Genomic DNA, 72,089 nt, shown 5'->3' with positions numbered 1-72,089 from the left:
ACGCCAACCACTCAGCGGGGTTAATTACTTTACCAGCCAGGTGCCCTGGCCACTGATGGCCAATGGGGTCGTTGCCTGGTGTTGTGATTTGAAAGAGTAACTTTCTGCTCAGTGGATGACAGGTCTGTCATTATCTCTGATGGGAAGGGGGAAAAACAGTGTGAAATGTCTTGTCGGACATCATATGTTTCCTGTTTGTTTGACACCCACGCATGGATGAGCCATTCAACTCGTTCCCACCCTTGTGCGAGCGTCTGCTTATTGAATGATGTTGTGATTATTGCATTGTGTCTATACGTTCAGATCCCCATATGTCAGTGCAATGTTTTCGATGATACTGTCTTTGATTAAAGAAGCAAATAAAGCTGCCGCCCGTTAGCGTTAGTGTTAGTATCAATCACCCGAACCCAACAGCAAACATCAAACAACCTCTCCTCTCCACGAAGGTCCTAGATATACTGTAGAGTTACATCTCTTCACTGTTATTTACTATGTCCAATTACATGTGTTGTGCTTCCCCACAAGGGCAAAGTCCCGGGGAAACAACACGCGGAACCACTCGGGTTGTTGCTTTTTATGGCCTTATTTATATTCCATTTGATTTGTTTATGCACAGGGAATTGAGGTGGAGAATCCGTGGGAAGTTATGCAAATACTTTGTTTAAAATCACCCAAGTTGAGTAGCTACTCACGTCGAGTCGAGTTCAGACACGTCCATCCGCGTCACTATTCTACTTTGTTGATGGTCCTTTTCCGTTGTGACCTACACTCTTAGAAAAAAGGGTTCCAAAAGAGTTATTCGGTTGTCCCCATAGGAGAAGCCTTTTGGTTACAGGTAGAACTCTTTTGGGTTCCATGTAGAACCCTCTGTGTAAAGGGTTCTACATGGAACTCAAAATGATTCTTCAAAGGGTTCTCCGATGGGGACAGCTGAAGAACCCTTTTAGGTTCTAGATATCACCTTTTTTTCTAAGAGTGTATCTCACAGTTTCCGCTTTTCCTTTGAGGAAACAAGCTACCACTGCACCAAAATGGCTCCCGAGGCCCCACTGTGAGGCCGGCGTCAGAGGATGTTGTGGAGGGAGGGATGGAGAGTTGTGGTGGGCCGATAAGCAGAGAGGCCATGCTGGGGGTCAGCACACTGTCGAGGTGTACAGTGTGATCTCTATTAAGATAACAGGGTGGGCCAGAGAAATAAGAAGAGACAGGAGCCACTGATATATGCAGTAAGGGGATAGACACCACTGCCCTGGACTGGCTTGTACCTTGGGTAAAGTTGTCCTCTCCTGGATGGTAACAGACCTGGATCAAATACGTATTTTGTTTTCTTTCAAATACTTGAAGTGCTCTTGATTTAGCTCGCCAGGCATTGTGCAGTTTTAGGACTATTCTGTTGGTTCCATTGTGCCTGACAAGCTAAATCAAGCACCCCTCAAGTACAAAATATGCATTCGACCCAGGTCTGGATAGTAAATAGGTCATCTTCAGTATATATATATATATATAGTATTTTTGCTTTTACATGACTAGATTGAGCATCCTCCAACACTCATACTCAATCTTTGGCGTAACTATTGAAATGGTGAATTGTGCTTGTTTGCGTGCCTCTCCTTGCTGAGCGAAGCCCCATCATGCACATTGTCGTCAAGAGCGTTTCAAGTTGGAGTTGGCTGCTCCAGTGCATCACCTCAGGGCATCCCTACCTGCAGGGCCCCCATTACTCCAGTGTGTGACAACCATCTTTAGAAACTGCCAGCTTTGTCATCTAGAACTCCCACACACTCCTTCTTGATCAATGCACCGCTGTCTCACTCAGGCAAAATGAGCCATCCAACAACCTGGTTAGTCACTCGCTTTCTTATCCCATAGGGAAAAAAAGACCTGGATGACTAAAGCTTGAGCTAAATGTTACAGGAAAATATAATTTTTCAACCGTGAGTAATGGTTGAGCTATTTCTGTCGATTGAAATGACACACCTGCATGAGTTTAGTCACGCATTAAGCCTTTAAAAGCAGGTTAGGGGCGACACATTGAGCGACCACGTCATTCCAGACTTTGTGATTAAACCATGGAACTAAATATTGCTGCCACTTTATAAAATAATGATGTAATTCGTGTACGGGCACAGGGTGACTTATTTTCCACAGTGATTGGCCTTATTAAATGTTTATAACTTATGATTGGCTAAAGAAGTACTTTAACTTGCCCTAGGTACAATACATCAATTTATTGTAAAGTGAGTAGCTCACAAGGCATGCAGTTTAAACTGTGATTTGGAGATTTGTTGTTTCCCAAAGATGTCTTTCTCCTTCAGCGGTACTGTGATATTGTGATAATGTTCTTGTTATTTAATTGTATATTATGCTGATATTTTGTTGTTTCTTAGAGTGTATGAATGAATGTTCAGATACTAAACAAACATATCAGGACTAGACATTAACAAATTACTATCTTTACATTAAATACATGTTTATTTCATGAATTTATTTGCAGCTTTTACATTTTCACAGATCTCAGTGTTTGTAGAATCCATGTCAAAATATCAAAAGACATTCATTTCCTTAAAAGCTCCAACTTTTGTCACGAAATCACATCAATTGTGTAAGGTAAGAATGAGTTCAAATCAAATGTTATTTGCTACATGCGCCGAATACAACAGGTGTAGACCTTACAGTAAAATGCTTATTTACAAGCCCTTAACCAACAATGCAGTTTTAAGAAAAAAAAATGCAAATAGTCCGGGTAGCCATGATTAGCTGTTCAGGAGTCTTATGTCTTGGGGTTAGAAGCTGTTAAGAAGCCTTTTGGACCTAGACTTCGCGCTCTGGTACTTCTTGCTGTGCGGTAGCAGAGAGAACAGTCTATGGCTAAGGTGGCTGGAGTCTTTGACAATTTTTTAGCTCCTTCCTCTAACACTGCCTGATATAGAGGTCCTGGATGGCAGGAAGCTTGGCCCCAGTGATGTACTGGACCGTATGCACTACCCTCTGTAGTGCCTTGCGGTCGGAGGCTGAGCAGTTGCCATACCAGGCGGTGAAGCAACCAGTCAGGATGCTCTCGATGGTGCAGCTGTAGAACTTTGTGAGGATCTGAGGACCCTTAGCCAAATCTTTTCAGTCTCCTGAGGGGGAATAGGCTTTGTCGTGCCCTCTTCACGACTGTCGTGGTGTGTTTGGACCATGATAGTTTGTTGGTGATGTGGACACCAAGGAACTTGAAGCTCTCAACCTGTTCCACTACAGCCCTGTCGATGAGAATGGGGGCGTGCTCAGTCCTCTTTTTTTTCCTGTACTCCACAATCATCTCCTTTGTCTTGATCACGTTGAGGGAGAGGTTGTTGTCCTGGGACCACACGGACAAGTCTCTGAACTCCTCCCTACAGACTGTCTCATCGTTGTCGGTGATCAGGCCTACCACTGTTGTGTCGTCTGCAAACTTAATGACGGTGTTGGAGTCGTGCCTGGCCATGCAGTCATGGGTGAACAGGGAGTACAGGAGGGGACTGAGTACGCACCCCTGAGGGGCCCCCGTGTTGAGGATCAGCGTGGCAGATGTGTTGTTACCTACTCTTACCACCTGGGGGCGGCCCGTCAGGAAGTCCAGGATCCAGTTGCAGAGGGAGGTGTTTAGTCCCAGGGTCCTTAGCTTAGTGATGAGCTTTGAGGGCACTATGGTGTTGAACGCTGAGCTGTAGTCAATGAATAGCATTCTCACACATTTTTTTTATTTCGCCTTTATTTAACCAGGTAAGCCAGTTCAGAACAAGTTCTCATTTACAACTGCGACCTGGCCAAGATAAAGCAAAGCAGTGCGATAAAAACAACAACACAGAGTTACATATGGGGTAAAACAAAACATAAAGTCAAAAATACAACAGAAAAAATATATACAGTGTGTGCAAATGTAGCAAGTTATCGAGGTAAGGCAATAAATAGGCCATAGTGCAAAATAATTACAATTAGTATTAACACTGGAATGATAGATGTGCAAGAAATGATGTGCAAATAGAGATACTGGGGTGCAAATGAGCAAAATAAATAACAATATGGGGATGAGGTAGTTGGGTGGGCTAATTTCAAATGGGCTGTGTACAGGTACAGTGATCGGTAAGGTGCTCTGACAACTGATGCTTAAAGTTAGTGAGGGAGATAAGAGTCTCCAGCTTCAGAGATTTTTGCAATTCGTTCCAGTCATTGGCAGCAGAGAACTGGAAGGAATGGCGGCCAAAGGAGGTGTTGGCTTTGGGGATGACCAGTGAGATATACCTGCTGGAGCGCATACTACGGGTGAGTGTTGCTATGGTGACCAATGAGCTAAGATAAGGCGGGGATTTGCCTAGCAGTGATTTATAGATGGCCTGGAGCCAGTGGGTTTGGCGACGAATATGTAGTGAGGACCAGCCAACAAGAGCGTACAGGTCACAGTGGTGGGTAGTATATGGGGCTTTGGCGACAAAACGGATGGCAATGTGATAGACTACATCCAATTTGCTGAGTAGAGTGTTGGAGGATATTTTGTAAATGACATCGCCGAAGTCAAGGATCGGTAGGATAGTCAGTTTTACGAGGGCATGTTTGGCAGCATGAGTGAAGGAGGCTTTGTTGCGAAATAGGAAGCCGATTCTAGATTTAACTTTGGATTGGAGATGCTTAATGTGAGTCTGGAAGGAGAGTTTACAGTCTAACCAGACACCTAGGTATTTGTAGTTGTCCACATACTCTAGGTCAGACCCGTCGAGAGTAGTGATTCTAGTCGGGTGGGCGGGTGCCAGCAGCGTTCGATTGAAGAGCATGCATTTAGTTTTACTACTAAATATGTAGGTGTTCCTCTTGTCCAGGTGGGAAAGGGCAGTGTGGAGTGCAATAGAGATTGCATCATCTGTGGATCTGTTGGGGCGGTATGCAAATTGGAGGGGGTCTAGGGTTTCTGGGATAATGGTGTTGATGTGAGCCATGACCAGCCTTTCAAAGCACTTCATGGCTACAGACGTCAGTGCTACGGGTCGGTAGTCATTTAGGCAGGTCTTCTTAGTGTTCTTGGACACAGGGACTATGGTGGTCTGCTTGAAACATGTTGGTATTACAGACTCAGTCAGGGACATGTTGAAAATGTCAGTGAAGACACTTGCCAGTTGGTCAGCGCATGTTCGGAGTACACGTCCTGGTAATCCGTCTGGCCCTGCGGCCTTGTGAATGTTGACCTGCTTAAAAGTCTTACTCACATCGACTACGGAGAGCGTGATCACATAGTCATCCAGAACAGCTGATGCTCTCATGCATGCTTCAGTGTTGCTTGCCTCGAAGCGAGCATCAAAGTGATTTAGCTCGTCTGGTAGGCTTGTGTCAATGGGCAGCTCACGGCTGTGCTTCCCTTTGTAGTCTGTAATAGTTTTCAAGCCCTGCCACATCCAACGAGCGTCGGAGCTGGTGTAGTACGATTCAATCTTAGTCCTGTATTGACTCTTTACATGTTTGAAGAGGCAGTTTACTCGCTCGCCGTCGGATCCTTACAAGGCACCCCGACCTACGTCCACGATATCTCTGTCTCTTTCTCATGCGAATGACGGGGATTTGGGCCTTGTCGGGTGTCTGTAGAATATCTTCGCGTCCGACTCGTTGAAGAAAGAATCTTCGTCCAATACGAGGTGAGTAATCGTTGTCCTGATATCCAGAAGCTCTTTTTGGTCATAAGAGACGGTGCCAGAAACATTATGTACAGAATAAATTCCAAATAACGCGAAAAAAACACACATAATAGTACAATTAGTTAGAGGGCTGTAAAACGGCAGCCATCTTCTCCGGCGCCATTCAGAGTTCAGTGTTTCCCTACAACATAATTCAAACGTTCATTCCTTATCATGATACAACACTTCTCATTGTCTGTAGTTGACTCTCTGTTAGGGACCGATTCCAGTTACTCTTCAATGGGCTTTTCCCAGTCTGGCTCGACTGTCTTATCCCAAAGAGTAGGGCTGCTCACTCCGATGACACAGCAGGCGATCCTCCGGCTGGCATTCCCACTCCGTGGGCTCTCCTCATCCTCCCCATATCACACTCCTTTTCATGGAGGACAATGGAGCGCCCCACTACCGACTCAGCCCCGAACAGTGTGGCAGGGGCTTTGGGCAGCATGCAGATCTGTCTGCACTCGGGTCCAAAGTTGTCCAGGTCTCCCAGGTGGTTGGGATGGTTCGCCCCCTGGGGGTTGAAGTGGGGCCAGCGGAATCACAACTCTCACTCAGCGGTGGATGTGGATGGCACTTTCCACATTGACGGGGAACCAAATTCTTGGTGGGAAAACCCTTTAGGTAGACCATTATCTGCAGAAGGCCGTTTGGGTAGGCCTGCTTGAAGAGGACCTGCCCACAGACCTTGGGTTGACCCTGGGGTAACATAGGGCTAGGTTTAACCTCACAGGTAGAGTAGAGGGTGCCAATTAAGTCATTGACCTGAGACATTTTGTCCTCCATTTTTGAGTCTGCCTCCTTGCAAAGCACACTGTCCCACCACTAACACAACATCTATCAAAGGGTGTATTGTGTTCCATTTTTGTCTATCCTGTAACAGAATGGTATGTGTAAATATATGTAATATTATTGGAAAGGGTAGGTGCACTGGTTACATCTGTGCATCATCACAATAGCAACACAAATGGAAAAGTGTCTACAACCACAACCTTCTTGCAGATTCTTGGATCAAAAATATAATTGATCATAATTGTCTAATAACACAAAGGGCCTAGTGCATTCAGAAAGTATTCAGACCCATTCCCTTTTTCCAATTTTTTTTGCATTACAGCCTTATTCTAAAATTGATTAAATTATTTTTTCCCTCATCAATCTACACATAATACCCCATAATGACAAAGCGAAAACAGATTTTGACATTTTTGCAAATGTATAATAATAAAAATAATTTTAAAAAACATATTTACATAAGTACTCAAAATTGAGCTCAGGTGCATCCTGTTTTCAATTGATCATCCTTGAGATGTTTCTACAACTTGATTGGAGTCCACCTATGGTAAATTCAATTGATTGGACATGATTTGGAAAGGCACACACCTGTCTATATAAGGTCGCACAGTTGACAGTGCATGTCAGAGCAAAAACCAAGCCATGAGTTTTGAAGGAATTGTCCATTGAGCTCTGAGACAGGATTGTGTCGAGGCTCAGATCTGGGGAAGTGTACCAAAACATTTCTGCAGTATTGAAGGTCCCCAAGAACACAGTGGCCTGTATCATTCTTAAATGGAAGAAGTTTGGAACCACCTACACTTTTCCTAAAGCTGGCCGCCCGGCCAAACTGAGCAATTGGGGGAGAAGGGCTTTGGTCAAGGAGGTGACCAAGAACCTGATGGTCACTCTGACAGAGCTCCAGAGTTCCTCTGTGGAGATGGGAGAACCTTCCAGAAGGACAACCATCTCTACAGCACTCCACCAATCAGGCCTTTATGGTAGAGTGGCCAGACGGAAGCCACTCCTCAGTAAAAGGCACATGACAGCCCGCTTGGAGTTTGCCAAAAGGCACCTAAAGGACTCTCAGACCATGAGAAACAAGATTCTCTGGTCTGATGAAACCAAGATTGAACTCTTTGGCCTGAATGCCAAGCGTCACGTCTGGAGGAAACCTTGCACCATCCCTATGGGGAAGCATGGTGGTGGCAGCATCATGCTGTGGGGATGTTTTTCAGCGGCAGGGACTGGGAGACTAGTCAGGATTGAGGGAAAGATTAATGGAGCAAAGTACAGAGATCCTTGATGAAAACCTGCTCCAGAGCGCCCCGGACCTCAGACTGGTGCGAAGGTTCAACTTCCAACAGGACAACAACCCTAAGCACACAGCCAAGACAACGCAGGAGTGGCTTCGGGACAAGTCTCTGAATGTCCTTGAGTGGCCCAGCCAGAGCACGGACTTGACCCCGATCGAACATCTCTGGGGAGACCTGAAAATATCTGTGCAGCGACACTCCCCATCCAACCTGACAGAGCTTGAGAGGATCTGCAGAGAAGAATGGGAGAAACACCACAAATACAGGTGTGCCAAGCGTATAGCGTCATACCCAAGAAGAATCAAGGCTGTAATCGCTGCCAAAGGTGCTTCAACAAAGTACTGAGTAAAGGGTCTGAATACTTATGTAAATATGATATTTGTTTTTAATTTTTAATAAATGTGCAACAATTTAAAAAAAGCTGTATTTGCTTTGTCATTATGGGGTATTGTGTGTAGATTGACGAGGAAAAACAAACAATTTTATCAATTTTAGAATACGGCTGTAATGTAACAAAATGTGGAAAATTAAAGGGGTCTGAATACTTTCCGAATGCACGGTAGATTGTTTTATGTGGTGTTAAATATTTTCCATGGAATAGTTTCACAACATTGAGAAGTAGCTTGGTTATTTGAAATGAAGTAACATGATATTCAACAAAGGATACAACAAGTAACATTCCTACCACACATGCAAGAATACAGTGCTAAAAAAGTGAATTACCTGAAGAGATAACCACTGGAGTTGCTTGAATGAAGGGTATTTAAGCAACCAAATAGAATGGGAGTATTTTGGAGGAGAATCTCTACTGCAATATACTCAAACATGAGACCAGCATTGGATAAAGAATAATTAGGAATAGTTTGAAAATAGATTCCTGTAACTGGCTCGATGAACTTCAGTGTAAAATGCTATCTTCTGTCATTTTTCCAGACACAATAAAAAAAATAATAATAACAATACTAATAATCAATATTTAGAACCATATAAACATGTATTCAATACCTTGTCTACTTACTATCTATTGAACAGCTGTGGTGCAAAACTATGAAAAAATACAATGTAGATCTTGCAAATCTGTTGAAATAACTATTTTGAACAATACCAGTTTTATTGTCACTTGTTATAGTTACTTGATGTTTAGAGTGCAGCCTTGCAATCCTCACATCTTGATATTATTGAGAGGATTTTCCATTCAGGTAGCAAGCTATTGTCCATTTTCACAGTGAAATAAAAGGGCTATTCCTCTCCTGTGTCGGTATGGTATTGGTCTTGTCTCTGTATTTCAGCACCTCTGCTTGGCAGGCCTATTTCACACACAATTGGACTGTTATTTAATTGCCTGTGAAAGAAAGGGAGACAAAAGCCTGGTATTTTAAATTTGCCTTGGATATAGAGCATTAGTGAGGCTTTGTTGTAACGTTGACTTCTCCTTCCCCATCACCATCAATCCCTGGTTACATGCAATGAGCCATTTGCCATTATGATGCTTGTTAGCAATGCCCAGGCTGTGTAATTACCTCTGTCGATGACAATGATTGTTTCCAGTGCCAGCTGATTCATCACTACATAATATTATAGGTTGAAACATTCAAGAAATATGTTGGAAGAGATGTAACCACTGAAAATGTCTCATGTGGATAGGGTTTTTCATATGTTCTTGAAAGATTGACATGGCTTGAAATAATCACTGACACAAATGTGCATAATGTGGTTATTATGCCATAACAAAGGAAATGGACAGCCCTCTTCAAATACACATTTATCATATAAATGTTATTTGTAAACAAATGTGAGCTCTCACATTTTTGGCTTTGGGATGGATTCTACAACTGGATTTATATGTTCTATGTTATCACAATAGGTCAACTTGGTATTGCACATGGACCATCTTTTTTTATTAGGGGGAGGCTGCATTTGGTCAACCAGAACATCTCCAGACAGCCAACCATCCACTCCACGGCCACAGCTGTCCTTTACAGTTTCACGTGGCGCAAAGATTGAATATATCTGGCTCGACTAAACTCACGTTAAATTGCTGCTTTTCTGTTATTTTAGCAGAGAAAATAATAATTGAGGTAAGTGCTTCCGGTCGCCATATTTGTGGTGCTTAGCAGCAGTGTGCAGAAATTGTATGGCATAAATAATAATCTACCTACTTTTGTTCCTTATTTTGGATAGGTATGTACGTGTAAAAAAATTATGTCTAAACGACATCAGTTGGATTTGGGAGATTATTATTCATCGAGTTAAACGAGAACGTCTTCTGATGGGTATGTATAGGGAATAATATGGAGAGAGGGTCCTTTGTTTTTGTGTTTCATTGGCACTGCAGTGCAGGAGATGTTTTGGCTGCAACTAACGTTAGCATGCTAGCTAGCTAGATCATTATTAGTTCATTGAAACTATCCAAAGCTGTCTCTGTTCAGTAGCTACTAGCTAGTTAGCTAACTAACTGGATAGCTAGCTATCTAAGTAACAACGTTATCATTAACGTTCTGCAACTGAAAAGGAAAATAACCAATTCCCTAAGATGTCTCATTTGCATGTCACCCAATCACTGATTCAGTCAGTGGACGTCAACGTGGTGCTGAAACACATTGCCAACTTTGTTGGCAGAACAGAACAGAACAGACATTCATGAAATCCTTCCCTGGAATTGGGTACTGACTGTCATGCCAACATTCTAGGCCCATAAGGACATGAGTTCTGAAGTCAACTGGTGTACCCAAGACAACTGGATATTCTGCTAATGTTCCTAGGAAATATAGCTAGCTGCAGTAACGGGATAGGTTGTGCTCCATTATCCATTTCAGTTTAGCTACCTTAGTGTAAAGCCTGAGAAAGCATTTTTCGACTAACCTGTTTTTGGAGATACTTTCTTTGTTGTCGATTCGGAAGAAGTGTATCTTATAATTGTCCAGTTGCAGGTGGTTCACCAAAAACCAGAGAATATTCAGAAATATATTAAATACACTTTTTTTTATCGAGTTTGGAGTTCCCTTGTCATTTTAGTCGCCAGACATCTTGCATTGCCCGACATCTTTGCAGGAACTAATCGTTTCTATGTGATGCGGCCCCAAATACTTGTAGAAGCAGATGACAGCGTGTCACACAGTGCGACCAAAAGATCTACATACATGCAAGAGGCATTTCTCACTCGATACAAAACGTGGATTTAATATCTTTCTGAATATTCTCTGTTTTTTGGAGAACCACCTGCAACTGGAGACGGACATTTATAAGATACACTTTTCTTCCAAATCGAGAACGAAGAAAGTTAAGTACAGACAACAACAAGTTAGTTAAAAAATCCCTTCTGAGGCTTTACACTAGCTAAGCTGTAAGGGATAATGGAGCATCATATTTCCCTTTACAATTCTGTAGCTATAGGAAATAGTGCATTGCTCAAGAGACATGACATAGGCTACATTGGGTACATTTTACAAAAACACATTTACTTGAAGAACAGTGCAGATGCAAACTTTGGTAACAGAATGGGCACAAACAGCACTGTTACCAAACTGCATCTGCACTGTTCTTCAAGTAAATGTGTTTTTGTACAAATGTGTATGGTTTGCAATCATTGGTATTTGTTTGGCATACATTTTAAAGGAAAAAATGTGTCAGCATCATTCTGTTACTCTGGAATTTCCCATTGCCACAACAATTTTTAGTCTTTGGCCAATTCATCAAATGGAGTCTTCAACATTGGTCTTGTCAAAGAAGGAAATTCAATACTTGGGTTCTGGGGTGTAGACATGCATTGTAGCCTAATAAAAAGGAAATAAAGATATCGCCCATTTGGGAAAGGAAAGTGTTCCCCATTTGACTCATGATATTTTAGACCATTAATTTCTTCATTAATGTGACCTTTGAATGCTACACTTGATTACATTCTTCTGCAGCGTGAAAGGGAAATGCGCAGTAACCTTTTCATGTTATCTGAGGAAAAGGACACGCCATAGCCAAACCGCGGTGCACTTTTACACTCTTTGGATCTGAGTTGTTCTATTTCTGTGTTGGTGTTGGCATCATTTCATTTTGTCCCCTACCCCTTACTCTAGCCCCTAGCCCTGCCAACATGTAAGACGTAGGAGATGGGAAAAGAGAAGGGAATGGTGCCTGGCTGATAAAAAAAAAGCTTTGTCTTGTCTGACACACTACTAACATGTATCCTCCACCAAAGGTGAGACAGCGACCGAGACCGGGACAGGGACTTCAAGCCCTTTGGCATGGCCCTGAACCCAGCTGTCTGCGGTTGCAGTGCGGGCCTTCTCTCCCTCAAGCAGACAGCCATACAGCAGCAGATCAACCCGTTCACCAACTTGCCCCACACAGCGTGCTACTATGAGATCCTGAAGAAGAAGCTGCAGCTGCCCGTGTGGGAGTACAAGGAGCGTTTCTAAGACGTCCTGGCACGCCACCAGAGCTTCGTGCTCGTCAGAGAAACGGGCTCCGGCAAGACCACACAGGTAAGCAGGGCAAGGGGTAGATGCGGGCATGGGGGGTACACACACGCACTCACTCAATCTCTTACTTAGTTACTTACTAAGGCTCAATCACAATACCCCCCCCCCCCCCCCCCCCCTTAGCCCTCTCCCTCCGTTTTGCACGATCATGCATCGAAGTGGTGTTCCAATTCAACGAGGGGTAGTGCCTTTTCAGCCCTCTAGTTGGCCCTCCAAACGAAGCAAATTGACATGCAGACTACCTATCGAGTGGTTATCAAAACTTCCATAAAGCTTGGCAACCCAAATTGCTTCAGAAAGATGGCTGCCAAAAATATTAGGATGGTAGCAAATGTAAATAATTAGAACTTCATGACGAATCATTCAAAAAAAAAGTACAGTTAAGAGGAATATGTTGGTTAATGTAGCTAGAGAAAAACGATGATGCATATTTTTGGGTCATAAAGTTAATTTACGAAAGTCGCTATTTAAAGCTGCAATATGTAACTTTTTGGGCGACCCAACCAAATTCACATAGAAATGTGAGTTATACAGTGCATTCGGAAAGTATTCAGACCCCTTCCCTTTTTCTACATTTTGTTACGTTACAGCCTTATTCTAAAATGGATTCAATAATTTTTTTCCCTCATCAATCTACAAACAATACCCCATAATGACAAAAGAGAAAACAGGTTTTTAGAAATGTTTGCAAATGTATTAAAAATACCTTATTTACATACACTACCGGTCAAATGTTTTAGAACACCTACTCATTCAAGGGTTTTTCTTTATTTTTTACTATTTTCTACATTGTAGAATAATAGTGAAGACATCAAAACTATGATATAACACATATGGAATCATGTAGTAACCAAATAAATATGTTCAGAAAATCAAAATATATTTTATATTTGAGATTCTTCAAATAGCCACCCTTTGCCTTGATGACAGCTTTGCACACTCTTGGCATTCTCTCAACCAGCTTCATGAGGTAGTCACCTGGAATGCATTTCAATTAACAGGTGTACCTTCTTAAAAGTTAATTTGTGGAATTTCTTTCCTTCTTAATGCATTTGAGCCAATCAGTTGTGTTGTGACAAGGTAGGGGGGGGGTATACAGAAGATAGCCCTATTTGGTCAAAGACCAAGTCCATATTATGGTAAGAACAGCTCAAATAAGCAAAGAGAAATGACAGTCCATCATTACTTTTTAGACATGAAGGTCAGTCAATACTGAACATTTCAAGAACTAAAGTTTCTTCAAGTGCAGTCGCAAAAACCATCAAGGACAGGAATGGAAGACCTGTAAAGGATAAGTTCATTAGAGTTACCAGCCTCAGAAATTGCAGCCAAAATAAATTATTCACAAGGATGATCTCTGTTTCCATTGATCATCCTTGAGATGTTTCTACAACTTGATTGGAGTCCACCTGTGGTAAATTCAACTGATTGGACATGATTTGGAAAGGCACACACCTGTCTATATAAGGTCCCACAGTTGACAGTGCATGTCAGAGCAAAAATCAGGTCGAAGGAATTGTCCGTAGAGCTCCGAGACAGGATTGTGTCGAGGCACAGATCTGGGGAAGGGTACCAAAAAATGTCTGCATTATTGAAGGTCCCCAAGAACACAGTGGCCTCCATCATTCTTAAATGGAATAAGTTTGGAACCACCAACACTTTTCCTAAAAGCACCTATAGGACTCGCAGACCATGAGAAACAAGATTCTCTGGTCTGATGAAACCAAGATTGAACTCTTTGGCCTGAATGCCAAGCGTCACGTCTGGAGGAAACCTGGCACCATCCCTACGGTGAAGCATGGTGGTGGCAGCAAAATGCGGTGGGGATGTTTTTCAGTGGCAGGGACTGAGAAATGGCAGAGCGATTTCTACATAGTGCATCTTTAACAAGCTAGTTGATTAGCTAACATTAGCCAACTAGCTATACATTTAGCTTGTTGCGAACCAGCAAACCAGGCTGTCATTTAGCGAACCAGCAAACCAGGCTGTCATCTTGTGAAAGCCAGTGGATTTAAAGAATCTAGCTAGCTAGCATTTACTGCCAATTTAATGTGCAATTATGTAAGCTTGCTTTGCAATTCATCAAAAAATATTTCAGTCAATCACTTGTCATTGATCTTTACTGTAGTAACGTAATGAAACCATTAGAGATTGAAGATATTTGCCAATGCAAGTAACGTAGCAGTAGTTAACAATTTTCTTGCTTATTGTGTAGTGGAGGATCAAAGCACCTGTATGCTGGACGTGTAGCTATGAAGCCGATCTGTGTATGGACCCTAAAACGTTCAGAACAGTGGTTTTTATTGTTCTAGTTACAATGCTTCCACTGGTAATGACTGAGTGAAGGAAATGTGACTGTTACATGTCAAACTGCAATGTAATGAAAGTCCATCTTCAGACCAGTGTGTTGTGAACAACATTCGCCTCAGCAACAATATTGGAATCAGCGTGTCGCCTTAAATAAATGTCCCCCATTGAAAGTGATGCAAACTGATAAAAATAGTGGATTCATGCTACAATTGGACTAGATAATGCTAAACAAGGGTTGAATGTTATATAAATTCAACAAAAGACAATAATGAGTACATTTGTTGAAAACGCACTGTGGATGTGTCAGACTTCAGAATTGCATTGGGATCATACTTATATTGCAATGTACAGCCTTACCTATGGATCTTGGCTCCAAGAAATGGGGTATCAGCCTATTCGGTGACCCCCACAGATTACAATTCTAAAGAGTTTTCACAAATATTATGGGGCGATCGGGGATGGTGCCATGGGGTTTACAGACAGTAAATGGTAGTTTATTAATGCTTTGCTCTTCAAAACATCTGTGCAATCAAAATGTCTGTGTTTCTTACTCAAAGCTATCGTCAGTGTCATTTTGTAAAGCGCTTTTGAATGTTATTGGTTTGGCTCCTTATTTGTGGAAGGTGGAGAAGGTGAAGCGATAGTAAAAGTGAGTGTGCTTGAATGACCTCTTCCTCTCGCCATCTCCTTTTCTCCCCTCAGACGGTGAAGGTCATGGGCTGTCCTAAGAAGGCAGTGACCTGTACCCAGCCCAGGAGGGTGGCAGCCATGAGCGTCGCCCTGAGGGTGGCAGACGAGATGGACGTCATGCTGGGCAAGGAGGTGGGTTACTCGATTCAAGGACTGCAGCTCGGCCAAGACCTTCCTCAAATAAGGGCTAGTCTACTGAAGCCAAAAACTGGGGTTGTTCAGTGGGGGCGCATCGTAGCAATACATTTTGCAATGGAAAACCAAGATGAGCGTTCTTATTTGTATTTATTATGGATCCCCATTAGTTCCTGCCAAGGCAGCAGCTATTCTTCCTGAGGTCCAGCAAAATTAAGGTTCATAAAGTTTTAAAAACATTACAATACACTGTGTGCCCTCAGGCCCGTACTCCACCACTACCACATATCTACAGTACAAAAATCCATGTGTATGTGTGTGTATAGTGCGTATGTTATCATGTGTGTGTATGCATGTGTCTGTGCCTATGTTTGTGTTGCTTCACAGTCCCCGCTGTTCCATAAGGTGTTTTTTATCTGTTTTTTAAATCTAACTTTACTACTTGCATCAGTTACCTGATGTGGAATAGAGTTCCATGTAGTCATGGCTCTATGTAGTACTGTGCGCCTCACATTGTCTGTTCTGGACTTGGGGACTGTGAAGAGACCTCGGGTGGCATGTCTTGTGGGGTATGCATGGGTGACCGAGCTGTGCGCCAGTAGCTCAAACAGACAGCTCGGTGCACCCAACATGTCAACACCTCTCATAAACACAAGTAGTGATGAAGTCAATCTCTCCTCTACTTTGAGCCAGGAGAGATCGACATGCATATTATTAATATTAGCTCTCTGTGTACATCCAAGGGCCAGCCGTGCTGCCCTCTTCTGAGCCAATTGCAATTTTCCTAAGTCCTTTTTTGTGGCACCTGACCACACGACTGAACAGTAGTCCAGTTGTGACAAAACTAGGGCCTGTAGGACCTGCCTTGTTGATAGTGCTGTTAAGAAGGTAGAGCAGCGCTTTATTATGGACATACTTCTCCCCATCTTAGCTACTGTTGTATCAATATGTTTTGACCATGACAGTTTACAATCCAGGGTTACTCAAAGCAGTTTAGTCACCTCAACTTGCTTAATTATTGGAGAAGTTCAGGTAGCACCTCCCAGTCTTGTCTCTCTGTTAGCAAAAAAGTTAGATTCTAAATATCCTTTACAAGAGAGACCTGGTTAATATAGCAGTACACAGTAGTTAAGTTGTTTGATTAAAATGTCCACTTTAAAGACTTATCCGTTGTGTTTTCTCCCTTGTTGCAGGTACATGACAGATGGTATGTTGCTGTGGGAGGCCATGAACAACCCCCTGCTGGTGCGCTACGGCGTCATCATCCTGGATGAGGCCCATGAGAGAACACTGGCCACAGACATCCTCATGGGCGTCCTCAAAGAGGTGGTCCGGCAGAAGTCCGACCTCGAGGTCAAACCTCCATACCCCTGGGGGCAATGTACTGAACGTTGCGGGTATAAATGTCCCGAATAGAGCTGACCTGATTTGTACTTGTCAGAGGAACATATAAGTCCTACGTGATTTTTCTAACTTTGTGCCCCACTGAAAGCGATCGTAACTTTGTGCCCCACTGAAAGCGATCTGGGCTTTCACGCATGTGTCTGCTGAATGGAACCCTGGCCTAGCCAACAGCTCCCACTCGCCAGTCTACATTCCACAGCGTCTCATAGAGTTCTTTACTTCCTCTGGCTGTACTGTCTGATCCTACTGGCTTCTCTCCTGCCTTTGCTACATGTTACCACACCCGTGCGTCTTTCCTTTGTCCACTCTCCTAGACTCAATTACTACCTTCCACTAGGTACTCCTGCTCTCTCCTACATGAGAGCCTGCTTCTCTGCACACACAATTATTACTTCCCCTCCCCTGAAAAATCCTCGGTGGCAGACAATGTTTGTTTCCCTTACCGTTTCTTCCTCCTCGCCCTCTCATCTTTTCACCTTTTGCTGACAGTCTCTCTGCGGGCTGACAGCTGCATGTCTATTGAGGAAAAGACAAAAGGCAGCCATTCAGCTCAGAAATGCACAGCGAGTCCCCTCTGCAGCAGCTCCCTGGGTCAGCCCATTTTGAGGCAATCAGCCAAGGATGGGAGGGGGTTGAGAGCGGGAGGAGACCAGAGGCATGCAGTTTTTTATAGGCTGAATGTGCCGGACACAATTCTCATAAAGCAGATGGATAATGGCTAGTTGTTGTCGGGGATGGTATTGAAGATTATACATGAGATAAGGGACCGTTAAATAAGGTCTAGGTTACTGGCAACCATCCTCCCGGCTCGACCTCGCTCACGTCCCTCTGCCCCCCTCTCCCAAATTTGAAGTTTAATTTGCCTTGATTAAGAGCAATTATGTCTCGCGGTGCATAAAGCGAAATGGTGGTGAGACGGTGGGCCGAAGTATTTGAGCGAAAATGGAAGAGCAGAGAGGCGCGCCGCCTCCCATCAGGATCCTAATGTGCTTCTGATCTAATGGGCCTTGGGGAGAACATGGTGTGCCCAGAGACTTATTCAGGCGTTGAGCGTCATGATCCTCATGGGTCAGGGGTTCTGTCCTCCTGTGATATATCCACCATCTTGGCTCCTCTCACTTGGCCAGTGTCCAATCTACTCCCTCTTTCTGGCTAACACTATCTATGATCTGTTCCATCTACTAGGCCTATACTGAATAATTTCATCAGTCACCTGCGTCGACTGTCACTCTTAACAACCCTGTGGTGAGACTACACCAGACCATTCCAACTTCTAATACCTCTTATCTACCTGCACCATACTAATGTCACTCTCCCATGCCTATCTGTCAGCTCTTCCCTCCTGCTCTGAGCTGCTGTTTCTGATTGGCCCTTAGGCACTGATCTAAGATAAAGCTAATCCTTACCTGAACCATTAGGAGCGAACTACAATCTTGTACTCCGATCTGTGTTTAGGGGTGACCATTTTCTCTTCCCAGTCCACGTCTCACTATCTTCTCTCCTTGTTCCCTCGTCTCGTCTGGTCAGGTCATCGTCATGAGCGCCACACTGGACGCCGGCAAGTTCCAAGTCTACTTTGACAGCTGTCTGCTGCTGACCAGCCTGAGAGGGACTACCTGGAGGCAGCCATCCGGACGGTCATCCAGACCTCTTCCTCACCAGACACGAGGTAGGCCGATTTGACACTTTTTACAATTAGTTTGTATTTAGCAGGAATCATGATGCAAAGTAATATACTCATACACAGTGTGTTTCTACTGCTACCTAACGGTGTTCCGTACACATTTTGCGTAACCGGAGCATTCAAACGAGGCTGCAATGAAAACTAATGGCAATGTATTGACTGTGTTGGCATCAAAATCCGGGGTGTAAGCTACGTTTCTATTCAAGCGTTGATTGACATGGTAATGGACCCAATAGTATTTGAAAAATATGAAAAAACGGGCCCCTCGGACGCTGTACGTTACATCGTGACGTGTCATGACGTAACGTATGGCACGCATTATGCAACTCATTGTGTTCCGTACCGCGTCTTTCCACCAGGGGTAGCGGTTCTCTCGCAGATTAAAAACATGCTTAACCATATACACCTGTAAGAAACCTTCATTATTCATGATTTTCGTTTAAATTAGCATTAGTATTAATATTATTATGGCTAATATTAAACACATTTTAATGAGTAGGGTGCTAATAGCAATGTGGTCATCTATAACACAAACACCGAATCAATAATGAATTGCATAAGACTTTGATGTGCAGATTCTTAAAAAGAATACCACCGCGCCAACCTCTGATCTGCATTTACACAAGCAAACCCGTCAACTGCTGACAAAGAGCTTACGTTTTTTGCTCTCGCGTTTGCTGTGTTAACGTTTTGAAATACGTTTGCTGTGCCAACCGATTCACAAGAGCTGTGTGTTTTAATAATTGCGAAATCTCATGTGCGCAATAACACGTGTAAATAACGCATGTCCTAAATTCTCACGTGTGCTATCTATTAAAGTCGTTTGCAAATGAAATGCTCTAACCCAAATTGAGACGCGACATTCCTGAATACCACTCGTTCTGCTCTTAATACTGAAGGTGAAGACAATGAACGGGACTCCCTAAAAGACTGCATGTCACCAAACTGCAATAGTTGTGAACTATGTGGAATGTTTTTGGACCATTGGCTTCCCTGTAAACAGGTACTGACAGGAGGCACGAGCCACCTCCCTCAGGCTCCTCCCTGCCTTCACCTCCTCGTTAGCAGCCTGTAGCTGTTCAGGGGTGTAGCGGTGCCGTTTCTTGGGCTCTTGTTGGGCTTTTCCATTTCCAGACATTTCCTGTCATAATACAATTACTCTTTTAATTTTTTATTTTGTGTTCATGCAACATAATTTATTAAGATTGTGCCAAGGAAATGGGCTCACAAATGTGGATATCATTTCCATGTAATCCAACATAACAGTATTGCATATTTCATGGAAAGAGCAGGTGTTCATGTACACTCAGTGTGTATGATGGAGTTGGTGTTACAACTGTTGTTAGTTATATTTCTTTTTTATATTAATATTGTTGCTTTATTCAGTAATGTTGTAACGTTAAGTAGTTTATAGAAGTATTTCTCTCGTGCTATTGGAAGTTATAATATTAACCCTAATCATTCTCATGCTTTGTTCATTAACATTATATAAAGTAACATTCTATTCCTTCATCTCTCTCTTTGAACAGAATCACATCCATCGACTCTGAAAATAAAGTTCCCTACTTTGTGTAACTCATATATTTAACGATATTTATTTATTTATCAAGACATTATCAATGGTGAGTGTAAAGTTAATTACTCATGAGTTCATCAATAGTTAATTCAATCAATAGTTAATTTTTCGCGTCATTACTGCGCGCCATCATGACTCTCAAAAGCCATGACAGCCGCAGTTTACTTGTGAAGATAACGTTAGCGCCACCCTAAAACCCCTATTCAAATTACACACAAACCTTCAAATCGGTATGTAATGAGACATTATATCAACTCTTTATAGTGTTTTATTGACATTTTAGAGGTGATGAAAGCCGTTTACCCACACGACATCGATCGCTTTCACTATCGCTCAGTAGCCTTCGCTTCCCCCTCCGTCATTTTTAAAAGATCCAGCGGAGCTCAATTGCCTTCTTCAATCATGCAGAGACGGGCAGCGTGGAGGTCTCGCCGTTGATTTTGCTGGAAAGGGGAGAAATTGTGCTTTACAATTAAATATTAATATTACAGTTGACCTGGAAGTATTAAAAAAATGTGGCGCTAAAATGAGGTCAAGTGTATGGAACACTGTGGTGTACGGAATACTGTTTGGTAGTAGTACTATACAAATGCACATAAACATTGTGTGCAGAGCTAATGATGTGCATATACAGACAGACACACAGACACACACAGACATATACACTACACACACACAGATACACACACCAACTCACCGATTGTCCCATTGTGTTGTACTCACACACATTGTACTCATTGTCACCATTCCAGCTTTCCAAAGAGACACACACACACACACACACACACACACACACACACACACACACACACACACAACCAAGATGATCAATGCTTAGATTGATAGATATTTCATGCATGCAACCTCGCCTGTTTGGAACCTACCAGGTTGAAGAGAAAAAAGACAGAAAGTGACCCAGATTCTGCCCTCCTCATGAATCCCTGAAATTAAGTCATTTATTATTTTTTTCGCTCCTGCAAATGTTGTGCACTGATGTGTAATGGAGGGCGAGGTTCATGGCCAAAATGATTAATTTAACCCATCAGAGTCTAAACCCTGTCTAAGCGAGTGGAGGGGAGGGGTTCTACTAAGCTATATGGAATTGTTTTAAGAAGGTCATACCAAGGATAATTTAGCTATTTGAATTTTAAGACCCCTTGAAGTATCAGAAAATATGTAAAAAATATTGATGAAAGATTATTATTGGCCTCACTGCTATTAGCCCATACAAACGCATTGAATAACAGATTCTCTCCTATATCTGAGAGATAAGCGAAAGATCCAGAATATTTATTTAAAAAAAATATTTTACATGTATTTAACCTGATATTTTTTACATTAAACAGTCTCCATATATACAGTCGTGGTCAAAAGTTTTGAGAATGACACAAGTATTTGTCTTCACAAAGTTTGCTGCTTCAGTGTTTTTTTTTATATTTTTGTCAGATGTTACTATGGTATACTGAAGTATAATTACAAGCATTCTATAAGTGTCAAAGGCTTTTATTGACAATTACATTAAGTTTATGCAAAGAGTTAATATTTGCAGTGTTGACCCTTCTTTTTCAAGACCTCTGCAATCCGCCCTGGCATGCTGTCAATTAACTTCTGGGCCACATCCTGACTGATGGCAGCCCATTCTTGCATAATCAATGCTTGGAGTTTGTCAGAATTTGTGGGTTTTTGTTTGTCCACCCGCCTCTTGAGGATTGACCACAAGTTCTCAATGGGATTAAGGTCTGGGGAGTTTCCTGGCCATGGACCCAAAATGTAGATGTTTTGTTCCCCGAGCCACTTAGTTATCACTTTTGCCTTATTGCAAGGTCCTCCATCATGCTGGAAAAGGCATTGTTCGTCACCAAACTGTTCTTGGATGGTTGGGAGAAGTTGCTCTCGGAGGATGTGTTGGTACCATTCTTTATTCATGGCTGTGTTCTTAGGTAAAATTGTGAGTGAGCCCACTCCCTTGGCTGAGAAGCAACCCCACACATGAATGGTCTCAGGATGCTTTACTGTTGGCATGACACAGGACTGATGGTAGCGCTCACCTTGTCTTCTCCGGACAAGCTTTTTTCCGGATGCCCCAAACAATCGGAAAGGGGATTCATCAGAGAAAATGACTTTACCCCAGTCCTCAGCAGTCCAATCCCTATACCTTTTGTAGAATATCAGTCTGTCCCTGATGTTTTTCCTGGAGAGAAGTGGCTTCCTCGCTGCCCTTACTGACACCAGGCCATCCTCCAAACGTCTTCGCCTCACTGTGCGTGCAGATGCACTCACACCTGCCTGCTGCATTCCTGAGCAAGCTCTGCACTGGTGGTGCCCCGATCCCGCAGCTGAATCAACTTTAGGAGACGGTCCTGGCGCTTGCTGGACTTTCTTGGGCGCCCTGAGGCCTTCTTCACAACAATTGAACCTCTCTCCTTGAAGTTCTTGATGATCCGATAAATGGTTGATTTAGGTGCAATCTTCCTAGCAGCAATATCCTTGCCTGTGAAGCCCTTTTTGTGCAAAGCAATGATGACTGTATGGGTTTCCTTGCAGGTAACCATGGTTAACAGAGGAAGAACAATGATTTCAAGCACCACCCTCCTTTTAAAGCTTCCAGTCTGTTATTCGAAACTCAATCAGCATGACAGAGTAATCTCCAGCCTTGTCCTCGTCAACACTCACCTGTGTTAACGAGAGAATCACTGACATGATGTCAACTGGTCCTTTTGTGGCAGGGCTGAAACGCAGTGGAATCTTTTTTGGGATTAAGTTCATTTTCATCGCAAAGAGGGACTTTGCAATTCATCTGATCACTCTTCATAACATTCTGGAGTATATGCAAATTGCCATCATAAAAACTGAGGCAGCAGACTTTGTGAAAATTCATATTTGTCATTCTCAACTTTTGACCACGACTGTACTTCGATAAATCTTTTCAACTGGTACAGTGCTGGAATGCTTTTCCAACAGTCTTGAAGGAGTTCCCACATATGCTGAGCACTTGTTGGCTGCTTTTCCTTCACTTTGCGGTCCGACTTATCCCAAACCATCTCAATTTGGTTGAGGTCGGGGGATTGTGGAGGCCAGGTCATCTGATGCAGCACTCCATCACTCGCCTTCTTGGTAAAATAGCCCTTACACAGCCTGGAGGTGTGTTGGGTCATTGTCCTGTTGAAAAACAAATGATAGTCCCACTAAACCCAAACCAGATGGGATGGCGTATCGCTGCAGAATGCTGTGGTAGCCATGCTGGTTAAGTGTGCCTTGAATTCTAAATAAATCACAGACAGTGTCACCAGCAAAGCACCCCCACACCATAACACCACCTCCTCCATGCTTTACAGTGGGAAATACACATGCGGAGATCATTCGTTCACCCACACCACGTCTCACAAAGACACGGCGGTTGGAACCAAAAATCTCAAATTTGGACTCCAGACCAAAGGACATCTTTCCACCGGTCTAATGTCCATTGCTCGTGTTTCTTGGCCCAAGCAATAGTTTGTAGGCCAAACCGTTCAGACGCTACAGACGAGAAGACCTGTTTGTGAGAAGACCGGTTTTCTGGATGTTTCATAATCTGACAAACACCGCTCTATCTCTGTCACCTTTCACCGCAGATGTGGAAGTGCGACATCGACGGATGTGGTGGATTGAGACAAAAAACAGATATCTAGCTTAAACTGACTGATTTTAGATGGGGATTTTTGTGTTATGCTAATTAGATTTACGCGGGGCACGGACATTAACATTAGGTTAATCACAGCTGGTCGGGCACACTTCTGCCTGCCTTCCCCCAGAAACGTCTGTCTGCCTCTCAGATCATGAGTGGGAGAGGCAGCCTGTCTCAGGGCTCAGCACTGCTGCAGCGCCACACTATTATTCTCACTATTCTCTTCCTATGTACGAGTGTGGTTTGTATGAACGCAACCCCAGACTGAGTTCAAGACCGAGCTTGACTGTTAATGTGCCTGGAGCTCTTCATTTTGAATGTATGGATTTTGGTCCAGATTGTGCTTGTGCTTCTCCCTCGCGTTAGAGCCGAGTCACCATCCAGCCATCTTCAAAATGAAATCATATCCGCCAAGCACCCAGCCAATCAGATAATGTGACGGCCTATTCATTAACGGTGGTCATTCGTCATTCATCGGCCAGGTGGGACAGCGCTACCGCGCACCTACATCTGTTTTCATTTGCCGATGCCTGATCGATGCCTGGCTGTCCCAGAGGAGCATTGTATTTGAAGTGGTCTCCTTCCAGTCACTCTGACGGCCAGGGAACGGCATTTGCCTCCCCTATTTGAATGTGCAGAGGAGACGAGAAGCTTGTGTTAAACATTGTTTGGAGGTGGACGTCTTTTGATGAGTATCCCCCTTCTGTCACACCTCCCAGCTCGATAATTCTGAATGTCAAGCTGCCGAGGCAAAACAGTACAGTCAGAGAACACTCCCACGGCGACTTCATTAACACTCCTAATTAGGTTAAAGAAGTTAATGTGAGGTTGGTCTGGAGAAGATGGGTATTCAAAGGAGCGTATCTTAACCTCTCTAGTGTCCCCGCAACTTTGATGTCTTCTAATGATCGGGGACGCAGATCTGCTGCAAAGCGCAGACCATTTTTATATGGCTTTGAGATGAAGCCGTTTTAATTCATGGCAAATGAAAACCAAAGGGGGCGGGATTCCCTCCCTCCCTCCCTCCTTCCCCCAAGTATTTGGGGGATATTTCCCTGCCACAAACCATTAAAAACAAACAGACACAAACTCCCCATAAAAGAGAGGCAAAGCTTATCACAGCTGCCTCGCCCTGATAAGCCTTACCATTTAAGCTGCCCTTCAGCGGTTCACTTCAAAATGTAAAGATACGCCCAGGACTCAGCTAATTAAGTGGACTGTGGCGAGTGCCTAATTGCATCTGGTTAGGTGCCTGGCGCCCAACCGCATCGCTTCTGGGGTCGCGGGGGCCAGCTGGTGGACAGGTTCCCACCATTGGCCGTCCGCCCCACTGCACGTGCTCCATTTCCCTTCAGACACGGGCGCACCAGCAACGGCGTCCATTTTTAATGACAGCTGCTGTATCCAGAGGGTTGATGGTCTATTAATACCCAGGCTAATTTTATCAATCCATTCATATTTACTATTTTCCACTCTAACTTGTCAAAGTGTTGATTAGGAGGTACGTAGCCATCGGTGGGATGTATTTGACTTGTGCAGTGAGTGAACACAGCAGGGAAAAATTGGGCTAGGAATGCATTACTGTCTGCAAACACACAGAGGTTGCCTATGTTTTTGTGTTGTATTCAACCAGGGCAAAGCCTTGCCTTGCCTGAGTAAAGTAAATGCCCCATAAAGAGTAAACGCAAGGACAAAGGAGGGCAGTCCGTTTGCTGGGTAGCTGTAGGTTGCAGTCAGTGTCACATTGTGGCCTTGGCATGACTGTATCAAAAATGGTTCCCTTCATTTCAGAATACACCAAGCCAATACCCCTTTCTGCCCCAGCCCCCTTCTCCTTCGTACTCCAATAAAACATGATTTGAAGCTGTAACTCATTCCACGGAGGGCTGAGTGTCTGCGGGTTTTCGCTCCTCCCTTGTTTCGCTCCTCCCTTGATTGATTGAATTAAGGTCACTAATTAGTAAAGACCTCCCCTCACCTGGTTGTCTAGGTCTTAATTGAAAGGAAAAACCAAAAACTCAGACACTAGGCCTTCCATGGAATGAGTTTGAGTGCTAATTTATTTGTGTCACGTGACACCCCCAGCCAACCTATAGAAAGACCTGCATTGCTCACTTGGGCCTGAAGGTGGTGCAACAGCATAGGCTGTGGTCTTTTACCTGTTGGCGTAGGATACTGGTTTAAGTAGGACATAAACATGGACTCAATCAGGCAGTGGTTATCGCTTCAGTGCCTTTTCTGGTCTTTCATAGCTAACATTGTCCAATGTCTGGAGATGGAAAAAAGTCAAGCGTGGACATTGCATTCCAGGAATTATAGACACTTATCAGGCTAGCATGTAGACTAGTCACTTAGCGGCCCGTGGACATGGTCGATAGCAATGTAATTGTCTTAAATATACATGAGCCGTTTACCGAGTTGATATGTTGCATTTGCTAACGTCACATTATGGCGGTCCGTGCCGTGTTGGGTTATTATGTTCAGGCTGGCTAGTTCAGTCGGAGACCTAGCCTTGTCTACTGTCATGTTTTCTTATTTCCCTGGCTGCTCAGGTCCTCCTCTCCTCTGTCTGCAAGCCCACTGGCTCTATAATGTTCAGCTCCACTAAACTGATCTGCCATGATTTGCCGCTGGTTTATGCATCAGTGCAGCGTCCACATTTCTCCTACAATATTGCGGTATGGAATAATGAACCGTGTGTGTGTGTGTATAACCCTGTGTGTGTGTGTTTGGCTGAGTGTGTGTGTGTGTGGTATCCGTGTTTTCCTGAGTGCTGCATTTGACAACGGAGCCATGGGGAGCTCACCCAAGCATGCGGTAGTCCAGGTTTAATTTCCTCTGTCAGATGGAGTGACAGGCAGAACAAATGTACTGTGGCGGGAACCACCATCTCCCTTGCCCCTTTCTCCTTTCTACCCCTCCCCTCCTCTACTCTTCAGACATTCTTCTCCCCTTTCTCTCCTGATGTTATTCAGACCAAGCCCCCAGGTGACTGTTTGTGTGCCCAAACGCTGCTGCTCGACAGCCTTCCATCACCTGCCTGCCCTTTGAATGATTCTGCTTCATCTTTCAGGAAATAGATGAGGCCTGCAAGCGCATCAAGAGGGAAATCGACGACCTGGGACCCGATATGAGGGACATCAAAATCATCCTGCTGTACTCGACGTTGACGCCCCCGCCCCGCAAGCCCAACGGAGCCATCGGGAGGAAGGTAAATGCCGCCACTGCTCGAATCACTCCTCAGAAGCAATCCCAGCAACTCAATAGCTCCCTTTCAGAGAGAGAGAGAGAGAGAGAGAGAGAGAGAGGAGAGCGAGTGAGAGTTAGAAAGCAAGAGGGCTAAAGAAAGCGAGAAATGGAGAGATGCAGAGAGACTTGACAAGGGAAGTATGTGGGTGGATATGGAGAGGGTTGGGAGGGGGGGGTTGAAAAAGTTTTTTTTCCCCTTTCAGCTTTGGTGCAGGACTGACTCACACACCATATGCTGCTTTTGTCAGCATACGATTCCCTGCTCTAAATTATAACTTGGGTGGATATTACTCATGCCCTCCGCGCCTAAGGAAAGCATCGGAGCCGCTGTCTTTTTACCTCTTCACCTCTGTTGGTTTTGCACAGCTTCTCTCGCTCTCTCTGAAAACATCTGGTCTTCTCAGTGCCAGGGTAAGGCAGCATGCATTACCGGATCAGGAAAAAAAAAATACGTTGCTCATCTACAATATATGGGTTAGCTGACAACGTCATGAAAACGATGCGCACCCTTTAATGGGGCAGAAGGCCGTGTGTTGTTGTGATTCTGGATGGCTAGATAGATAGCAACAATGACAAGAAGCTGACGTGGGGAATCGTAGGTGGCTCGTTTCAGCTAGCTTTATCTTCTTCTTCATACCATGTCTGTTTTGAGGAGATTTGACTGTCACGTCTATGCTAATATGGCAAAAATTCGCTATCTACCAAACCAACAACTGTAACGATGTATTTCAGAGACAAGTGTTCATTGTGCACATTTATTTATGTTTTCAATAAACATTAGAGACTAAATATAGTTTACATGTTGTCAACAATCTAAGCCAGTGTTTCCCAACTCCGGTGCTCTAGTATCCGCAACAGAACACATTTTTGTTGTAGCCCCGGACGAAGAACACCTGATCTAAGCCAACCCCGTCTGTTTTGCTCCATAGTTGTGCACCTGTCGGTTTTGTTGCTAAACAACCAACCTGTCTATAGAATGTGTGAACATTGCTCTCCTCTTGTTCCCTTGTCCTGAACTGGTCCCACAGAGCAATGGACGGCCCTTCGTCTTCGTGTTTCTGTAATTAATACGGACCGCAAACACGTCCAGCGTTTTGTTTATAGCTCGGCGTTCAAACAGGCGCGCTATAATCACAGCAGGGGAACCACCTGGACGGCCACGGCGTTGGCAAGGATTCTGACGGAATATCAAAACCCCGTCACACCGCCAGTAAATTTGCAAACATTTGCCCCAACATCTGACGGGGATTTGATGAATGACTCATCGTGTGCTGCCTCTATGGAGCCCAGAAAGATTATTGATGACTTATTTGGAATAATGAAGTCACCGCTCGAGAACGTTTTTTTCTTATTTTTTCCCACTGAGTCATTCACAATGTTTAACGCCTAGCCTAGCCAGGATGCTGTCATCACCTTTCTACCACTGTGGTTTGATCCACAGCGTTTTGACAGGCCCCTCTTTTCCTGTTGTACGAGACGAGGCGGGTGAAACGCTCGCTCCGGCCTCCCTCGCTACACCTCGCTCCCCCTCCCCCTCCCAGTGTGGCAGCATTTCATCTCTCTCCTCCAATGCTGTGTGTGTGTGTGTTGTGTGTTTAAAGGAAGCTCAACATTCTCAACAGTTTGATTAGCCTAAGCCGGGCCGGGGATCTTTTCCAAAGTTCAAACATCATCCCCGTGTTTGCTCTCGCTGTTTAAAGGATGTTGACATGAAAGAGGGGCACGGGTATCACAGGAAGTGGTTTGGATACCGCCTGGTCCCAGGAGACGCCACCTCCACGTCTTAATAGATTGAGAGAGGGTGTTTTGGGTGGTTGGGCTGTACATTTGGAGTCCTAATACTGGACCTCTTCCCAACATGCTGGCTCTCTCCTCCCTGGTGATTACAGACTGTGTCTGAATAGCATGCATCCTCTCATGTAGCCTTTTTATCTTGTCCATCTGCCTGGCCTGAAAAAGGAAAGGGGGATACCTAGTCAGTTGTACAACGGAATGCATTCAACTGAAATGTGTCTTCCGCATTTAACCCAATTGTCACATGTAGGTGAGCTGGAGGTGTCTCAACCCTACATTACAAACAGGGAGGTGAGGCTAGAATGACCATGTTGGTCACAATGATCCTTGAACCCCATATGACTTGCCTTCACTCAATGGCCAGGTTCATGAATACCATAAATTCTGGTCTCTCACTAAGCTCAATTGGCCAAGGGTCTTGAACATAGTAGTGTACCGCTGATGTGGCCGGGCCCAAATTATTAGAGGAGCCCTCCATTTCTACCAATCAGGGTAAGTCTTTATTTGTCAACAGGCAGCTCCTCCCAGAGTGTTGGAGTGAAAGATGGCCCCTGTTAGCCACAGTGCTCGCCCCCCTGCCGGTTAATAACCCAGAAATAATGTGCAGAGATGATGCTCTTATGACATTGCTGATGAAAAGTCTGGAATGCTCTTTACAGCCAACAGACAGACAGACAGGAAGGAGCTGGGCCTGCGCTCATCTGTGTAATGGGTCCCAGCCTCCAGACACATTCTGAATCAATGCAGTCAATGAAAGGCCCTCCTATATGGTTATGAAGTGTGAGGAGGCAGGTTAGCTACTGTGGCAGCTGCTAGGGCACTGACTGAATCGTGACATACAGGTCATTGGATGGGATTTTCATTTTTTTCTTTTTTTAAACCTTTATTTAACCAGGTAAGCCAGTTGAGAACAAGTTCTCATTTACAACTGCGACCTGGCAAAGATAAAGCCAGGGACCTCACGATATAATATCACGATACTTAGGTGCCGATACGATATGTATTGCGATTCTATATGTATTACGATTCGATACTGTGATTTTATTGCGATTTGATGTTCCAAACATTGATCACTATGTCTGCTGCAGAGAAACGAGAGAGCATGAGAAAATTTGCTTTGATCAGTCATGGAAATAAAAGTGCTGAAAACAAGAAGATGGAAAACAAGCTATAGGATGAAAAATACCTGAGTTTTTGCACAGGTACATCTGACTAGCGCTAGCTAATGCTACCTAGCAAAAACAAATGTTTTACTTGGAGTCAAAGTATCGATATAATATTGGGTCCAAAAATAATATTGCCCCCATTACTAGGATTCACCCCCTTGAACCTTTCACAGCTTCATTTGAACAGGACATGAGCTGCTCCTTGCCAACCGTTCCTCTTGGGGAAAATGTTGGCAGACATTTTCTGAGCGATGGCCCAAGCTGCCTGTATGTGCTAGGCTAGCCATCTTTGTTCCAGATTGCTTGTCGTGTGGGTCATTGACTCGAAGAAGATACAATTTCTACACACATTTACATTTAAGTCATTTAGCAGACGCTTTTATCCGGAGCGACTTACAGTTAGTGAGTGCATACATTTTCATACTGGCCCCCCGTGGGAATTAAACCCACAACCCTGGCGTTGCAAGCGCCATGCTCTACCAACTGAGCTACACGGGGGGGCCTACGGGACACAGTGTGGCTGAGCGTTCTTAATGTCTTGAACACTTTGCCAAGCAATTGGCTTTGGTTTAATTCCAGTGTTGCTCTGGTCTTCAGCGTTTACATTTGTATTAATAGGTGATTTATTCTCTTAGTTCAAAGAGATCCACTCAAACATGTTGTGGGATGACACCTGCAATGCACCTCTAGTGTTCAATCAGATCGAGATGTACATCCCTCCTGAGGGGGACGTGTAAACAAATAAATTAGGGACGTTACCGTTGTTTTTTTTGGGGTTGCCTGTTTTGCATGTTATTTTGCTATTAATACGTGTTACATATCAGTTTTGCAAACAATGTAATTATTATTTTTTTTTTTATCATTGAGTTAATAAAGCCTCCATTCTTTGCTTTCTTGAGTGAGGCAGCTCCAAAATGCAGGTGTTTCAGCCTAGCTTAGTGCTTTCTGTGGTGGTGGGGCAGCCAGCGGAAAATACGGAGCGTAGGGGTTGGTAATGTTCTCTAGTTGCGCCGTGATTGGCTTAGTGTTCTGTCACTCATGGGGACACTATGTCACTGCCAAGTCTAAGGGTAGAGCTCGAAAATTCAAGCCCTTGGGTGCTGCCATAGAGTTACATTAGAAGCCCATCCATCCAAGAAGAAGTGCCCATCCAAGACGGCTCAAGGTCATTGGCCACAGATAAAATGACGTCAAATCACGTTATACAGTGGGGGAAAAAAGTATTTAGTCAGCCACCAATTGTGCAAGTTCTCCCACTTAAAAAGATGAGAGAGGCCTGTAATTTTCATCATAGGTACACGTCAACTATGACAGACAAATTGAGAAAAAAAAATCCAGAAAATCATATTGTAGGATTTTTTATGAATTTATTTGCAAATTATGGTGGAAAATAAGTATTTGGTCACCTACAAACAAGCAAGATTTCTGCCTCTCACAGACCTGTAACTTATTCTTTAAGAGGCTCCTCTGTCCTCCACTCGTTACCTGTATTAATGGCACCTGTTTGAACTTGTTGTCAGTATAAAAGACACCTGTCCACAACCTCAAACAGTCACACTCCAAACTCCACTATGGCCAAGACCAAAGAGCTGTCAAAGGACACCAGAAACAAAATTGTAGACCTGAACCAGGCTGGGAAGACTGAATCTGCAATAGGTAAGCAGCTTGGTTTGAAGAAATCAACTGTGGGAGCAATTATTAGGAAATGGAAGACATACAAGACCACTGATAATCTCCCTCGATCTGGGGCTCCACGCAAGATCTCACCCCGTGGGGTCAAAATGATCACAAGAACGGTGAGCAAAAATCCCAGAACCACACGGGGGGACCTAGTGAATGACCTGCAGAGAGCTGGGACCAAAGTCACAAAGCCTACCATCAGTAACACACTACGCCGCCAGGGACTCAAATCCTGCAGTGCCAGACGTGTCCCCCTGCTTAAGCCAGTACATGTCCAGGCCCGTCTGAAGTTTGCTAGAGTGCATTTGGATGATCCAGAAGAGGATTGGGAGAATGTCATATGGTCAGATGAAACCAAAATATAACTTTTTGGTAAAAACTCAACTCGTCGTGTTTGGAGGACAAAGAATGCTGAGTTGCATCCAAAGAACACCATACCTACCGTGAAGCATGGGGGTGGAAACATCATGCTTTGGGGCTGTTTTTCTGCAAAGGGACTAGGACGACTGATCCGTGTAAAGGAAAGAATGAATGGGGCCATGTTTCGTGAGATTTTGAGTGAAAACCTCCTTCCATCAGCAAGGGCATTGAAGATGAAACGTGGCTGGGTCTTTCAGCATGACAATGATCCCAAACACACCGCCCGGGCAACGAAGGAGTGGCTTTGTAAGAAGCATTTCAAGGTCCTGGAGTGGCCTAGCCAGTCTCCAGATCTCAACCCCATAGAACATCTTTGGAGGGAGTTGAAAGTCCTTGTTGCCCAGCGACAGCCCCAAAACATCACTGCTCTAGAGGAGATCTGCATGGAGGAATGGGCCAAAATACCAGCAACAGTGTGTGAAAACCTTGTGAAGACTTACAGAAAACGTTTGACCTGTGTCATTGCCAACAAAGGGTATATAACAAAGTATTGAGAAACTTTTGTTATTGACCAAATACTTATTTTCCACCATAATTTGCAAATAAAAATCCTACAATGTGATTTTCTGGATTTTTTTTCTCATTTTGTCTGTCATAGTTGACATGTACCTATGATGAAAATTACAGGCCTCTCTCATCTTTTTAAGTGGGAGAACTTGCACAATTGGTGGTTGACTAAATACTTTTTCCCCCCACTGTATCTATAGTAGCTTTGATTGGACTGATCATGTCAACATCATACTTTCAAAATCTTAGCTAGCAGTCATCATGAATCAAGTCAACAATCGACTGGCAAATCCTTTTTAATCCTTGTCATATGAAGAGAAATAATGAAGATAAATTATAGATAAAACTTATCGGTGCTCATCGTCCATTGGACATAAACATTACACAACAAGTTGGAAATCGCTAATTCAACAATGAGTGGTTTGGAAGGAATCAGTAGCTAACTGTAAGCATTGCAAATCAATCACTAGCCTGCTATTCAGTGGAGTGGGTGTGTGGTCCCAATTCTCGGTTTAAGGGTCTCTTTTCCAAGCTTAAAATGATAAACATTCAACGTTGGCCATGCTGTCAATCCAGCATGATTTCTGCCACACTCAAAACAACTGTTAACTCAGAACTGGGAAATCTGACTTCAGTGAGTTCAAGACAACTGGGAACTCAGGAAAATATGTTTTGAACGGTCATCAAACTCGGAATTGTAAGTCGGGAACTCGGGCCTCTTTCTAGAGCTACGACCAGAAGGTCACTGACGTCTTCATGATTCAACCTTGTTTTTTTCAGAGTTCTGATGTAATATGCCAGGGAGATATGTATACTGTAGCTCAGAAAGTAATACTAAGTGTATGTTGTGTAGTAAGCTGTTAGTAGCCCATGTGCCTCACCCTAATAATTTTGTATATTTTCCCCTCTTAATTTCGCCTACTGTTCTGACTTGGTGGTGCACCTGTAGCCTATAACCTGTTTTAGTGAAATGTAATCATTGAATATTTTAAGAGCTTTCATTGTCTGCTTAAATGCCCCCTTTATTTATCCAACGGTTCTGACTTGGTGTACAGGGAGAACACTGTAAGAACAGCCCATGTTCTGAATTCTGTCGCTGTACATTTCAAAAGTGCTGAACAAATAGTTATATTGACTACGTTCGTCCTAGCTCACTCATTAATGTCTTAATCGAAATTATGTATTGCCTCTTATCAGCTTGTCTTTCCCTTATGCAAAAGTTTGTACATCTCAATTATCAGTAGAAACCACATTTGTTCAAGCAAGTCAGCCATATCAGCTATGTTTTTTTTTTAAGGCAGTAAATGAAGCTGAATGAACTGTTTCGCTGCCAGACAAGGCTCCGCTGATAGCCAGGTGTAGCAGTGGTAAGGTGTTTGGACTGCTGTTGGGACTCTGCTGTTGGGACAGCTTTATGTAGGCCCTAACAGTTTGTGGGCACCGTTTGTCACCGTTATAGTGCAATTAATGTATTGTTTTGTGTTGTGTTGTGGCTTTGCTGGCATGCATCCCCCAATTTGTATTTTATTTTGCCCCACCAAGATTTACATGCTAAAATCGCCACTGAGTACCGTGGTACTCGTTAGTATTGTGGCAAGGATGCAAAACACAAAGTGGATTTAACTTCTTTAGGAAATCAGAGTCACATTTATTTATTTTCCAAGCTATAGCACACAATAATTTACATACAGCAGGTTTTCAAAGGACCAAAGAGTTTGGTCCGCTTCGTGTTTTCATTTTTGCCATGGAAAAAATATTGCGATACTGGTGTCGTCCCGGCCCTATAATCAAAGTGACCGTTGGCTTGGGCAGGCTGCCTTCTGACAGGTTTGAAATGGGCCGTCTTTGACTGCTGCCTCACTCCTCAGCATGAATACAAAACAGAATGGTTTTACATCTGATGGCAGAATTACACAAGGCCAAGGGCTGAGCAGAAATAAAACTCCCAAGGCATTAATAACTAAACAGTCAGGTATTTTTTGGCTGGAGAGAAATCCACGCTTAAAAGGTAGGATTTTAAAAAGCCTTTGAGGCTCACAGCTTTAAACAGCCAAAAGAAACAAAGCTATGCCGGTGCTCAGAATCGGTTCTGGACATGTATGGATGGATGACGACTCACAGAGAAGTGTTTTTGCACCGGCAAGTGTTTGATCAAGAGATGTGAAAGCATTACCGAAATGCAGATTTTTCCCAAATGCTCACTTTTGTGATCACTTTTGTTAGAGAAATGGGATACTCTTTTTTTTTTTCCTTTGGCAAATGTTTCTCACGCCTATCCTTCATTGCAAGGAAGTGTGTTTGTTCAATGCTTTTGCAGATGTAATACAAGTAGCTACCTTTCATTATTTGCATTTTTCTTGTGCTTGCAGTTGAACTGGTCTTGCATTTCTATATGTAAGGAAGGGACAGTGAATGGAATATGCAATGAGGCAGTTTTATTAACACCCCCATACATTATGCTGAGACATTGGAGTGGGAGTGGAAGTTCCCACTACAGCAGGTTTCAGACTGTCCGACAGTGCCATGATGCACAACATAGTCCGATGGGTTCTGGGGCCAATCAGGCTCCACCGTTACATAACGAGAACCCCCCCCCCCCCCCCCCAGTGGCGATCAAGGCTCGCGTGAGAGCAGCTGCGGATCTGCCTTCCTCCTTTCCTCCTCCTCCCCCGTTTGTGTAAACTCTGACAGAGACCCATAGGGTGATATGACTCATTTTATTTCGGTGCTCTGATTCAGCTGTCATTTCTCATAGACAGCCTTGCTACAGGGGATAATTGTAATAGAAAAAGATATGGGACTGGGAGACGCGCGACTCCACAGTAGCTTCCCGGCTCGCGTCGCTCCCACAACCCAAACAGCTTTTAATTTCAGTTTTTTTCTCTCCCATCCCTTACGCAGTATTTGTCTATTACATTTGAGAGAAAATGTATGTTGCAGCCGGCCATGGTACTTTGATCAACTGACGCAGCGTTCTGATAGCTGAGGCTTTGTTTCTTCCTCGTCTCGCCTCAGCTTCTTCTAAGCTCTGTATTACTATGTGCTGCCTCTGGTGAATTTCTCTTAAAGACATGCTCCGGTACTTTGGCAACAAAAAAAATATTTTTTAAACATCCCACATTTTGGGCCGGATGTGTCAATGTGTAGCTCATACATGCATAATCTATGAGCAGAATTACCTAAATTATCCACGAAATCTCTAGTTTGAAAGTGGCTGTTTTTTAAAAAGCTGTGCTGCGCCATTTTCCCTACATTTCCCCCGATGTGGGCTAGCCCCTTAGCAATTAGAGTTCTAGCCAATGAGCTTTAGCCCCTCGCATTTGAGTGACAGCTAGCGGGGGGGGGGGGGGGGGAGTAAAGAGAGAGAAAGATGCACGCACCTGCACATTATGTGACGCAGTACATGGGCCACTTTTGGCTCGTGAGCGCTACTTTCAGAACTACTGGCTAAAAGGCATACAAAAGAACCGGATAATATTTTTAAAGAAACCCAGCTGTAATGTTTCCAAAATTATACTTGGAAATGGGGAATTATAGAAAAAGATGTAGGGAAACGAATCCCCTCCTTGTCTTTGAGGCAGTTGAAAACAAACCCTCTGCTCTTATCACCTGCTCTAGTTTAGAGCCTCATTTGCCGTGACTCATTTCCTCCAAGCTTATTAATTTTAATGCAACTTAGCTCCTATTTCTAGGTGGGTTTGGAGCACTCCTCTGATTGTCAGGGATTTTAATTTGGTGGGCGCTCGCGCGCTGCCACACGACGCCTGCACCTTGGGGCGCATGAATCATCTGCGTGTTTTGCTTTGTTTGTTGAAGTCGACAGGCACTGTTACTCATAAGCGAAGCAGAATTGAATTTCCTTTCATTTTTTCTATAACAAATTCCTCCAGTCTTGTCAAACTATCATCTCGGAGGATGAACGCACACAGTGATTCTGAAAGGACTGCACTTTAAATTCAGGCCACCTGCTGGAAAAGGAACTATAACATCAATTATTTGTTGTAATTTGGAAGACCTGTGGGAGGGGCTTTTTGTAAGAGAGAGGATGACATCTCGTGGAGACGGGTAGCGTGCTGCCAGCCGACAGCGGCACCCCCTCCAAAAAGGGCAGTGCTAATACCTGTGGAAGGGACACTCAGCAGCGAGGCAGCGTGCCGCAGTTTGCAGACGCCTCATTCGACTTGATTGCAGCAACTGTTACGGTACTCTCCTGTTGGATCCTATTAGAAAGTGAGTCTGCGATAGGCTACAGCAGTATCTGCAGGACTTAATTAATTCAGATGTTGCAGCTTGCTCGCTGCGGAAGTGTAGTGTCTAGTGACATCACCGAGACGTCCCTGACCATCGACGGCGTGGTGTTTGTTATTGATCTCGGATATGCTGCCCCCCCCAGCCTAATCTCCTCCGATCATCTGCCTCTGTTGCCTGAAAATCCCCAGATAAACAGAGCAGCGCTGCACCTGACAGCAGCAGAGATGGAAAAGCCTGTTATTAATTCCGCTGACATTTCTCCAGCACGGAGCCAAGTCATACATGTGGCTCAATCAGAGATGATACACACAATCCGCCGGGTGCATATATGTGTGCACGTGTGTGTGTGTGTGTGTGTGTGTGTGTGTGTGTGTGTGTGTGCACGTGTGTTTGTGCTTGTGTGTGTGTGCTTATGTGTTAGTGTCTCGTCCTCTGTGTGTCCCCCTGTAACCTGCACACAAACGCTGGTCGTAACTTTGATGCCCCTTATGCCGCATCTCTTTTCTAGATGTTAGTGAACCTGTGTTTAGAGTTGCAAAAATCTGTGAATGTTCAATTAATTCCCTGGTTTTCCCCGATATCCCGGTTGGATGTTCCTGGAATCAGGAGAGAATAGGCAGGAAATCCGCAATCCTCCAACCAGGATTTCTGTTAAACCAGGGAATTTATTGAACTTTCCCAGATTTCTGCTACCCTACCTGTGTTTGTATATGAAAGAGAGATTTGAATTCAGTCTATGCTGCACCTGTCCGCCTTGCTGTTCCTGCCAGGTGTATAATCCTCATATCAGAGTGGAGTCTCTCCTGGTGAAGGCCATCAGCAAAGCCTCGGCCCAGCAGAGGGCGGGCCGCGCCGGGAGGACACGCCAAGGGAAGTGCTTCCGCCTCTACACAGAGAAGGCCTACAAGACTGAGATGCAGGTTAGTTGTGGCACAGCTAGAATAATCACATTGTTCCCAGATGAATTGATGTCTAATAACTGATTGATTCTTCAAAGCTTAGGGCATGAAGAATCTCAGAAATAAATATATTTTGATTTGTTTAACACTTTTTTGGTTACTACATGATTCCATATGTGTTATTTCATAGTTTTGATGTCTTCACTATTATTCTACAATGTATAAAATAGTAAAAATAAAGAAAATCCCTTGAATGAGTAGGTGTTCTAAAACCTTTGACCGGTAGTGTATGTACTTAGAAAGGTCTCCATTCCCAGTTATCCAGTATTTCCACCCAGAACTAAAGTCACCTTTTCTTTATTCAGCCCTTTTCACTCTGAGAGCTGGATTCCCCACCAATCACCCACAGCTTTTTTTAATAACCTGCGCCAGTGACACAGACCCCCCCCTGTGACAAATGAACAGGTGAAAGACCCAGTCCTCCACTTTAACAAGGTAATTCTTTCACATCCCGGCAACTGGTGATCCCTGGCAGAGGGATTTGAAAACAAGTTAAATAGCCCTTCAAAACGACCCCAGACTTCCATTTTCTGTTCACTTTGACGTACGAGATATCGGCACCCTGACTAATTCGTTTTGATTTGAACACCTCCCCTCTGGTTTCCCCTCCTCTTCCTCTGTGACAGGACAAAACGTATCCTGAGATTTTTAGGTCCAACCTGGGTTCGGTTGTGCTGCAGCTCAAGAAGCTAGGTACCAACGATTTGGTACATTTTGACTTCATGGACCCACCAGGTAAGAGGTCTTATATTGCATTTAGACAAAAGGGATACATCTTGTTTTTGTGATACTAGGGGCCCTATCCAGTCAATTTCAGTCGAGGCTAAATTAACATTATTGCTGCTCAGTGTGTGTGTATACAGTGTGATGTTATAAGTTGCTGTAAATCACAAAGCCAAACCATTATTTTCACAGAGAAAAAGATTAATGTTCTTGACTCATCCTGGAAACCCTGTTACGGAGATTGATTGAATAGGGCCCCAAGTTGTAAATTGTGGGCTTTGATAAATAGCATCATGGTGAATATGTCTCACTTTGATCACAGAATCTGTTAAGGTCTAATGAACAGACATGGACCGGTAGAAACTGTTGCTCTGAAGTCCACAAAACCTTTTGTTCAATTGTAGATGTTTGATGTATGACACCCAATCTGGGTCAGCTATGTCACTTTTTTGAAGAGAAAATGAAAATGTGAAAAATCACATTCTGAGTAGTTGTAGAGTCAAAAATAATTTAGCAGAATGGTCACATTGGACCTTGTGGTTCTTTGCTCTTTTGTCAGAATAGGTGGTTAAACTCCACTGTCAAAACTAGTCTGTTTCTATCTGCTCTGTGGGTACATGGTGCAGTGGCTGGGAGGAGTAGTTTGTGGCCGGTGAGTCGGTGTGTTTGGGCTATCGCTTCTCCAAGCGCTCCCTGTTCATTCGTACTGGGCTAGAGCCTGGACAAAACACAGAGAGGCTCTTTGGCTCGTCCCAATGTCACACTCGAGAGACACCAAGCCAGGCCACTGGCTTCCTTCCCAGCAGCCCTAGAGCCAATGCACCGTGTGTGTTCTTACTCTCCCCAAGGAGAACCCCACTTCCCTCGGTCTCTCTCTACCTAGCCTCAAGCCCACACACACTCCCCCTCTCTCTCCACCTTAATACAGTTTTCATCTCCCCTCCGAGATTAAACCCATCTCTCCCCATCCGTGGCGACAAACGCCATTTTGAGAATGAAATTGGTTACATCAATAGCCCAGGTATCACCTTGGTTACATCAGTAGCCCCGGTATCACCTTGGCTATTGCCTCCTCTTTATATTCTGCGGGTGAAACGTGACTGACCTACTCCCCCTTCCTCCGCCACCCACTCTCCCACTGCTATACGTCTCCCAGCACGTAAGCTTTAGTCCCCCGCCGGCCCACTCAAGCCCTGTTCATTTAGTCTAACTGGAAATGAGGGGAAGGAATTATTACCTTATTCATCTATACTGAACAAAAATATAAACACAACATGCAACAATTTAAAAGATTTTACTGAGTTACAGTTCATATAAGCAAATCAGTCAATTGAAATAAATTAATTAGGCCCTAATCTATGGATATTCACATGACTGGGCAGGGGTGCAGCCATGGGTGGGCCTTGGAAGGCATAGGCCCACCCACCCACTCTGCAGCCAGGCCCAGCCAATCAGAATGACTTTTCCCCACAAAAGGGCTTTATTATAGACAGAAATAGTCCTGGCGTGGTTACACGTGGTCTGCGGTTGTGAGGCCAGTTGGACGTACTGCCAAATTCTCTAAAACGACGTTGGAGGCAGCTTATGGTAGAGAAATGAACATTCAATTCTCTGGCAACAGCTCTGGTGGACATTCCTGCAGTCAGCATACCAATTGCACGCTCCCTTAAAACTTGAGACATCTCTGGCATTGTGTTGTTTGTCAAAACAGCACATTTTAAAGTGGCCTTTTATGGTCCCCAGCACAAGGTGCACCTGTGTAATGATCATGCTGTGTAAATCAGCTTCTTGATATGCCACACCTGTCAGGTGGATGGATTATCTTGGCAAAAGAGAAATGCTCACTAACAGGGATGTAAACAAATTTGTGCACAAAATCTGAGCGAAATACGCATTTTGAACGTATGGAAAATGTCTGGGATTTTTTATTTCAGCTCATGAAACATGGGACCAACACTTTACATGTTGCGTTTATATTATGGAATATATGGAAGTTCTACACGCTGTCAGTGGAGGCGCTGGATCTGTCTAACTAGCTGCTTAGCGCCCCGGGAACACGAGCTGATTGGACTAGAAAGCTTCTCCTCCAAGAAAAGGCTTTGTATCTCGCTGGCACACAGGTCAATTTGACATGCAGTGCAGAAGAAATACTCCCAGGATGGCTATGCCGGAGTTGTGGGTTCAGCCAAGTGAATCTCTGGATGTGGTTAAAGAGAGCCATGGATTTGGATCTCCAGGTAGAGGGGCATGATTGGAACATGTCTTTCTCCTTAGCCTGTAGCCCTGTTTGATTGTCCGGGTGTTCGCTTCATTAAGAGACATGGGAACACACACACAAATTAAACGTCTGCTCATCAAAGGGCTTGAGAGATTAAACGCTTCCTTGAACTTTTTGTGCGTATGGAACATTTCTGGGATTTTTTATTTCAGCTCATGAAACATGGGACCAACACTTTACATGTTGTGTTTATATTATGATATTATTACATGTTGTGTTTATATTATGATATTATGGTGTGGGGGATGCTTCCCATCAGCCATTTGTTTTAATTTATCATACATTTGGGCACATTAAAATAATTAAATCGTGACTTGGGTTTGTGCTACTGTTATTAAGGCAAAGTGGGAACATTGTCATTGAGTAGTGAGTGGCGCAGTGGTCTAAGGCACTGCATCGCAGTGCTAACTGTGCCACTAGAGATCCTGGTTCGAATCCAGGCTCTGTCGCAGCCGGCCGCGACCGGGAGACTCATGGGCGGCGCACAATTGGCCCAGTGTCGTCCAGGGTAGGGGAGGGAATGGCCGGCAGGGACGTAGCTCAGTTGATAGAGCATGGCGTTTGCAACGCCAGGGTTGTGGGTTTGATTCACTAACTGTAAGTCGCTCTGGATAAGAGCGTCTGCTAAATGACTAAAATGTAAAATGTAATTGAGCTGCTGCTCTCCTCTGTGGCTGCATGTAATAAATAATAAATAAATAAATAGGTCATTTAGCAGACGCTCTTATCCAGAGCGACTTACAGGAGCAATTATGGTTAAGTGCCTTGCTCAAGGGCACATCGACAGATTTTTCACCTAGTCGGCTCGGGGATTAGAACCAGCGACCTTTCGGTTACTGGTACAACGCTCTTAACCACTAAGCTACCTGCCGCCCATGTCATGAAACGGTACAGGCAGGGTGATACCTAGGAGTGGGCTAGGATTATCAAGGGTTTTCAAAGAACCCAGGCATGAAGGCCATTGGCCTTTAGTCTGTGTTAGGCTATATTCGAGTTGGGCCTGAATCTTAACTAAGAAACTCTATTTCCACCCTGTAACCAGGGAGCACACGAACGGCCTGTCTATTTCTCTGTCGACCTGCCTCGCTCCACACTCAGTAAGCACAGAGGCGTGAACCCATATGGAAAATCTAAGCGAAATCAGTAGCGATTTACAGGAAGGACCAGCCCTGGGTGGGATTCATTTGCTTCGTGACATTTGCAGAGTAGTACATTTCAAAGCCAATGTGAGTTTAATGTACCTTTAGCCTTTAGTCCCATTGATTTGGCCCTTGGTTAATATATCTGATTCTCGTGTATTGAGGCGGTCAATATTTATTTCTGATTAGGTGAGCCATGAATAGATTGCATTTCCACACTTGTTCATTATGTTACTGCAAAATCAGATTTCGTCCACAAGGAGTGGGTCAGCCACAAGCCATTGGTGTAGTAACACACTGGACACACACTGGTTGAATCAACATTGTTTAAATGACGTTGAACCAACGTGGAATAGACGTTGAATTGACATCTGTGCCCAGTGGGAAGTGATGTGGCTAGCTCTCACGTTTGTATAAAAAGTAGGTTTGATGCCCCAAATCGATATTTGTTCATCATAAGAATATACCCCCTTGCATTTTGAAAAAGGCTTTTTTCTTCCTTATTTGAGAGAGATGAAAGTGAACAACACAGCCCTCAGCTGAAGCCAAAGCTAATTTTCAGTTAACATGCAACTGATCATTAGGCTTCAATTCTCCCGAGCCAAAGGTCAATAATTGCATCTTGGGGAAAAATCTTTTAACCAAACATTGGGAGCCTTGTGTTGATGCATTAAGTTAAGGGTTCCCCTGTAATTCCATTAGTTGTTTTGAATCGGGGGAGCGGAGGATGAAAAATGAGCCTCCCTGCCATGGTTACAAAGTTGCCATCCAGGGTAACGGCCATCACACACAGAGAGGTGCTTTCCTTCTGTTCTTTTCTTTCTCCCTTACCACCTCTGCCATCCCTTATTCTTCCTTTGTTTTCTCTCCAATTCCTTATTTATTCAACTGCTCCAACAAGATCATGTCCATCACAGCCATGCTGTCAGGTAATAGTCAGGGAGAAAGTGCGGTATGCCAATCACAAGCCTCCGTCACTATTGTAGGTGATACGTTTTCTTGTGAAAAGTTGTATGTTCATGGCAAATTTGCCCTCCATCCCCCACAAAATATAGATTCAGTGAACTGCACCTGCTACTTATTTTTCCCTTAGTTGTCTAGACGATGCTCCCCTTCACCCTTGACCCCTTTCTTGTTTAGTCTATTTGACCAGACAGTTTTTGGAGATAATTAGATGATATGTTTAAGTCATGAACTTCTCCTGAAACCCAAGACTTTGATGTGCTCGGGTTTGCAGACACAACATTTGTTGACACTAGATTTGTTTGTATGGTGTCTAGAGCTGGTCCATTTCACACCAGCTGTTTCATTAGAAAAACATATATTTGTCCGGGAAAGAATGGAAAACCATGCCTCTTTGTCAGTGTAGCAATGCCATCTCTCTAGCACTGATAGACTACAATAAGCTCCAACAAGAGCTGTGTAAATGAGGTGTAATCTCAATAACGATGTTGATGAATGTGATTTAACTGCGGCTGATAGCAAATATAATCTCAAATGGTGCTTTAGATCTGCCTACTACAAACGTAGACGAGTCTTTGCTCCCTGCATGGAGATGGGAGACGGCATGAAGGTTTGCCCATGACCCCACTGGGCACAGTGAAGTAGAAAAAAAGAGGGCTAGTGAAAGGAGCTGGCAGTGTCAGTCAGTTAATATTTGTCAGGCAGGAAAAATGTGTGTCTACAGTAAATTAATGAGTTTATAGTCTAGTCTGAGCAGCACCAATGTGCTCTGGCAGTAATTGCACTTTAGGCTTGCCAAAGCAGAATGCTCCTCATTGAGATTAATCCGATACTTTTGAACGGGGGGAAAGGAAATTTAACTAGCTAGCTGTTTGGACATGCCACACATGTATAACGGGTGTGTCAGGGAACCTGGTTTTCTGCTGAGTTCACTACCGAGTCAGCAGTGGAAACTAGGCCTTGCATCGCCCAGGCAACCAAGTGCAGGGGTTCAATAAACACTCAACTTTCATCGGTTAAGTCCACGATGGAGCATGTTTTGACATGAGGCAGCTCCCAGCAAGTTGTGGTAGGGCGAGAGGTGTTTGATGCAGCCTTTTGATGTACGAGTGCTTTTCCGCTTGGGTGCAAGACCACGGTTTTCCCTCTCTTAAGTGCTCAGGCCCAGATCGAGTGGTGGAGGACACTTTGCCTTTGGTCTCTTTCTGCACCACTGCTTAAAGAGTTTGAGTCAGATGCAGGCTAGCTTCATAGATGCCCTTTTGCCAACCAGTTTGAGTAAATATACTTTTTGGGGGGTTGCAGACCCTTTCCATGCCCTTCCTCTCATCCTCAACGTCTACCACGCCTTCAAACAGAGTACGTGTCCTTCACTAAATGTCCATTGAGCATGCTTTGAAACCCAGGACTAGACTAAATCTGTCTCTGATAAACCAACCTTAATGTCACCTAACATAAATCTCTCGCCTCTCACAGACCACGAGTCGACACAGTGGTGCTACGACAACTTTGTGAACTACCGGTCGCTGACAACGTGCGCCAGCAGCTGTCCCGGATCATGGACCGCTTCAACCTGCCCCGCTGGAGCACAGAGTTCACCAGCATAGACTACTATATCAACATTCACAGAGCACTGGTCACCAGATTCTTCATGCAGGTCAGTGCTCACCGGCCAAACAGAGAAAGGGCCCAGAGGGTTCTGTCTCAGTATGTGTCGTCATACTGACAACACAGCACTTGGTTTTGACCTTTAGGCAGTTGGCAAGTCCCTTGTACATGTTCCCAAAACATCACAGACCAGAGTGGAGTATGTAGATTAGTCAGCTACACCTAGTCAATGTTTTGAAATTGGAAAATAGCAAGGTACAATGCCTTGCAAAAATATTTTTGTTTTTTCAACAAAAAAAATATATATATTTTTTTTTTTTTTTTTCTCCTATTTTGTTGCATTCCAACCTGTAATTTAAATTGATTTTTATTTGGATTTCATGTAATGGACATACACAAAATAGTCCAGATTGGTGAAGTGAAATGAAAAAAATAACTTGTTTCAAATAATTCAAAAAAATTAATAACGGAAAATATGCATGTGCATATGTAATCACCCCTTTGCTATGAAGCCCCTAAATAAGATCTGGTGCAACCAATTACCTTCAGAAGTCACATAATTAGTTAAATAAAGTCCACCTGTGTGCAATCTAAGTGTCACATGATCTCAGTATATATACACCTGTTCTAAAAGGCCCCAGAGTCTGCAACACCACTAAGCAAGGGGCACCACCAAGCAAGCGGCACCAAGGAGCTCTCCAAACAGGTCAGGGACAAAGTTGTGGGGAAGTACAGATCAGGGTTGGGTTATAAAAAAATATCCAAAACTTTGAACATCCCACGGAGCACCATTAAATCCATTATTTAAAAAATTGAAAGAATATGGCACCACAACAAACCTGCAAAGAGAGGGCCGCCCACCAAAACTCACGGACCAGGCAAGGAGGCATTAATCAGAGGGGCAACAAAGAGACCAAAGATAACCCTGAAGGAGATTGGAGTATCTGTCCATAGGACCACTTTAAGCCGTACACTCCATAGAGCTGGGCTTTACGGAAGAGTGACCAGAAAAAAACCATTGCTTAAAGAAGAAAATAAGCAATCACATTTGGTGTTCGCCAAAAGGTATGTGGGAGACACCCCAAACATATGGAAGAAGGTACTCTGGTCAGATGAGACTAAAATTGAGTTTTTTGGCCATCAAGAAAAATACTATGTCTGGCGCAAACCCAACACCTCTCATCACCCCGAGAACACCATCCCCACAATGAAGCATGGTGGTGGCAGCATCATGCTGTGGGGATGTTTTTCATCGGCAGGGACTGGGAAACTGGTCAGAATTGAAGGAATGATGAATGGCGCTAAATACAGGGAATTTCTTGAGGGAAACCTGTTTCAGTCTTCCAGAGATTTGAGACTGGGACGGAGGTTCACCTTCCAGCAGGACAATGACCCTAAGCATTCTGCTAAAGCAACACTCGAGTGGTTTAAGGGGAAACATTTAAATGTCTTGGAATGGCCTAGTCAAAGCCCAGACCTCAATCCAATTGAGAATCTGTGGTATGACTTAAAGATTGCTGTACACCAGCGGAACCCATCCAACTTGAAGAACCTGGAGCAGTTTTGCCTTGAAGAATGGGCAAAAATCCCAGTGGCTAGCTTATAGACATACCCCAAGAGACTTGCAGCTGTAATTGCTGCAAAAGGTGGCTCTACAAAGTATTGACTTTGGGGGGGTGAATAGTTATGCACACTCAAGTTCAGTTTTGTTGTCTTATTTCTTGTTTGTTTCACCCCAAAAAATATTTTGCATCTTCAAAGTGGTAGGCATGTTGTGTAAATCGAATGATACAAACCCCCAAAAAATCAATTTTAATTCCAGGTTGTAAGGCAACAAAATAGGAAAAATGCCAAGGGGGGTGTGAACTTTCGCAAGCAGCTGTACCACTGACTTCAATATACACCGAGTGTACAAAACATGCTCTTTCCATGACAGAATGACCAAGTGAATCCAGGTGAAAGCTATGATCCCTTGTTGATGTCACTATTTCAATCCACTTCAATGATGGAGGAGAGGACAGATTAAAGAATTATTTTTAAGCCTTGAGACAATTGAGACATGGATTGTGTATGTATACCATTCAGAGGGTGAATGGGCAAGACAAAATATTTAAGTGCCTTTGAATGGGTTATGGTAGTAGGTGCCAGGCACACCGGTTTGAGTTTGTCAAGAACTGCAATGCTGCTGGGTTTTTCACGCTCAACAGTTTCCTGTGTGTATCAAGAATGGTCCACCACACAAAGGACATCCAGCCAACTTGACACAACTGTGGGAAGCAATAAAGCCCTTTATCTATTTCCCCAGAGTCAGATGAACTCATGGATACCATTTGTATGTATCTGCATCCAGTATGAAGTAAGTTAAATAGGTTACAATAGCTTTCTGTGACTGAATGTAACCTCACTTCGCTACCCTAAAACTTTATTTGTTATATATAAACCATAACGCAAAGTATGCTGATTGGCTGCCAAAACGTTAACTGGGTTAAATGACTGGTATTTCTCTTTCTTGACACACTGTTGCGTGTGAGAGAGGAGTGTCTTGAGAGTGGTCTGCTCCAGTCTTAGTCTGGAGCAGACCATGAGAAACTAGATTCCCTGGTCTGATGAAACCAAGATTGAACTCTTTGGCCTGAATGCCAAGCGTCACGTCTGGAAGAAACCTGGCACCATCCCTACGGTGAAGCATTGTGGTGGTAGCATCATGCTGTGGGGATGTTTTTCAGCAGCAGGGACTGGGAGAACGGAGCAAAGTACAGAGAGATCCTTGATGAAAACCTGTTCCAGAGCGCTCAGGACCTCAGACTGGGGCGAAGGTTCACCTTCCAACAGGACAACGACCCTAAGCACACAGCCAAGACAACACAGGAGTGGCTTCGGAAACAAGTCTCTGAATGCTTTGAGTGGCCCAGCCAGAGCCCGGACTTCAACACGATCGAACATCTCTGGAGAGACCTGAAAATAGCTGTGCAGCAACGATCCCCATCCAACCTGACAGAGATTGAGCGGATCTGCAGAGAAGAATGGGAGAAACTCTCCAAATACAGGTGTGCCAAGCTTCTAGCACCATACCCAAGAAGACTCAATGCTCTAATCACTGCCAAAGGTGCTTCAACAAAGTACTGAGTACAGGGTCTGAATACTTATGTAAATGAAATATTTCAAAAAATTCTATAAACCTGTTTTTGCTTTGTCAGTATGGGGTATTGTGTGTAGATAGATGAGGGGGAAAAAACGATTTCATCAATTGTAGAATAAGGCTGTAATGTAACAAAATGTGAACAAAGTCAAGGGGTCTGAATACTTTACGAATGCACTGTACGTCTTGATTTACCCAGTTTATCAATAGAGATTTACCATTCAAATAAAATGAATACCATTATGTTGATATGCAGTTAGATTAGTAAAAACAGTCACATTCATTTTATTTCAAAATTGATTAATCTCTGGAAAATGTTGTCATCACAATGTTCTAATCTAATGATATTGAATATCGGCATAAAATATCAGACATCGGCCTCCTTGACCTCCCCAAAGAAATTCGGTATCGGCCTTCAAATAAATCCATATCAGTCGTTGTAACACAACACGTCAAGATATTTATTGTAATGGATAGCCTGCCCTAGGTATACACACAGGCATTACCAGTTAAACACATAATAAGAAATCAAGTCAATTTGCTGCCCACTCAGGGAAAATAAATGACATTTTGTTGAAAGTCCATTTCCGGAGGGAACCTGAAAACATGCGACCTGACAAGTTGAATTACGACATTAATATTTAAATATTTGTCAACATTAACCTTTATCACAAAGACAAATTTGTAGCTCATGTTGCAGTTTAGGGGCGTTAGAACGCACGTCTTTGTTCGGCGAGGTCTTTATTGAGACTGATTGCCCTGGTTAATCGCAACAGCCGTCGTCTGCATATTAAAGTACCACGAAAGGAAACAAAAAAAACTCAATGCCCTCTTAACTTGACGAATTCCGCTGAAGTTTCAATCACCTATGCCTAGAGCTGCCGCTTTCCACCCTTTTCTGTGGAATTGATTGTGTTCATTGTACATTAAGGTAGGTACTACAGTCCATGAGGTCAGTGTAGTTTAACCATAATAGTGACATTTGGCAGCAAGGATCCTACATAGTAATAACTGTTCAATTGTTGCATTGCTTCAGGCTAGAAAACAAACCTACAGAGCAGGAACGCTCGGTCAAAAAAACGTGTTGAAAATGCATTTCTGTGCGGATATGGACTTTATGATGTACTGTACTGTATGTGTTTGATAATAAATGTCTGTGGAAGTGATCTTGAAAATGTACTGTAGTTAGTGTGTGCCCTGTGTAGCTAATATCTAGCCTACTTATTCCTATCTGTCTGTGTGTCTACCAGGTAGCCCATTTGGAGCGTATGGGCCACTACCTGACGGTGAAGGACAACCAGGTGGCCCAGCTGCACCCCTCCACTGTGCTGGACCACAAGCCGGAGTGGGTGATGTACAATGAGTTTGTGCTGACCACCAAGAACTACATCCACACCTGCACCGACATCAAACCAGAGTGGTATTTATAAATCATGAATATTTTTAAAAAAAGTGTTTGTGTGTATTGTTTTGCATTGTTAGGTATACTGCACTGTTGGAGCTAAAAACATAAGCATTTCGCTGCACCTTTCTATAAAATGTGTACGCGACCAATAAAATTAGATTTGGTAAGCTGTCAGCAGCTTACGGTCTACCTAGCCCTAGATCCATCTTGTCTAGTGTGTGTGTGTGCATGCCTATAGTCAGTAGTCTCCTAGATTCTGCTATGTGTGTGTCTCTATGTGCTTGCCTGCAGTCAACCCGCCTGCTCCGATATTCCTCTAGACCTGTGAGAATGTGTGTACACGTGTGTGAACAAGCAGTCAGCGTGCTCCTTGTGTGTGTGTGAGACTGAGTGTGTGAGACTGAGTGTGTGTGTGTGTGTGTGTGAGACTGAGTGTGTGTGTGTGTGTGTGAGACTGAGTGTGTGTGTGTGTGTGTGTGTGAGACTGAGTGTGTGTGTGTGTGTGAGACTGAGTGTGTGTGTGTGTGTGTGTGTGTGAGACTGAGTGTGTGTGTGTGTGTGTGAGACTGAGTGTGTGTGTGTGTGTGTGAGACTGAGTGTGTGTGAGACTGAGTGTGTGTGTGACTGAGTGTGTGTGTGACTGAGTGTGTGTGTGTGTGTGTGACTGTGTGTGTGTGTGTGTGTGACTGAGTGTGTGTGTGTATGTGTGTGTGACTGAGTGTGTGTGTGTGTGTGTGTGTGACTGAGTGTGTGTGTGTGTGTGTGTGACTGAGTGTGTATGTGTGTGTGACTGAGTGTGTGTGTGTGAGACTGAGTGTGTGTTTGTGTGTGTGTGAGACTGACTGAGTGTGTGTGTGTGTGTGACTGTGTGTGTGTGTGTGTGTGTGTGTGTGTGTGACTGAGTGTGTGTGTGACTGAGTGTGTGTGTGTGTGTGACTGAGTGTGTGTGTGTGTGTGTGTGACTGAGTGTGTATGTGTGTGTGACTGAGTGTGTATGTGTGTGTGACTGAGTGTGTATGTGTGTGTGACTGAGTGTGTATGTGTGTGTGACTGAGTGTGCGCATTGTTGGATTACGTGGGTGTTTGTCTCTTTATGTCTTTGTTCTTCTGTCTGTGTGTCCATGCACATTTATGTGTCGGATGAAGTGTCTGCGCCAGTCTCTGTGTGCGAACGTGGGTGAGAAAGCCTTCTCTCTCTCTCTCTCACACACACACACACACACACACACAAAATTGCAGACACATCATGACTAATATGTTTACTTGTCTCCTTTCCAAGGCTGGTGAAAATCGCCCCGCAGTACTAAGAGATGGGTAACTTCCAGTTGGAGCGCATCGTCACTAAACTCTCAACCAAGGAATACTCTCAGAACTGACACTATAGTATACGCCAGAACAATACCATCACCACCACCACTAATGAACTCTGAACTCTTCATCTGAGCCTTGAATTTTCTTATTTGTTTATAATGTATTATTTTCATAATTTTGTACTTTTGGTTTGGCTCCTTATTTTGACCACCTTTGGTCATTGTGATTAACAGGTGGTTGGCATTGCGGTTGATCCGGGCGGGAGTGAGCGGTCAACGCGGTTACCGTCATTGACCATGTTAAAGCATTACCATTTATGTTGATTTCCTCTTTAGAACGTGTGAACTCTTACCGAAATGTACTTAGGTACAGAATGTCCATGCTAATTCATTGAACAAACTTTGACTTCAATTAAAGGAAAAATACATCTCAGCTTTGACGGTTTAGCACCCACCGTCTTGCTTGTCTAGACAGCTACCAAACATTAGTATTGGGGGGGATGAGCTCAGAAGGTTGAAATATTAATGTATTTTAATGTGAATGAACACAAGGATGCTCCCATTGTGTGAACCAATGGTGGAGTTCGTTTTGCATGGCCTGGTGCCCCGAGTGGGTAGACATTTAACTTAAGGACCAATGGAATGGTCAAATATTAGCAAACTCATCCCACCCGGGCCATGCAAAACTAACTTGACCAATGTGAGGCATTATAGGGGTGTGCAGATTGATACATTTTCTGGTCACCCGTATAGATTAATAAACTATAAGAATTCGTAATGAAGGCCTCTGCATTTTTGTTTTTCAAGCTTGGCATTGGAAGTCAATAGGGCTGTGACGGTCATGGAATTTTGGATAACGGTAATTAGCCATCCAAATGGCAGCGGTTTCCGTAATAACTGTACCAATACATTTTTTTCTCCATACATTTTCTCCTCTCCTCCGCTGCCATAGAAATAGACTTAATGGAACAGGTGTCCCCATTCAAGTCAATGATGGCAGGATGGGTGGACTGGCAGCCATTGCAAGTGTACCCATAGGAGCAAAGCAGGAAGTACAAGTGTACCCATCAATATGGGCTGTGATTGTATCATTCAACTCAACTGACATTACAAAAAATACATTGCATTGCATGAGCTGCATCATTTTGCATAATTTAAATGAACATTCTACATTACCCTGGAAAGATTGCATCACAACACCAGACAGCCATTGCGAGTGTACCCATGAGTTTACCAGTCAAATTGCCAGGGGTAGAGGTTCCAAGCCATTCTATTCATTCTATTTCAATGTATTCTTCTGCTGCTGGATTGTGGGATGCATTGCCTAGGCAACCGAAGACTTGTTCGCTACAACACCTTGCTTGTTTCCGCAAGGGAGAGGCTATACGGACAAGCCTGGTGCCCAAAATTTATGACGGAAGTCGCACAGCGAGAGTTGAGTGGACGAACGTATTCAGTTCAGCCCTCCCCAGGGTAATGTCTAGGTAAATACAGCTTTTGTCAAATTGACATCAAAAGTACATTTTTGGGGGGGATTTTAGCTAAACCTCACCCTTTTCCTAACCTTAACCTAATTATCCTAACCTGATACGTTAATTCTCCTAAACCTGCTACGAAAAGTATATTTTGATAAAAGCGGTATCCCTTCTAGACAAAACCCCTCCCCAGCTAGCTAGTTTGCTTGTGGCTAGGAACATCAGCGAGAATTTGAAACTTGTCTGCCGAAGTTGGGACTTGGGAGTGTTCAGAATCATTCAGTTTTTATCTGAGTAATTCTTTTTATTTTTTTATTTTACAAAACTGGAGACTTCGCCATAGTTGTACATTAGATGTAAATCAATACAATAAATGTGCTTTAGCTGTCACACTGGCCTGATATTGGCGACACTATATAGGTACTTCCCTCTCCCTATTGCAAGACAGCAGTGTTTGGCAAGCAGGAGAGAAGGAAACCATGCCCCATGTTGTTGTGTGTTGCCGGCTTGCAGCGCAAACTCTTCCCATTGAGCAGTAGACCGTATCACAGTGACATCCAGATGGTTACTACCAACATTATACATTATTTCTCGTGTAGGATGTTCTCATACTCTAAATATAATCAAGTGGGATGGAACAAATTGGCCACGTAGCTACCGCCAGCGACATGTGATACAGCTGCCCGGTGAAGCAACTGCTGCCCATTGGGAATTACAACACCGTTGCACTGGTCATCCACACTGGCTTGTCGTTACGTTAGCTAATTGGCATGTCACGGTGACATCCAGATGGTGACCAATACAAGTTATTTCTCCCTCTCCCATCGAAATAAATATACATTTATTTTACATGTTTTAATTAGCGCCATGCTGCTGTTGTTGCCAGCTAGCCAGCATAAACTAGGCTCATCAGGACGACTGACAACTGACTAAACCGAATCCATTTGTCTCCACTGGACTGTCAACTGCGCGACATACGACATCAATTTTGGCACCAGGCGTGTCCGTATAGCCTCTCCCTTTCACCAAGGAGCAACTAAGTTTCATCACGTTAAGATTCGATGTTACCATAGAAAGGGACTCAACTATACGAATGCCCGACCGTCCCGTCTGTCAGCTGTTCGTCTCCCCCCATGACTGTCTTCATCCATAACTGTCGGTTATACGGTAATTGCGCCAGCCCTAGAAGTCAATGTCTGAGTTTATTTTTATATATAATTTGTAGTATATATCAGCCAATAAGAACTTTCAAAGTCCACCCATTTCAGGATAATTCCAGACATTGTCGTTAGTTTGAAAGTAAATCAGAGACAGGTTAATTACAAATGTTTGAGGGTGAAATCGATATGAAAATGTATTTTTATTTCTCTTGGAGTGGTAGGATCATAGGATGCATAACATTTTTCACGTTTTTGGCAAGCCACTGACGAGGCTGCATAATCATTTTAAACAGGACCCATAAACATTCCCTAAACATTCTTCAGTACACTTCCTAATTCGTCATCAGGGTTGAACAACTAGTTCTTATGATCAATCTTTGAACAGAAATGAACCGAACATTGCTTTACTTCTCTATCCAAGAAAGTTGGATGAGCCCTGGAGAAGTTTCTTTGAGAGCTCCCCTGTCATCCTATGGGTCAGCAGCCCAAATGAAGCACGCCGCAGTGTGAGGCAGAGCGTAAAGCCACAAGGAATTGGGCGTCAGGAGGACTCCTCAGAGAAGACAGCCTTGAAGATGGGGCAGTCCCCCAGGCTGAGGTCATCCCAGGTCTTAAATAAGGCTAGCCCAACTGGGAGAGCATCTTGGGTCCTTTCACCCCTGAAGGCTCCCTCATGGCTGCTTTGGGTTGGGGCGTTTCACAGCGTGTGTCCAAGGCAGCTTCGACTGGCTCTGTCTGAGCTCGTTCACTTCCATAAAATCTCAGTATTATTCAGAGTTAAAGCCTCCTGACAGTTATATGAACTTTAGCGTTTTAGTCCCCCCATGGTGGATTATGCTTTAACAAAAATGTCAATAGTTGTGGATATGGTCTTTGAAATGTAATGCTTATTTCCAAATATATGGTGCTTTATGCACTCTGGCCGTTGCGGGACATTTTTCTGGTGCCATTTCTCTTTCTCTCCCTCATTGCATATTCTCAGTGGGTCTGCGTAGGTGGTCTAGTTTCCACCGAACATTCATTTTGCCTGAATGGCAGCCTGTGTCCGGCTCACCTCTGCCATTTTAGTTACTTTGTCCATAAAAAAAAAAATGTCTGCCTTTGTGTCTTGTGTTGCTGGGCCAAAACGGAAGCGTTTGCAGCATCACAGTTGATGTTTATGCAGCGGACTGTACGAGATCACGGTTTGCCACGGCACCCAGGGGGTCTTTTTGTTTTAGTTCCGTGTTGCTCCATTAGTCGTAGATGAGGACCAAATAATTTTTTTCTCCACCTATGGCATAATATATCTCAGTCGTGCGTGCCCGAGAAGGAATGAGTCTTGTGCGAAGAGACATGACTGAGAAAGGCATGGGAACTTCATAAGTGGCCCTTAGCTTAGCATTTGCCCCCTAATTGACGTTTCAAAGCCAGTCAACTAAGAGGGGAGGGGCAGTTGAAGTGTTCTCCAAGCTGTCTTTATTAGCGAGAGGAGGGGAATATGGCTTCCTATACTACTGAGGGAGTTGCTACGGCTTGCGCAATATGCATGGCAGGAGATTAGCATGTTTATTTTTATATTTTCAGACTGTTGGGAGGCAAGCGGTTCAGTTTTTAAATAGACTGCTTTTTGCACAGAAACGTAAATGTAACCATTAAAATGGTGCCAGGGAGATTAGCACCCCTAACAGAAGCCAATAGAAAACCCATTAGTTTGAGCTGATATGGAAATTATATGGTATTGATCCTGGGGTAGCTAAGAGCATTTTTCATTCTCAATATTTCCAATTGATCCATTCTGTCATACATAATTACAAAATAAAAATCTAAAAAGCATTTTATTATTGAGTGGCAAATGAATCACAGTGAAAGCATAACATACACTACCGGTCAAAAGTTTTAGAACACCTACTCATTCAAGGGTTTTTCTTGATTTTTTCTATTTTCTACATTGTGGAATAATAGTGAAGACATCAAAACTATGAAATAACACATATGGAATCATGTAGTAACCAAAAAAGTGTTAAACAAATCAAAATATATTTTACATTTGAGATTCTTCAAATAGCCACCCTTTGCCTTGATGACAGCTTTGCACACTCTTGGCATTCTCTCAACCATCTTCACCTGGAATGCTTTTCCAAAAGTCTTAAAGGAGTTCCCACATATGCTGGGCACTTGTTGGCTGCTTTACCTTCACTCTGCGGTCCGACTCATCCCAAACTATCTCAACTTGGTTGAGGTCGGGGGATTGTGGAGGCCAGGTCATCTGATGCAGCCATCCATCACTCTCCTTCTTGGTAAAATAGCCCTTACACAGCCTGGAGGTGTGTTGGGTCATTGTCCTGTTGAAAAACAAATTATAGTCCCACTAAGCCCAAACCAGATGGGATGGCGTATCGCTGCAGAATGCTGTGGTAGCCATGCTGGTTAAGTGTGCCTTGAATTCTAAATAAATCACAGACCGTGTCACCAGCAAAGCACCCCCACACCATAACACCTCCTCCTCCATGCTTTACGGTGGGAAATTGACATGCGGAGATCATCCGTTCACCCACACCGCGTCTCACAAAGACACAGCACTTGGAACCAAAAATCTCAAATTTGGACTCCAGACCAAAGGACACATTTCCACCGGTCTAATATCCATTGCTCGTTTCTTGGCCCAAGCAGGTCTCTTCTTCTTATTGGTGTCCTTTAGTAGTGGTTTCTTTGCAGCAATTCGACCATGAAGGCCTGATTCACACAGTCTCCTCTGAACAGTAGTTGATGAGATGTGTCTGTTACTTGAACTATGTGAAGCATTTATTTGGGCTACAATTTCTGAGGCTGGTAACTAATGAATTTATCCTCTGCAGCAGAGGTAACTCTGTGTCTTCCATTCCTGTGGCGGTCCTCATGAGAGCCAGTTTCATCATAGCGCTTGATGGTTTTTGCGACTGCAAAGTTCTTGAAATGTTCTGTATTGACTGACCTTCATGTCTTAAAGTAATGATGGACTGTTGTTTCTCTTTGCTTATTTGAGCTGTTCTTGCCATAATATGGACTTGGTCTTTTACCAAATAGGGCTATCTTCTGTATACCCCCATACCTTGTCACAACACAACTGATTGGCTCAAATGCATTAAGAAGGAAATAAATTATTTTTAAGAAGGCACACCTGTTAATTGAAATGCATTCCTGGTGACTACCTCATGAAGCTGGTTGAGAGAATGCCAAGAGTGTGCAAAGCTGTCATCAACGCAGGGGGTGGCTATTTGAAGAATCTCAAATATAAAATATATTTTGATTTGTTTAACACTTTTTTGGTTACTACATGATTCCATATGTGTTATTTCATAGTTTTGATGTCTTCACTATTATTCTACAATGTAGAAAATAGTAAAAATAAAGAAAAACCCTTGAATGAGTTGGTGTTCTAAAACTTTTGACTGGTAGTGTATATTTAACACATTTCCTTTTTAGACCCATCCACCGTATCTCCTTTTTCTAATGTGTACAGCATTGTCTTACGTCAGTCAGACGTTAGTTGCGTTAGAATGACGCCATCAGTCGGAAGACAATGGTGTGTACAGTTCAATCCAATGGTAAAATGTGTGTCATGTAAACACATTTGTTTTCTATGATTGTGTCTGAATTGTAATTGCATGGTTTGCATTACAACATGGCCCGTCCACATACTAGCTGATATTTTCACCATTTTAAAATCACATTCATTTATGCCTAAGCAGTCATGATCGAAGTTTAGTAATCTCAAATTTCAATATAAAGGAGTTGTATAATTTCAGCAAATGCATTATTTTTTAGAAGCTTAACCTTGAGTCCTGAGTGATAAGAAGCCATGGATGCATTATTATGTAGAGGAAGGAGATTGCCTGGGCATCACTGTTCACCCAACCCTCACCTGCTGACACAGTCATTCTCAGCCTTTGCTGATGTGCCCCCTTTTGAATGTGACAGAGGACAGGCACCGTTCAAGAGCTGTCTTCAAACATAACTTACCAAAACCACAAACTCTGAGACAAACGTACGATGTAATGACTTTGTTCGCCACTAGCCAACCGGCACACAAATCACCACTTTGGATGGGAACGACTGCATCTCTGGACCTCCCATGGGGCGCTGGATGGAGGCCTCATCAGTTTGGGCGTTGGGCGGGGGGATTTTCCACCAGCCTTTCCTCCCGATCCGAGCCCAGACAGGTGTCTTATCTCCATCACGCAGCACAAGAGCAGCCAATCTCACAGGAAGATGGCGACTGGAATGGGACAAATCCATCTGTTCTGGTTTGAATGTGTATGCTAATTTGAAGTAATTGCCTCTCTAGTGGCAGTGCGACGGAACAATTCAATCATGCCATCTCTGACAGTCGCTTGCCAGCCTTTTCTGTGATATGGTATATATGCATAAACCACTGGGTTAGGAGGCCTGATAGAAAGTATTCACACCTCTTGACTTTTTCCACATTTTGTTGTGTTACAAAGTGGGATTTGAAATGGATTTGTCATTTTTTGTCAATGATCTACACAAAATACTCTGTCAAAGTGAGAGAAAAAAAAATCGAACTTTTATGTATTTTTATTGTTGATCATTGCTAGACAGACATTTTCAAGTCATAGATTTTTAAGCCGATTTAAGTCACAACTGTAACTAGGCCACTCAGGAACATTCAATGTCGTCTTGGTAAGCAACTCCAGCATATATTTGGCCTTGTGTTTTAGATAATTGTCCTGCTGAAAGGTGAATTTGTCTCCCAGTGTCTGTTGGAAAGCAGACTGAACCAAGTTTTCCTCTAGGATTTTGCTTGTGCTTAGCTCTATTCCGTTTATTTTTATCCTAAAAAACTACCTAGTCATTGCCGATGACAAGCATACCCATAACATGATGCAGCCACCACCATGCTTGAAAATTTGAAGAGTGGTACTCAATGTGTTGTTGGATTTGCCCCAAACATAACGCTTTGTATTCAGGACAAAAAGTGTATTTCTTTGTCACATTTGTTGCAGTATTACTTTAGTGCCTTATTGCAAACAGGATGCATGTTTTGGAATATTTTTATTCTGTACAGGCTTCCTTCTTTTCACAGGTATGTTAGTATTGTGCATTAACTACAATGTTGTTGATCCATCCTCAGTTCTCCTATCACAGCCATTAAACTCTGTTTTAAAATCACCACTGGCTTCATGGTGAAATCCCTGATAGGTTTCCTTCCTCTGGCAACTGAGTTAGGAAGGACGCATGTATCTTTGTAGTGACTGGGTGTATTGATACACCACCCAAAGTGTAATTAATAACTTCACCATGCTCAAATGGATATTCAATGTCTGCTTTTTTTTTTAACCATCTACCAAGAGGTGCCCTTCTTTGCAAACCATTGGAAAACCTCCCTGGTCTTTGTGGTTGAATCTGTGCTGGAATCACTGCTCGACTGAGGGATTTTACAGATAATTGTATGTGTGGGGTACAGAGATGGGGTAATCATTTACAAATCATGTTAAAAACACTTATTGCACACAGAGCAAGTCCATACAACTTATTTATTATGTGACTTGTTAAGCACATTTTTACTCCTGAACTTATGCTTTCCATAACAAAAAAGGGTTGAATACTTAGACTCAAGACATTTCAGCTTTTCATTTTTTATTAATTTGTAAACATTTCTAATAACATAATTCCACTTTGACACAAAATGTCATATTAATCCACTTTAAATTCAGTAAAAAAAAAGAAAAAATTGGCCTGCCAGTTGGAAATGTATCTTGCCCCCAACAAGAGGGATCTGTGCAGAAAGATCTGTGCTGGAAGGAAAATATTGTATTATTTATTTCCTCAGTAGATAGATATCCTGATATCACCTACGCTTGTTCACAGGTGTGATCCACTCATGAAAAACCATGGGAATTATTGAAATATACCAATATTGAAAACGCACATGATTGCTACATTGTCACAGTGGATTATTACTAGCAGTCAATGCGTTTCTCTGAAAAACTGATATGCCCCTAGAATTAGACAGAGATCACAGAAAGCAAATATTCAGTATAGCAATGGACCCTGAAGGGAAGGTAGCGAGTGGTGTAGTGCACAATTTGTTTTGAAAAAGCTTGCTCAGACTATCGTGATTTTTCTCACACTGTGCAGCTCCCCTGTGCCGTGCAAATGCATGGTGCTCCGCAATCTTTAAATTAATCTACAGCAGAGGACAGATCATGGTAGATTGGGACAGAGAGCTAAAGCTGAAGAACAAACCACTCTCCACCCCTGTGTTAATTTTGCTTGCATCACTCTTTTTACCCCCCCCCCCCCCTTCATCCAGGCCTCTTTACTTTAAGACACTGAATTGGGAGAGACAAGGACACTGCTGACCTGCAAAACGACTAACCTAAATCTGAAACTGACCCTTACCATAACCTAATTTTAACCAGTAATGAAATTAAATATTGGTTTGCAGGAGTGTACGTATAGCCTTTTCCCACTGAATTGGTAAACAAACTACACTGAACAAAAATACAACATGTACAAAAAGCTTATTTCTCTCAAATGTTGTGCACAAATTGGTTTACATCCCTGTTAGTGAGCATTTCTCCTTTGCTAAAATAATCCATCCACCTGACAGGTGTGGCATATCAAGAAGCTGATTAAACAGCACGATCACTACACAGGTGCACCTTGTGCTGGGGACAATAAAAGGCCACTCTAAAATTTGCAGTTTTGTCACAACATAATGCCACTGATGTCTCAAGTGTTGAGGGACAGTGCAATTGGGATGCTGACTGCAGAAATGTCCACTAAGTTGTTGCCAGAGAATTGAATGTTCCTTTCTCTACCAAAATCCACCTCCAAAATCATTTTAGAGAATTTGACAGTACGTTCAACCAGCCTCACACCCACAGACCACGTGTATGGCGTCATGTGAGTGAGCGGTTTGCTGATGTCAACGTTGTGAACAGAGGGCCCCATGGTGGTGGAGGGTTATGGTATGGGCAGGCATAAGCTACGGACAACGAACACAATTGCATTTTATCGATGGCAATTTGAATGCACAGAGATACCGTGACGAGATCCTGAGGACCGTTGTCGTGCCATTCATCCTCCGCCATCACCTCATGTTTCAGCATGATAATGCACGGCCCCATGTTGCAAGGATCTATACACAATTCCTGGAAGCTGAAAATGTCCCAGTTCTTCCAGGGCCTGCATACTCACCAGACATCCATTGAGCATGTTTGGGATGCTCTGGATCGACGTGTACGACAGCGTGTTCCAGTTCCCGCCAATATCCAGCAACTTCGCATAGCCACTGAAGAGGAGTGGGACAACATTCCACAGGCCAAAATCAACAGCCTGATCAACTCTATGCAAAGAACATGTGTCGCGCTGCATGAGGCAAATGGTGATCACACCAGATACTGACTGGTTTTCTTATCCACGCCCCTCCCTTTTTTTTAAGGTATCTGTGACCAACAGATGCATATCTGTATTCCCAGTCATGTGAAATCCATAGATTAGGGCCTAATGATTGTATTTCAATTGACTGATTTCCTTATATGAACTGTAACTCAGTAAAATCTTTGAAGTTGTTGCATGTTGCGTTTATATTTTCTCTACCCATACAAACAAGGTTTAGGTTTGTGTCACATTCTATAAGGCCACACTGGAATTCTAAATAATGACCTAAATAGGAAAGGTAACATACAATTACTAGTCAGGAAAAATATGAAAGGAATGTGTAGGAGAAATTATAGGGGAAACATGACTAATAACCCTTCGTGAAAAATCCCAATTAAGACAATTTTATCATATTTTTAGTTTGACAAATTAAATACAGTCACAGTATGCATTTTGATGTGAAATTTGCATGATACACACATTCCCTATTGGCCACATTAAATGTGACACATTAAAGGTCCTGAACAGTCATTCTGAAAAGTACTTTTCCTCTCATGGCCAACTACCAGGAAGTTTGAAAGGACAGGCTGAGTGGGCGGGGAACTTACATTCATGAGCTCGCCTTGACTGACAGCTCTTTGAAACGCCTACAGTGCCGTTGGAAAGTATTCAGACCCCTTGACTTTTCCACTTTGTTACGTTACAGCCTTATTCTAACATTTATTACATATTTTTTCCCCCCCTCATCAATATCCCATAATGACAAAGCAAAAACAGGTTTGTAGAAATATGACATTTACATAAGTATTCAGACCCTTTACTCAGTACTTTGTTGAAACACCTTTGGCAGCTATTACAGCATCGAGTCTACTTGGGTATGACGCTACAAGCTTGGCACACCTGTATTTGGGGAGTTTCTCCCATTCTTCTCTGCAGATCCTCTCAAACTCTGTCAGGTTGGATGGGGAGCGTTGCTGTACAGCTATTTTCAGGTCTCTCCAGACATGTTCGATCAGGTTCAAGTCTGGGCTCTGGCTGGGCCACTCAAGGACATTCAGAGACTTGTCCCGAAGCCACTCCTGCGTTGTCTTGGCTGGAAGGGTCGTTGTCCTGTTGGAAGGTGAACCTTCGCCACAGTCTGAGGTCCTGAGCACTCTGGAGCAGGTTTTCATCAAGGATCTCTCTGTACTTTGCTCCGTTCATCTTTGCCTCGATCCTGACTAATTTCCCAGTCCCTGCTGCTGAAAATCATCCCCTCAGCATGATGCTGCCACCACCATGCTTCACCGTAGGGATGGTGCCAGGTTTCCTCTAGAGGTGACGCTTGGCATTCAGGCCAAAGAGTTCAATCTTGGTTTCATCAGACCAGATAATATTGTTTCTCATTGTCTGAGAGTCCTTTAGGTGCCTTTTGACAAACTCCAAGTGGGCTGTCATGTGCCTTTTACTGAGGAGTGGCTTCCGTCTGGCCACTCTACCATAAAGGCCTGATTGGTGGAGTGCTGCAGAGATGGTTGTCCTTCTGGAAGGTTCTCCCATCTCTACCGAGGAACTCTAGAGCTCTGTCAGAGTGACCATCAGGTTCTTGGTAAACTCCCTGACCAAGGCCCTTCTCCACCGATTGCTCAGTTTGGGCGGCAGCCTGCTCTAGGAAGAGTCTTGGTGGTTCCAAACTTCTTCCATTTAAGAGTGTTCTTGGGGACCTTCAATGCAGCAGAATTTTTTTGGTACCCTTCCCCAGATCTGTGCCTTAGCACAATCCTGTCTTGGCGCTCTACGGACAATTCCTTCGACCCCATGGCTCGGTTTTTGCTCTGACATGCATTGTCAACTGTGGGAACTTATATAGACAGGTGTGTGCCTTTCCAAATCATGTCCAATCAATTGAATTTACCACAGGTGGACTCCAATCAAGTTGTAGAAACATCTCAACGATGATCAATGGAAACAGGATGCACCTGAGCTCAATTTCAAGTCTCATAGCAAAGGGTCTGAATACTTATGTAAATAAGGTATTTCCATTTTTATTTTTTATAAATTTGCAAACATTTCAAAAAAAAAAAACTTTTTGCGTTGTCATAATGGGGTATTATGTGTAGATTGCTGAGGAAATGTTTTATTTAATCAATTTTAGAATAAGGCTGTAACATAACAAAATGTAGAAAAAGTCAAGGGATCTGAATACTTTCCAAAGGCACTGTATGTCAGACAACTTGGATGCAATGAGCAGTGTTGCAGTGGTGATCTTAAGCAAATCTGGTGATACACAAAGCAACTCAAACAACATTGAAATTGCATCAATGATGTCCATTTTATTTATATGTTTTATACATCTCCTGTTTGGCATGTCTCTTGTGATGCGGTTCACAGCAGCACTGACAGATGTGTTGACTTGACAACTGCGTCAGCGTTTTGAACGACCCCCCCCCCCACCCCCCCTTGTGCCAGTAACTAGCTAACTCCAGACACAGATGAAAGGGGAAACATATGTATCTTTGCAATAGATGAATAGGTGTGACACTCTGGCTCTATGGACTTTATAATTGAGCCAGGGTTGTTCATTTTCATGTGTTTGGGTGTATTTCATTTGGTGGTGTTGGGGATGGGTGAGTTTCATTTTGTTTGTGTCTATGGTGATTGGTCTATGACTCCCAATCGGAGGTAACGAGTGTCAGCTGTCGGCTCGTTATCTCTGATTGGGAGCCATATATATTCTGTGTGTTTTCTCCTTTGTTTTGTGGGTTATTGTTTCCGTGTTGCTGTTAGTCTGTATCAGTATTTGAACTTCACGTATCGTCATTTGTTGTTTTCTTCGTGGTTGCTTTTAATAATAAAGTCATCATGTTCACTCGCAACGCTGCGCATTGGTCCGCTCCTTTTGACGATCGTGACAGAATAACCCACCACAAAAGGACCAAGCAGCGTAACAAGCGTGTCCAGGAGCCGAGGGTCTGGACATGGGAAGAGTTATTGGACGGAAAGGATCCTTGGGCACAACCGGGAGAATATCGCCTCCCTCGTGAAGAGCTGGAGGCAGCCAAAGCCGAGAGGAGGTGGTACGAGGAGGCAGCGCAAAGGCGAGGCTGGAAGCCCGTGGAAGAGAGGCAACCCCAAGAAATTTTTTGGGGGGGGCACATGGCTTGGGCAGCTGGGCAGCAGGAGGCTGCCACAGGGAGAAAAGGAGAGAAGGCTAACGGAGTACGGGAGCCATTGGCGAGTGGAAGGAGGGAAGTTGTTGTGGCACGGCATGAGAGACTGAAGTGTGTTACCAGTCCGGTCCGGCCCGTTCCTGATCCGCAGTTAAGGCCATTGGTGTGTGTTCCCGGTATGGACCGGCCTGTTCCTACTCCATGCACCAGGTCCACGATGTGCGTCGCCAGCCGGCCAGAGTCTGCCGTCTGCCCTAGGGCGTCTGAACTGCCCGTCTGCCAAGCGCTGCATAAGCCGCCCGTCTGTACTGAGCCTGCAAAGCCGTCCGTCTGCCATGAGCCTTCAGAGCCGTCCGCCAGATCGGAGCCGCTAGAGCCTTCCGCCAGACAGGAGCCGCTAGAGCCTGCCGCCAGACAGAATCATACACCTGCTATGGAATCAGCAGGAGCCGACGCAGCCCATACTAGACTGGAAGCTCGGGTTCGGGACCAGAAAGAGCAGCTTCTGCAGATGGGAGCCGCCCTGCTGGAGGTGATGACTGCAATCCGAGGCTGGGGTTCGCCTCCACCGCCAGCCTCCCAGCCAGCACCATCAGCCAGCCATGAGCAGCCAGATCTGTCAACCAGCCATGAGCAGCCAGACCCGTCAGCCAGCCATGAGCAGCCAGACCCGTCAGCCAGCCATGAGCAGCCAGATCCGTCAGCCAGCCATGAGCAGCCAGATCCGTCAGCCAGCCATGAGCAGCCAGATCCGTCAGCCAGCCATGAGCAGCCAGACCCGTCAGCCAGCCATGAGCAGCCAGATCTGTCAACCAGCCATGAGCAGCCAGATCCGTCAGCCAGCCATGAGCAGCCAGATCCGTCAGCCAGCCATGAGCAGCCAGACCCGTCAGCCAGCCATGAGCAGCCAGACCCGTCAGCCAGCCATGAGCAGCCAGATCCGTCAGCCAGCCATGAGCAGCCAGATCCGTCAGCCAGCCATGAGCAGCCAGATCCGTCAGCCAGCCATGAGCAGCCAGATCCGTCAGCCCGCCATGAGCAGCCAGATCCGTCAGCCAGCCATGAGCAGCCAGATCCGTCAGCCAGCCATGAGCAGCCAGATCCGTCAGCCAGCCATGAGCAGCCAGACCCGTCAGCCAGCCATGAGCAGCCAGACCCGTCAGCCAGCCATGAGCAGCCAGATCCGTCAGCCAGCCATGAGCAGCCAGATCCGTCAGCCAGCCATGAGCAGCCAGATCTGTCAGCCAGCCATGAGCAGCCAGATCCGTCAGCCCGCCATGAGCAGCCAGATCCGTCAGCCAGCCATGAGCAGCCAGATCCGTCAGCCAGCCATGAGCAGCCAGATCCGTCAGCCAGCCATGAGCAGCCAGATCCGTCAGCCAGCCATGAGCAGCCAGATCCGTCAGCCAGCCATGAGCAGCCAGATCCGTCAGCCAGCCATGAGCAGCCAGATCCGTCAGCCAGCCATGAGCAGCCAGATCCGTCAGCCAGCCATGAGCAGCCAGATCCGTCAGCCAGCCATGAGCAGCCAGACCCGTCAGCCAGCCATGAGCAGCCAGACCCGTCAGCCAGCCATGAGCAGCCAGATCCGTCAGCCAGCCATGAGCAGCCAGATCCGTCAGCCAGCCATGAGCAGCCAGATCCGTCAGCCAGCCATGAGCAGCCAGATCCGTCAGCCCGCCATGAGCAGCCAGATCCGTCAGCCAGCCATGAGCAGCCAGATCCGTCAGCCAGCCATGAGCAGCCAGATCCGTCAGCCAGCCATGAGCAGCCAGATCCGTCAGCCAGCCATGAGCAGCCAGATCCGTCAGCCAGCCATGAGCAGCCAGATCCGTCAGCCAGGATCCGCCAGAGCCGTCCAGCCAGGATCCGCCAGAGCCGTCCAGCCAGGATCCGCCAGAGCCGTCCCGCCAGGATCCGCCAGAGCCGTCCCGCCAGGATCCGCCAGAGCCGTCCAGCCAGGATCCGCCAGAGCCGTCCAGCCAGGATCCGCCAGAGCCGTCCAGCCAGGATCCGCCAGAGCCGTCCAGCCTGGATCCGCAAGAGCCGTCCCGCCAGGATCCGCCAGAGCCGTCCAGCCTGGATCCGCCAGAGCCGTCCCGCCGGGATCCGCCAGAGCCGTCCAGCCGGGATCCGCCAGAGCCGTCCAGCCGGGATCCGCCAGAGCCGTCCAGCCGGGATCCGCCAGAGCCGTCCAGCCGGGATCCGCCAGAGCCGTCCAGCCGGGATCCGCCAGAGCCGTCCAGCCGGGATCCGCCAGAGCCGTCCAGCCGGGATCCGCCAGAGCCGTCCAGCCGGGATCCGCCAGAGCCGACCAGCCGGGATCCGCCATTCAGCCTGGTACTGCCCCTTAGTCCGGTGCTGCCCCTTAGTCAGGTACTGTCCCTTAGCCCGGTGCTGCCCCGTAGTCCGGTGCTGCCCCTTAGTCCGGTGCTGCCCCTTAGCCCGGTGCTGCCCCTTGTCCCGGTGCTGCCCCTTATCCCGGTGCTGCCCCTTATCCCGGTGCTGCCCCTTAGGCCGATGCTGCCCCTTAGTCCGGTGTTGCCCCTTAGTCCAGGTGGGGTTAGTTGGAGGGTGGTCATTGGGAGGAGGCTACCGAAGCAGGTTGTGACTGTGGTGGGGTGGGGATCACGACCGGGGCCAGAGCCGCCACCGTGGACAGACGCCCACCCAGACCCTCCCCTAGTCCTGATGTTGGTGCGCCCGGAGTTCGCACCTTTAGGGGGGGGTACTGTGACACTCTGGCTCTATGGACTATATAATTGAGCCAGGGTTGTTCATTTTCATGTGTTTGGGTGTATTTCATTTGGTGGTGTTGGGGATGGGTGAGTTTCATTTTGTTTGTGTCTATGGTGATTGGTCTATGACTCCCAATCGGAGGTAACGAGTGTCAGCTGTCGGCTCGTTATCTCTGATTGGGAGCCATATATATTCTGTGTGTTTTCTCCTTTGTTTTGTGGGTTATTGTTTCCGTGTTGCTGTTAGTCTGTATCAGTATTTGAACTTCACGTATCGTCATTTGTTGTTTTCTTCGTGGTTGCTTTTAATAATAAAGTCATCATGTTCACTCGCAACGCTGCGCATTGGTCCGCTCCTTTTGACGATCGTGACAATAGGGTAAACTTTTAATTATATTTGCTAACACCCTACAGTCAAATTTCGGCAGCATTACAGTAGCTATCTAGCTATATAAACCACACCCTCTTCAAATGTCTTCTCCGATGTTGGTTACAAGGTGGTACTTATTTAAATTAGGTAAGAGAATAGCATGTTCCCATTGGTATATTAAAATGAGAGTTAAGGTGATTTCACCTTGTCCCCTTAATAATGAATCCAAGTGTTTGACATGGGGGAGTAACTTTATGATACATTTTATCAATGTAGAAGCAACAGTAGTTTTTCATACTTTGGTCCTCATACTTTGATCTTATTTCCTTCAAATATCATCCAATTTCATGAAAAACATGATTTTCACTGTTCATGACCTTTAAAAAAATATACTCCAAACCAAGTGACCATGCTGAAATCTGTATGCTGTTTGAAAAGCCTTTTACAGTGAACATGCTATTAAAATGAGGGAGGAAAGAACAATCAGTGTCAATTTCATCTTTCCATTACTCTAGTCAGTGAAGTGATTCTCTCACAATTTGTGCGAATGAAAACGCACAACATTGAGCCACTCAACCAACATTCTAAGGTTACAGCTGATGCGTGGCGAACACACGTCAGATCAAACAAAGAGGAGAGCAAAGAGAGAAACGGAGAGAGAATGAAAGGCTTTGGCTGCTTTGTTGTCCTCAGCAACACGTCATGATAACAGGCGAAAGACAGCCCTACAAACAAGCTCTTGTTGAAGTGAGTCGAGAATGAAGGCAGAAGAATCACCCTTGTTTGATGAGCAACATTGGATATCCTTTAATCTCGGCAATCCAATATCAAATCTTATGTGAACACTGGCATCCGGCAAGATACATGATTTGGTTCTGGGGGGGAAGGTTGACATGTTTGGCCTAGTGCGATTGCCGGAACCAGGGCGGATCCTCTTTGGTAGTAGACAAGTCCACATCCGCTCCTCTGACATTTTCTGGGCCAAGTCTATCGGCCAAAATGACTCAACTCCAAAATTTTAAAAATGCCAGGTGATGTAAAAATGTTTCAAGGACACAAAAACCAGCTCACCAGTAGAGTTGTTGCTCAAAGGCGTCAGCATGCTTCAGTTTAGCCCGCGCCTAGCTGAGCTTGGCTAGCTAAACCGAACGAGTGTGCTCGCATACTCCCTTAAAAGACCTTCACTTGAAAAATTATGGCAATAGTACTGTTTGTCCATTTTGAGACACCGCAGCCAGTATACACTTTCTCAAAAATAGTCAGAATTAATAGATAAATCAAGAAATCTGTCATTAATTGACATTTTTGCCGAGGAGATCTTAGTCGTGTAATTTTGCATCTGTCTAGGATGTTTGGTGCAGTATTTCTCAAATGAAAAAATGTGCATGAGGACGAGTCGTCTCTCGTTGAACGACAACAGGCACTTCATTGAAGAAGCCATACTGTTGACCAATCGCCGATGAGGGGGCGTAGACTTCGGCTACCGACTTCAGCTTGCCTCGAGAAAACAATTTGTGCCCGAACAGCCGAAAAAACCCTTGCCTAAGTCCAAAACGTCAGAAAATGTCGTCATAATATATGCACGAACAATTCCAAACTTTATACAGTGGGGAGAACAAGTATTTGATACACTGCCGATTTTGCAGGTTTTCCTAATTACAAAGCATGTAGAGGTCTGTAATTTTTATCATAGGTACACTTCAACTGTGAGAGACGGAATCTAAAATCACATTGTATGATTTTAAGTAATTAATTTGCATTTTATTGCATGACATAAGTATTTGATCACCTACCAACCAGTAAGAATTCCGGCTCTCACAGACCTGTTAGTTTTTCTTTAAGAAGCCCTCCTGTTCTCCACTCATTACCTGTATTAACTGCACCTGTTTGAACTCGTTACCTGTATAAAAGACACCTGTCCACACACTCAATCAAACAGACTCCAACCTCTCCACAATGGCCAAGACCAGAGAGCTGTGTAAGGACATCAGCGATTACATTGTACACCTGCACAAGGCTGGGATGGGCTACAGGACAATAGGCAAGCAGCTTGGTGAGAAGGCAACAACTGTTGGTGCAATTATTAGAAAATGGAAGAAGTTCAAGATGACGGTCAATCACCCTCGGTCTAGGGCTCCATGCAAGATCTCACCTCGTGGGGCATCAATGATCATGAGGAAGGTGAGGGATCAGCCCAGAACTACACGGCATGACCTGGTCAATGACCTGAAGAGAGCTGGGACCACAGTCTCAAAGAAAACCATTAGTAACACACTACGCCGTCATGGATTAAAATCCTGCAGCGCACGCAAGGTCCCCCTGCTCAAGCCAGCGCATGTCCAGGCCCGTCTGAAGTTTGCCAATGACCATCTGGATGATCCAGAGGAGGAATGGGAGAAGGTCATGTGGTCTGATGAGACAAAAATAGAGCTTTTTGGTCTAAACTCCACTCGCCGTGTTTGGAGGAAGAAGAAGGATGAGTACAACCCCAAGAACACCATCCCAACCGTGAAGCATGGAGGTGGAAACATCATTCTTTGGGGATGCTTTTCTGCAAAGGGGACAGGACGACTGCACCGTATTGAGGGGAGGATGGATGGGGCCATGTATCGCGAGATCTTGGCCAACAACCTCCTTCCCTCAGTAAGAGCATTGAAGATGGGTCGTGGCTGGGTCTTCCAGCATGACAACGACCCGAAACACACAGCCAGGGCAACTAAGGAGTGGCTCCGTAAGAAGAATCTCAAGGTCCTGGAGTGGCCTAGCCAGTCTCCAGACCTGAACCCAATAGAAAATCATTGGAGGGAGCTGAAAGTCCGTATTGTCCAGCGACAGCCCCGAAACCTGAAGGATCTGGAGAAGGTCTGTATGGAGGAGTGGGCCAAAATCCCTGCTGCAGTGTGTGCAAACCTGGTCAAGACCTACAGGAAACGTATGATCTCTGTAATTGCAAACAAAGGTTTCTGTACCAAATATTAAGTTCTGCTTTTCTGATGTATCAAATACTTATGTCATGCAATAAAATGCTAATTAATTACTTAAAAATCATACAATGTGATTTTCTGGATTTTTGTTTTCTCTCACAGTTGAAGTGTACCTATGATAAAAATTACAGACCTCTACATGCTTTGTAAGTAGGAAAACCTGCAAAATCTGCAGTGTATCAAATACTTGTTCTCCCCACTGTACCTGTTACATTTTGTTCATCAATCAAGATGATCAGGGCTCGTATTCATTAAGCATCTCAGAGTAGGAGTGCTGATCTAGGATCAGCCCCCCCCCCCCCCCGTCCATATAATCATATTCATGATCTAAAAGGCAAAACTGATCCTAGATCAGCACTCCAACTCTGAGACGCTTAATGAATACAGGCCCAGATCACTATTCAATCAGTGTCGCTACACAATGTTTTGTATCCAACGTTTGTGTCCACATAGGGTCTATTTTCTTTTCCATCTCTACAGTATATGCAAATGAATTTTCCTCTCGCTGTACAATAAGGAATGTACAACAAATGGAATCTGATCTGTGATCAGTTCAGAGACAATGTGATGTCTTGTTGTTATGTCTCTTCTCTTGGACATATACAGTTGAAGTCGGAAGTTTACATACACCTTAGCCAAATACATTTCAACTCAGTTTTTCACAATTCCTGACATTTAATCCTAGTAAAAATCCCTGTCTTAGGTCAGTTAGGATCACCACTTTATTTTAAGAATGTGAAATGTCAGAATAATAGTAGAGAGAATGATTTATTTCAGCTTTTATTTCTTTCATCACATTACCAGTGGGTCAGAAGTTTACATACACTCAATTAGTATTTGGTAGCATTGCCTTTAAATTGTTTCACTTGGGTCAAACGTGCCGGGTAGCCTTCCACAAGCTTCCCACAATAAGTTGGGTGAATTTTGGCCCATTCCTCCTGACAGAGCTTGTGTAACTGGGTCAGGTTTGTAGGCCTCCTTGCTCGCACACGCTTTTTCAGTTCTGCCCACACATTTTCTATAGGATTGAGGTCAGGGCTTTGTGATGGCCACTCCAATACCTTGACTATGTTGTCCTTAAGCCATTTTGCCACAACTTTGGAAGTATGCTTGGGGTCATTGTCCATTTGGATGACCCATTTGCGACCAAGCTTTAACTTCCTGACTGATGTCTTGAGATGTTGCTTTTTTAAGGCGGTTTTGGAGCAGTGGCTTCTTCCTTGCTGAGCGGCCTTTCAGGTTTTTTTTATTTTTTTTATTTCACCTTTATTTAACCAGGTAAGCCAGTTGAGAACAGGTTCTCATTTACAACTGCGACCTGGCCAAGATAAAGCAAAGTAGTGCAATAAAAACAACACAGAGTTACATATGGGGTAAAAAAAACATAAAGTCAGAAATACAACAGAAAATATATATACAGTGTGTGCAAATGTAGCAAGTTATGGAGGTAAGGCAATAAATAGGCTATAGTGCAGAATAATTACAATAGTATTAACACTGGAATGCTAGATGTGCAAGAGATTATGTGCAAATAGAGATACTGGGGTGCAAAAGAGCAAAATAAATAACAATATAGGGATGAGGTAGTTGGGTGGGCTAATTTCAGATGGGCTGTGTACAGGTGCAGTGATCGGTAAGGTGCTCTGACAACTGATGCTTAAAGTTATTGAGGGAGATAAGAGTCTCCAGCTTCAGAGATTTTTGCAATTCGTTCCAGTCATTGGCAGCAGAGAACTGGAAGGAATGGCGGCCAAAGGAGGTGTTGGCTTTGGGAATGACCAGTGAGATATACCTGCTGGAGCGCAGACTACGGGTGGGTGCTGCTATGGTGACCAATGAGCTAAGATAAGGCGGGGATTTGCCTAGCAGTGATTTATAGATGGCCTGGAGCCAGTGGGTTTGACGACGAACATGTAGTGAGGACCAGCCAACAAGAGCGTACAGGTCACAGTGGTGGGTAGTGTATGGGGCTTTGGAGACAAAACGGATGGCACTGTGATAGACTACATCCAATTTGCTGAGTAGAGTGTTGGAGGCTATTTTGTAAATGACATCGCCGAAGTCAAGGATCGGTAGGATAGTCAGTTTTACGAGGGCATGTTTGGCAGCATGAGTGAAGGAGGCTTTGTTGCGAAATAGGAAGCCGATTCTAGATTTAACTTTGGATTGGAGATTCTTTATGTGAGTCTGGAAGTTGAGTTTACAGTCTAACCAGACACCTAGATATTTGTAGTTGTCCACATACTCTAGGTCAGACCCGTCGAGAGTGGTGATTCTAGTCGGGTGGGCGGGTGCTAGCAGCGTTCGATTGAAAAGCATGCATTTAGTTTTACTAGTGTTTAAGAGCAGTTGAAGGCTACTGAAGGATTGTTGTATGGCATTGAAGCTCGTTTGGAGGTTTGTTAACACAGTGTCCAATGAAGGGCCAGATGTATACAAAATGGTGTCGTCTGCGTAGAGGTGGATCTGAGAGTCACCAGCAGCAAGAGCGACATCATTGATATACACGGAGAAAAGTGTCGGCCCAAGAATTGAACCCTGTGGCACC

General features: G+C 44.3%; 1 pseudogene across 1 annotated transcript; it reads left to right on the top strand.

The window, feature by feature from the left end:
* Positions 1–12,006: 12,006 nt before the first annotated feature.
* Positions 12,007–50,294, top strand: LOC311132589 (ATP-dependent RNA helicase DHX15-like; annotated as a pseudogene). Its single transcript has 12 exons — positions 12,007–12,246; positions 15,256–15,423; positions 16,572–16,731; positions 18,310–18,451; positions 26,780–26,917; positions 36,812–36,913; positions 37,544–37,693; positions 38,359–38,467; positions 44,141–44,194; positions 44,312–44,496; positions 48,837–49,002; positions 50,267–50,294. The product of its transcript is annotated as an ATP-dependent RNA helicase DHX15-like (transcript).
* Positions 50,295–72,089: the final 21,795 nt, after the last annotated feature.

This window comes from Coregonus lavaretus (assembly GCF_964263955.1).
Source record: "Coregonus lavaretus genome assembly, chromosome: 7".
Taxonomy (NCBI): Eukaryota; Metazoa; Chordata; class Actinopteri; order Salmoniformes; family Salmonidae; genus Coregonus; species Coregonus lavaretus.
Note: the sequence above shows the minus strand (reverse complement) of the source record. Positions and strands in the feature narration are given on the sequence as shown.